This window comes from Trematomus bernacchii, unplaced genomic scaffold, assembly GCF_902827165.1.
Source record: "Trematomus bernacchii unplaced genomic scaffold, fTreBer1.1, whole genome shotgun sequence".
Classification (NCBI taxonomy): Eukaryota; Metazoa; Chordata; class Actinopteri; order Perciformes; family Nototheniidae; genus Trematomus; species Trematomus bernacchii.
The window spans coordinates 13371180-13442375 of NW_022987564.1; the positions used below are offsets into that span (position 1 = coordinate 13371180).

Below are 71196 nucleotides of genomic sequence, written 5' to 3' on the forward strand. Positions count from 1 at the left end.
GAACTCCGTGAGGAGTCCTTAACGACTGGCCTCTGTTCACTCTGCTGTGACCCCGTGACCCCGGGTCACAGGCCACAATACGCCCCCATCTGGAGCTGTGTTATCACCTCTGTGATGAAGGGGCTGGACTGCCACCCTATGCATTCAGGCCGAGCAGCGTGACGCTATTCAAGGCATGAGAACAGGGGTCCTGCTCCAACACCTCTCTGAAGGTCTGCCCAGCTCTATGAATTCAACCCTGAATTTACTCTCTGATCAGGTTCGATAATGTGGATCGGTCCATTTTAATTGAGCTGGACCAGAAGGAAGAAAGGTTGCACACATACTGCACACCAGGGGAGCCTCCCGGGGAACTATAATCCTGTATTTTTGGCCACTGAGCATCACTAATGCATGTGGATCTGTTTCTGGGAAAATGCCTTGCTCAAAGGCCCATTGCTGGGAAGAAGAAGAAGAGCTTTCTTGTACCATGTCTTTGAATTGTCACACATACAGAATATTAATGAGGGAACATTTCATTTTTTACATTATTTTCCTATTTAATGCTGATACTAAACTGACTATATAGTAATTCCAACATTACACTGAACCAGTGGTGGAATGAAATTAAGTCTGTTTACTCAAGTACAGCGTTTAAAGGAACAGTGTACCAGCATCAAGCATGGCAGGTGCAGATCCTAACTGAAACCCTTCCCTTAAAATACTTCTCTAACAACGCGCCAAGGGAAAAACAGTGTTAGTGACGGTATCTTTCACGTTTTAAGCCGGGGTCAGAGGTCATCCTTACCCTAACACCAAATAAGAAGCAGCAGCCATTGCAGCAGATAAACAAGTAGTCAGAGAACTACGTTGGCCTTAAGATAACGTAACACGTTAAAAGGCCAGAGTTTGTTTTGTCTAGCTATTTTAGAAACGTTGCCATGCAACATGGAGGAAGCTAACAAGAAAGAAAGCAGAGGATGGCATTTTCACTTAATAACCATTGCTAAATGAATCATTGATTATTTGAAAATATATTGTTTTATTTGCTGATCAATTTATATAAAATTAGATTAATAGGGTCACAGAATAATTTAGAGGAAAAATGTTTACATCTACCAAAGGTAACCTTTGTAGGTTGTAGGCTGTATATTTTCATAAAGCTGCAAATGTTAGTTTTGCAAAGAACAAACACTTTTTTTTTATCTAGTCAAAATAAGGCTACTTTAACGTTTAAAATGTAAAATATTGCATGTCTCTTACAAAATAGAGAGATCTTCCTCATCTTTCTTTCTGAAAGATACTTTCAAAATTGATATGGAAAGTGTTGGCAACTATAATATAATTATAAGAGAGTGATTGCATGGATTGGTAATATACAGCAAGCAGTAAGAAGAGTCAAAGCTGAATAAGATCAAAGTACAGACACAACACAAATCTTTCCTCAAAATAACCTGGTAACCCATTTGCCATTGTTCATCCATAAGCTACAATTCTTGGTAGCAGCTTTGTTTGTTTCAGCATTTCTACTGTTTTGACATGGTGTTGATCCAAATATTTTTGTATGGTCTCCTCTGTGATATCAAACACTCTTCCCTGACATACTGCCATCTACAGTTTCAACGAATCACGAGACAATGATGCCCCCTGCCGGCGGGAAAACTTAGGCTGCTGTTATTGCAGAGACTTTTCAGTCTAAGTCAAAAAAGTTGTGCACAAACTGCTGGTTTTATTATAATAGATTATAAACTGATAATTAAATGAAGTGGTAACCAGGCAACCATATGGGAAATGCTCTGTTTAAATGGCCCGTTTCAGAATAATATTATTTAATATTTTCCCCTGAGATAGTGGGCGTAGTGCAGTAGACCTGAAACAGCATACTATCGAAATATAGTTTAAGTGCGTTATTTGGATTTTCACCTGCTTAGTTACGACTACACATTTAAACACTGCAATGTAGGCTGTGTGAAGTATACATTTTTCTATATTAACCATCTTGTTTTTGTGACAAAATAAATGACCTGAAGAAACAACATCAGTATTTTGTGAAGCTAGCTCAGTCACCTGCCGCAGGTACAGAGATCACGTGAGCACAAACACATGTGTTTAGATTAACAACTGCCCTCTACTTTATTACTGACGGTTTCCCGGATGTACAATTTGAAACTTTACATTCAAGAAACACACATTTTCAAACTCAACACTTACTTTCTGTGTTTCTCCTGTTTTTCTCTCCAACTTCCTTTTTTTTGGGGCCGAGTGACGAAACCGTGACGCATCATGTTTCAGGCTTATACTGTATGCAGGTGAAGCCGCGCGTGCGCACAATTACTGGTCACCTTACTTTTAATGTATTCCGGTTGTTGTTGAAGCCTATTTGTAGCTTATGTATTAATAATGCAGAAATGAAATCTTTACCAAAGAACACCTCTACTAATTATTTTCTTTTTTTAAATTAAAACTAAGAATTTGTTTGAATACATGTATTACGTTTTTAATGGTTTTATTAAATCGTTTATTAGTAGTAGTAGTATTTGCAGCAAATTGTACTTTAAGGGTCTAAAGTAAATGTACTTACAATGCACCCCCTCCAATGTATTACATTTAATATATATACTGTTATTTATGTTGTACCTAATATTTGTTATATAGTTGTAGTTTGTTGTTTGTTGGTAAATGTAGTGCAGTTAAAAAAATGAGTATTTTATGGTGGAGTAGAGGTTTGAAGTACCAAAAAATAGAAATACTAGAGTTAGGTACTTCACACTTGAACTGTAACAGTACTCAGACCACTGCAAACAATCATTTTATTAAAGTTACAACTTACAAACCCCTTATGACTGAGACACAACTTACCCTAAACCTTGTGTTCCAGCATGAGGAGAGGGCAGGGTCTAGTTGATGCAACCAATGAGTTTTATTTGTTTAATAACACTCTTCCTTAATAACTTCACCAGAATCCTTCTGTTTATGTCACCCTTTCTTTCTTGAGATGCCCCAATATATAGGAAAAAAACTCACTCACAGTGCTCAGGTAGAATAAGACGATTTAATCTTTGCTCTGTTCTACAAAACTTTATTACAACATAAAGCTGACGAACAAAACTGCGTCCGCTGGAAATAAAAAATGGTTTCCCTCAGCAGATTTGGGACAGCAATAATCACAGGTGAAAAAAAACGAATATATGTACAGTACTTATTCAATATTTTGTTAAGATTGAGAGAAAAAGGTTCTAAAGACATTAGCACCATTTTATAAAAAAAGGTTCCTGATATAACAAAAACCACAAAGGACCATCCTTACTGTAATTTGGAGCTGACAGTAATTTGGAGTTCCACATTTACTGTATTTCAGCTTTCATTCTTCCTACTTTACTTATTTTTTACTCTGCTTATCACTACATTACACAAAAATACAGTAGAAATATTTTAAAGGACATGAAAAAGTAGGAACGTTTAAAAAGCCTTTCTTAGCACTCAGGCTTCTTTTCAGTTTGTATATTTTGTTACCGTTCTGTAACAACGTTTTGTCCTGTTTAAAGCGTTCATTGGTAAAAAGCATTTGATTCTTGGCACCTTTTCATGTTACAACAGCAGAGTTTGAGAAACCAGGAAGGGAGGAAGGAGAAGGAGACCAGGAGGAAAAAGCATTGCTGACTTTTAAAACTTGATTTCCCAGTACTGTGGTGTCTCTTTAGTGGCTTCAAACTCCTCAAAGTCTTTAATAGCTGCAGAGTTGCTGCTGCTCTGTGACGTCACTTCAAGATGCTGGGTTGGACCTCCGGCCTCTGAAAGGTAATTCAGAGGTTATGTGCAGGAGTGATTTAAGGGATAAGGCTGTCAAACATTTTTTTATATTGCATGCTTTGTCAACAATGAAAATGTTTACAATGTTTGTCTATGTCTGATTCCTAAGTCTATTCAAAATACATTTCAGTGCTTGGTTGTGAAGGCAAAGTCAGCCAGTACAGACGTTTGGTGCCAGTACGGATGTGCTTTTATAGACAAAAGCTCTATGGCACAGAGGAATAAAACAATAGTAATACTATTGATTAAATGCTGAGATATACTGATACTATTTTGTCAGATAAAGTGCAACAGCCTGTGTCACTTCATCTCTGACCAAGACTTACATTTATAAAGAAATACAGATTATTTTGTGATAGTTATGGTAATCTTACCTGGGATGCACAGGATGTGGGGCCTCTCCCACCTCCCTCCAGACAAACACCTGATCAGAGGATTTAGCCTCTGCTGGAAACCCTCAGCGCAGTGAAAACGCACAACTGCGTCAGTCTCATATTTCTGTCGAACTTTTCCAAAGATGGATGCGTTTCGGACCTTGGGTGGTGGACCACATGAGGCTGTTGGAAGAGTTCAGACTAGTAATTTGGCCTGATGCGTGTATGATGGTGTAACGACACAAAACAACCACATGAGGGAGTTGAAAACATTAATGAGCAGCTCTGAATGTCTGTACTATTACTCACAGGTGCCTTTCTTGCAGGTGTAAGCGAGGTGATAGTTGCAGGGTACATCACTCCAGCGTCCGTCATCGTGCCACACCATCACTACACAGTCTTCACCAGACAGGAAGTAGCTGTCCGGCTGACCTTTGTACCAGTTCTCATACAGCTGTAAGCATGGAGAGAAGAGACTTAAGTCATTTCTTTTTTCCAACTGCATTTAAAGAAATAATAATCATTACATGGAGAACTCAATCACATTAAAAATATGGTTTCCCTTATTCCCTTTTTTAATAATAAGTAGCACAGCCCTTTCAATAATGTAAGCTCTTAATTTGTATTTCAGTGAAATGCTCCTTTAAAAAATGTTATTATTAATAAAACAATGTTTGGAAATTACACCCCTGTGCTGGATTATAGAATATTGTTTTGTCTTTGGATATGTAATGTTATGTCTCCTTGTCTATCTCCTCATTTATGTCTTGTTTTTTCAAATGGAGCAAAAAAACAGACTTGATCTGACAATAAAGTATCATCATCATCCTCACCAGTGGGTTACCATCGGACCAGCGGAAATCATCCTCAATCGTCTTATCATTCAAACCGGTCCACTGGTATTCTTTGTAGTTGTCTGGGGAGGACAAAAAAGCATTTTCTTTCAGTCGTCAACATACATGTAATAAACACATGAAAGGTGAAAGCCACATTGTGGAATGTACCGTTGATGTAGCTCTGTTCCTCTGGAGTTATGATGGACACCAGATGAGCTCCCAGCATGCGGCAGTGCAGCTCCGCCACCTGCCAGCTCAGACGCTGGCCGAAGTGTCGGTAGCAGAAACCATGAAACTTATCCCAACCCGGTTCACAATGCTCCAGGTCTGCAAACATTAGAGAAGAGAAGACAACATCAGCCATTTAAAATGTTTTATGAAGGAGCCAGGATCTTCCAAACTTGTTTGACAGACATGACAAGAACCATTTCTAGACAGCTCACCAGTCTGACAGAAGTCTCCTCCATATGTTGGCAAACATAGACATTGAATCTGCCCCCCTCGGTCAGTACAGGTGCCACCGTTGAGACAAGGGTCTTCCACACAGACATCTAGAAAAAACAGACGTTTTTGCGAGAATAACTATAAGGACAAAAATTGGTTTGCTGTATCAAAGCATTCAAGGAATGAGGAATACATGTTGAGGATGCAAAGGAATCTCTCACACATTTACAGAAATATAGTATAAGGATAGTGGCATTTACAGGCCACTAAAGGGGCACGTTGAGGTACCAGAATCCACCTGCACCTGAGCCTACAGATGGCAGCAGAGGACACACTTCAGAGAGTCAAATGAGGTCAAACTCCTCAGGTCCTCTTCTGTCTTCTTTGGTGCATATCTGACGTCGGAGACTTTCTTTTTTTGTTTTCTTCCTTTTACAATCATCATTATCAAGAAACCTTTGAAATGCTACTTAGAATCTGTAGTCTTAAGGACGCCAAATGCTAAATTAAAAAAATGCTTGCATAGGGCCATTGTTCAGAATTGAAGTTGAGGTAAAAAGAGTATAGAAATTGATTATTATATAGATTATTCAACAGATTTCATAAAGACATAGGGGAAAATCTATCAATAAGTCACATAATGTCATTTCTCATAAAACTTAAATTCAAGTCTTTGTGCTGACCTATTTGGAAAATGTACTCTTGTTAATGTGACTTTATTTAGTCAAACTCTGCACAAGAGAGCTGTTTTTACCCTAGGAAAAGTGTCCCTGTAAAAAGGTGGTAATTACAAAAAACCTCTAGCAGTTAAAAATCCTGGAGAAAAGGAGGGGTTGGAGTTAATTTTCTAAATTTGTAAAAGAAGGCAAGATAGAGGCATGCGTTATTTCAAACTCAAATTAAACAAGTGAATATGGTTTATTTACTTCCTTTGACACCCTGTAAGCAAGAGCTTTGTGGTGTCTGTCATTATACTGATTATACTGCACACTCACAACATGCCTTTGCATCAGTGTGTGTGTGTGTGTGTGTGTGTGTGTGTGTGTGTGTGTGTGTGTGTGTGTGTGTGTGTGTGTGTGTGTGTGTGTGTGTGTGTGTGTGTGTGTGTGTGTGTGTGTGTGTGTGTGTGTGTGTAGGAGTTAATAACTGTTTAAGACAAGTCAAATCATTATCATGTGCATCTTAAAGTTAAACCATCATTACGTTTTGCAGAAAAATAAACAACGGCAGATATGTATCCATGTTGGCACCTCTTTTGAACACAGACCTAGGTTTAATTCTCAGCCATTTGTGTGATCAGTCTGCATGATTTCTCTGTGTTTGTGTAGTTTTCCTCAAACACACAACAATAAATGGTCTGTAGGTAATAAGGTGAATTTATTTATCACATACAGTGATTGGTCGCTTTCCCACTGTCTTAAACAGCTGAGTCTGCAGTCTTTTAATGCCATGAATACATCAGTATGTAATCATCACTGTGCACCAAAGTAAGGCTAAAAAGAGGCTCTGTAACTGAGATAAAGTGGAAACATATCTAAAGCATCTGCATGCTCTGGGCCCTGCAACAAGTAATGCAAGCTTTCTGGTGCTGTCTGATAGCTTGTTCCATGAAATGAATATTTACGTGGATGCTTTTTTTAAATCTGATCTCTCATCACCATGACTACTAGCATTCTAGTACAGGAAAAAGATGCAGCACCTACCAACCTCATTATTAGTCTTGAGTTAAAATGTGAGATCATTCAGCAAATCTGGATCCATTTGAAAAACAGCAGCACAACCTTGTGAGAATAATGCAGAGTAATTTGACCCTGTTAAATACAAATATATCCAGTAATTCCATTTCTAATGAATTTTTCTCTTTGGTCCTCTATTTCTGATTAGACAAAACTCTAACTAACTCATATTTCTAGATACCACATCTTAATTTGTAATACAAATGTGCTGTTGCTCAGGGACTGTCAACTATCACAAACAAATAAAGCTGACTTGAAAATGTTAAGCAGTTGACAAGACAGAATTGGCCATAAAAAAATGATTGTGATGCTGGAGACCAATTGAAATAGCTCTGCAAATATGAATGTAGCTGTATGCAGCGTCATCTAGTTTGTTGATGCATCATTAAAAGTGCTGTTCTGGTGCTGTATGCACTATGCTGAGAAAAGCTTTCCAATAATAAGATGGGCTGGCCTCGTCTTGTTTTCTGAATAAAAAATTAGTCTTGCAACTGCTCACTGTGTTAAAAGGCAATTCGCTGGATTTGTGCAAAATTATACGGACGCCAATGTCTGCCAAAAAAGATAACAATTTGTGCAAAATAAATTATTTAAAATATGATGGATCACAATAATATACGTATATATATATATTATAAGAAAATTAGTCAAAACTTTAAATCCTTAAATTGACTTACCTTTATCTTTTTTCATAGTCTAAATGTATGTTTTTTAAGCTTTTCTTGGCAGAAATTGGCTCCCATAAAATGCAAAAAAATAAAGAAAACCTTTTCCAGCAAATCAACAAAAACTGAAGGAAAACTTAATAAAGGATCTGATGGTGAGACGGGAAGCAAACTTAGATTAGTTGATTTTATCGTTCTTACACCTAAAGCACAGAACTGTACAAACATTGGAAGATTGTGATTAAATAAAAGAACATGAATTCAGTATGAAACATTAATGAGCTATACAAAATAAACATTAGAAAACATATGGCTAAATGTTACCACTTACAACAAATCAACAGTGAACAATATTTGTGCTTATAAACATAATAACACTGTGCTTCTGGAACTGTCTAAAATAGCAATGAAGTCTAAAAATGTGACAAAAGCATACCGTTTTAACAATGTAGATTTATGGATTAAATATAAAACAGTAGTGCTGTTGCAATGGTCAGATCTGTTGCATTCAACATTATTTCCATTACAATCCAGATAAAAGTCTCATTATCAAGTTACTTCCAGATTACTGCAAAAGACACTGCAAGTTAGTGAGAAGCTGCGGAAGATAACCATCTGCACTTTTCAATTGCAGAGATGTACTATTTGCTTATAAAATCCACTGATCAAGAGAGGAATACCAAGGCTACCACCATCACTCTTAGTCAATAATTGTAGAAGAAGCACTGAATCATTCTTTCATAAACAAACCAGTATTTTACAGTACTTCACAGAAGTCAATCTTCGGATGAGGAAGAAATTATCATGCACAACAAGAATGGGCTGTTGACCAAAGTCAAATGGGAGCCCTCCCAGAGTGAGTATCTTGGAGGGGAGGTGTGATCACAAGGAGAGAAGGGAGGAGCGTTTAAGGTGAAGCGGGAGGAGTCAGAAGGGTAAGGGCTTTTTGAAACAACAAGTTAAACATACGTGGGAAGTCATTTGAAAAAGGAGGGGAGGTGTTTTACAGAAAATGAAGCAAAGCTAGGTTGAGGACAGATCGGGGATTTTAGTGCATCAATTCGTTGAGTAGCAAGAGGAGGACGGTTAGGCTGATAAGAGTGGCTTTAACATTACCTGAAGCTTTCCCTGCACCGCCTACAGCTGCCCTCTCATTGGGCAAGTTAAGCAGAGTGGGCGGCTGGGTGAGACTAAATTCAGCATCCACCAGACCTTGTCCCACTGGCGGTATGAAGCTGGTCTCCTTCTGGGGCTCAGCCGTCTTGTGGAAAGCATTTGGTGCTGAGGTGGTCGGGCTCCAGGTGCGTCTGGACCAGTGTGTGGTGGTCCTGATGGTGGTGCTGGTCATCTTTGTAGAAGCAGCTGTGGGTTTTGTACTTGAAGAGGATTCTGGAGCTGTTGTGGAGGTTATAGGGGTGTTTTTTCTGCTGTACTCCAGATCTTTCAGGGACTCTTGGGGTCCTGTTGTGGTGGTTAGCAGAGCCCAGTCAGATGTTTGTGAATCGAGAGTAAAGACAGTAAAGTCTGGGTCAAAAGTTGGGGCAATGTTAGATTCTTCTTCAAGGGTTGGGCCATTGCTAGCTTCTTCTTCAAGGGTTGGGCCATTGCTAGCTTCTTCTTCAAGGGTTGGGCCATTGCTAGCTTCTTCTTCAAGGGTTGGGCCCTTGCTAGCTTCTTCTTCAAGGGTTGGGCCAATGCTAGCTTCGTCTTCAAGGGTTGGGCCAATGTTAGCTTCTTCTTCAAGGGTTGGGCCCTTGCTAGCTTCTTCTTCAAGGGTTGGGCCATTGCTAGCTTCTTCTTCAAGGGTTGGGCCAATGCTAGCTTCGTCTTCAAGGGTTGGGCCAATGCTAGCTTCTTCAAGGGTTGGGCCCTTGCTAGCTTCTTCTTCAAGGGTTGGGCCATTGCTAGCTTCTTCTTCAAGGGTTGGGCCCTTGCTAGCTTCTTCTTCAAGGGTTGGGCCATTGCTAGCTTCTTCTTCAAGGGTTGGGCCCTTGCTAGCTTCTTCTTCAAGGGTTGGGCCATTGCTAGCTTCTTCTTCAAGGGTTGGGCCCTTGCTAGCTTCTTCTTCATGGCTTGAAGCAATTCTGGCTTGTTCCACAAAGGTTAAAGTGACGTTAAACTTTTTTTCAAGAACTGGGGAAACATTAGCTTCTTTTTCAAGGTATGGTCCAGCACTACCTTCTTCAAGAGTTGTGGCGAGGTAAGCATCTGTTTGAAAGGCAAGGGTCGGGGCAATCACTTCCTCTTCTGGCAAAAATGAAACTTCATCCTCCTCTTCAAGAGTTGGGAAAACTACTTCTCCTTTAAGGGTTGAGGCAACTTTAACTACCTCCCAAAGAGTTTGGTTAACTTTATTTTCTTCTACAACGATTTGGCTAACATTTTTTCCAACAGTTGGTGCAACTTTAACTGTTTCTTCCAAGGTTGCAGTAACTGTAGGAAGTTCATCTCCACTTGCCTCTTCATACTCATTGGTTGTTGTAGCATCTGAATACACTCTGTAACCTGATGTTTCATACTGTACAGTGGAGTAATCAGTAGGCATCTGAGAACTGTTTGACCCCTCTGGAGATTCAGTGATTGCTAAACTTATTCCAGAAACAGGGTGGTATTCAGATGTTGTTGGGTGCAGCTGTTTTCCTTCACTTTCCAGAGTCACTGTGTCTTCAATTTCTAAGCTTGTACTTCCCTCTTGTCTAGAAATCGAGGACTCCCACAGCTGTGGTGCTGTGGAGAGGATATCAAAGCCAAGTTTGTCAGAATGACGTGACCCAAATGAGAGGGTTGGTTCTGTGAGTGCAGTCTGAGGCTCGGCTGAAGCACTGCTAGCCGAAGCAGAAGAGGACGGATGAGTGGTGAAGCTGGAAGTGAAAGACTCTGATGTGGGGATGAAGCTTCCTGCTTCGACGTCCTTGTGTCTCTCTAGAAAAGAGCATAAACACATTTTTAGTGCTGTAAATCAACCCAGTCTTACGGCATTTCGTGTTATTAGTCACAAAATTAATTTAATCTATTGATTCGTGTTCACCAACACGATTTTCACTTTTTTTTCGTGTCACACAGAACGATTTTAAATGCAATGTATTTCTATTGGTAGTATGTTTCGTGCCTGCAACACGTCTTTTTGTCCGGTCGGGTCTTGGAAGACCAGAAGCTGTGTGGTTCATAAAAAGATGTTCTTACTCAATATCTTACCCTAAGCCTAACCCTATCCCTTTTATTTTAAATTGTATAATGTCTGAGTTTTTTTGCCGTCAGTGAGGAAAAGAAATGGGGCTCAGAGCCTCAGAATACTGAAATCTGTATTTTATGTCATCTTTTTTTCCTTCTAATTTGTTATTATTTGGTGCAGGCACGAAACATACTACCAATATAAATACATTGCTTCTAAAATCGTTCTGTGTCAGAATACTTAAATCTGTATTTTTTTAAATGTCTTTTTCCTTCTAATTTGTTATTATTTACATTGCTTTTAAAATCGTTCTGTGTGACACGAAAAAAATGGCGAAATCGTGTTGGTGAACACGAATCAATAGATTAATTTCGTGACTATAACACGAAATGCCGTGAGACTGTGTTGTGTAAATGTATCTAATAATAGAAGACTTCACCATCTTGGGAAAGCCTCTTATTTGCTTAATTGATGAGAGTTAGATATGGATACATTCATGTAAATATGAAGCTACAACCGCTAGCCTAGCTTTGTCAAAATATGCCTTCCAGCACCTATTACGCTCACTAATAACACATTATGTTAATTTGTTTTAAAAAGTCTTCTCATATTACTCAAAAATGCTAATTACTTCCCAAAAGCACTGCAGTTGTCTTATACTGATTTGTTTCCCCTTGAACTCATGCTGTTTTCCCTTGACATCAGGAAAATACTTGAGATCAAATTTGACTACACCACCGCAGCCCAATCAATTCACATCTATGCCTAACATACCTTGAGAAATATCTCCAGACCCATCCAGGTAGTCTGACGAGGAAAGCTCCTTCATGGACATTTTGGTAGTTTGAGCTGGTTGGGTAACACGTATTCCTTCTTCTTTTGAGGCCTGAGTTGAGACAAACATTTGCACAGAATCTTCTACCTCCGCCTTGTCCAGCTTCACCTGAACCACGGGGTCAAGTGTGACAGAGATCACCTCCCAGGAACTCTCTCCTCGGGTATGATTCCTTTCTGTCTCGCTGTAGTTGGCTTGCGATCTGTTAAAATCCAAACTGGCGTCTTGTATTTTGTGGGAATCCTCTGACCTCTCAGATGTGTTGTCTTTGGGAGTTGTGTCTAGAACTGTCTGATTATAAGTGGGAGGTTCATATGATGATTCGGGAAACCCTGTGGTGTTTTCAGGCTCAGATTCGTCAAAGGTGAAGTTTAAGTTGTGGTGGGAATCTGTCTCGTTGTGAATATCAAGCAGGAAGGACATGTTTTGCGGGGAACTATAGGTTTCTGTGGTGCTGAATGTGCTATTTATCAGTGCTGTAGGATGCTGTGAGCTCCTTTCTGTGGGAGATAAAGTTTCATTCATTGCCTCGAGGAGGTCCAATGTAGGTGTGATGTTGAGAGGAGACTGTGTTGTGTCTGATATAATTGTTTGATGTGTGTCAACAAGGTTTTCCTCTGTGAAAGAGCTGGAGAAAAAGGGGAACGATTCAACCACAGTTTGGGCTTTGAGCTCCACCTGTTCTGCCCGTTGGTTCAGTTGAAGCTCACGATCCTTTTCCATAAGAATAACCACATCTTGTCCAATGACCTCAGGCTGAGTGGCCATGTAGCCCGCGGGAGAGTCAGTGCGAGAATTGATATTATCTGTAAAGGTCAGACAAGTGATTACAAGTTTAATTTAACAAATATAAAAATGGTTATTTGATTTCAATTAACAGTTTTTATCCAATGTGTTTTTGACATGAACATTTAATTCTAATTTAAGATATTTTCAGGCACAAAATACTCACCTCTGAAACAGTATACGTCATGGAGGCTGGATGGCTCGGGGAAGCCAGTTTGGTTGCTGAAGCGATAGACAGTTTTGACGCCTGGCTGAGGCCCTCCGCAGCGCTCTCTGGGGGTTATGATGGGATAGCGCACACTGCCATCAGCCAGCCAGCCAGGGCTGCAGCGGTCCAGACCTTCAGTCCAGGCCAAGTACAGCTGCGCTGTTGAAGCCAGCTCCGCTCCCGCCGCTCTGCAGTACGACTGCGCCTCATCAAATGACAACTGCTGAGGGATGGGGTCATGAAAAACCTCCCCTGCAAACACAAAATATGTATCCTTATCAGCTCATTTGATTGTATGAGAAATACGTAATTCATTTATTTTCTCATGATTATATGTAGATATGTTCAAACTGGCACATTGGATTAACTGAATAGCTAATTCTAAGCATGATGCAACTTTGTTTTAATAACCGATGGCAGATGTATTGTTTCTTTTTTCAAATATTGATCTCAATATTATTTTATTATTCATATTAAATATATTATAATTGGCCTAAATATATGCAGTACAGCTCGGGCTTTAGAAAAAGGTAGTTTTATTCATACCATCAGATTCCTCCAAATAACAATAAGCATCAAAAAGATGATCTGGATTCATTGTCCCATAGTTTCTCACGCCTGGTTGGCCATCCATGTCTCCATAACAACCTTCACGGGGCACTTGGATTGGGTACCTGCAGAAATAGATGTGCAGCCATTTAAGCATGAATGCTTTACTGAGTGTAGGCACCAAACAATGGTTAAAAAATGTAATGTACAAAAACGCAGAACGAGAGGTAAAGGTACCTGACAGACTGGTCTGCCAGCCAGCCTGCATCACACTGCTCGTAGCCGTCATAATAAGCAGCCAGCAGCTGGTCAGGAGTTGTGATTTGAGCTCCAATGGCCTCACAAGCCCTCTGGGCCTGATGGAAGGAAAACGCATAGCGGCCCAAAGCATCTCTGTAGTGGAATACCACACCTAAAAACACACACAAAGGCAGATAAACACACATATAAGCATATATTTATTCCATCTTGTGAAGGGATCATTGCATGGGTGGAATGTGGTCTGAAAAGCATAAGTGCAAGTCCCCTCAAAAAATAAAATGAAAATGGGACTTGCATTTTTTGTTTTTTTATCATATCCTATCCACGATCCCTCCTTTACAACATAAAGAAACACAGTACACCTAAAAAGATCTAAAAAGCACCACCAATGTGTATTCAAATTCAGTTCTACATTCTTTATATATAAGTGTTTTACCAATGAAAGTTTATTTTACATTTATTTAATAATATCGCCATAACTTCAGTGATAAACCACATCTTGCATTTTGTTACCTTTGACCTTGAGTTGTACAATGTCACTGGCGTCCTCCAGGCCCTGCTGCACCTCGCAGCGATAAAAACCAGAGTCACTGGAGCGTAAATCTCCCAACCACAGCGACAGATCTTCGGGGGAGGAGGTGTAGTTCAGCCAGGCAGCGCGATCTCGGAACGCCTCGTTGACCTTCACCCTTTGACCCCGCGCCACCAAGATCTGTGTCTCCACCCCGCCGGACACCACAGTCCACTTAACCCGCGGTGCAGCAGGGGAGGACGAGGACAGGGACACCAGGCAGGGGATGGAGATGGAGCTGCCCAGTGGGGCGGAAATGGGACCTGAGTCCGGGATGTTCACCTGGAGCTGCTGGACATTATCTGCAGGAGGGAAAAAAAGTATAGAGAGCGTAAAAAACCTAGAACTGTCTTTGTAGCCTGTGACCTAAGATTTTCATCGGCATAACTACACTGTAGCTATGTTCGTATGACTAAATAAAGAACCTTGAACCTTGAACCTTGTATTCTTAAAGTCGTATGTGAATGTATACTGAAAGCAAGAGATAATGGAAGAAAATACAGACGTACCATCGGCAGATGGAGTCTGTGTGGGGAAGGCCACCGTGATGCGGCAGACTGCAATGAGAAGGGGGAGTATTTGGACATGTCTATTGAGAAAAAGAGGAAAAGACAAGATGATATTATTGTTAATATTAGATCAAATATCACACACATAAAGATGAATAAAGCATTGTCTTTGCCTGTCGTAAATTGAGACACAAAAATCACAGATTATTTGTCCCTACCAGTTTCCAATTTCACACATGTTTAACCTTTAATAGCCTGAGCGATTATTGATACTGGAAGTCATGTATTGTGTTGGTTCAGTTCCACTGATCTCACCAAACCTGCACACCTTTGTGCTGCAGATTCAAGGTTACAGTGTAATGCTATGTTTGTAAGCCATTTATTTTATGTAGAAAATCATAATGACCGATGTACAACACTAGCATATAATCACTAAAAAGCGCATTTTAAAGCTTAACTATGAAGTATAGAAGAGCAACTTCTCTGGTTTTCAAAGGGAAGCTAGGTGACCACAAGCCCATTCATCACCTCCGGGAGCTAATGACACGGCGCCTCAGCCCAGCGGCATCCTGCCAGCTCTCTGTCACCAGCCTGGCCCTGTTATTAACCCAGCAGGCATGCCAGGATGCTCCCAGTGACCTCACACAACCTCCTGAGGCAGACACGCTGAAGCTGCAAATCTTCTTAAAAAGCAGCGCTCCAAAGTACTTAAAATCTTTGTTAATTGACTCGTAGGTAGAAAACTATTGACATCAAAATCAATTCTTAAGCAAAAATGACTGAATTTCACAAGTTCCAGCTTTGCCTTTGGAATAATTAAAGGACAAAAAAAGCTATACGAGATGTTGACTTGGGCTTTAGGAAGTTGTGAGGGGATGGTTTTGACTATTATGACATTTATAATTGAGCCACGAAAAAAATAAGCATTTTAAATGATAATATAAATGTAGATCAATAGGCAGTGGTGATATTAATATAATTTCCCTATGTAAAAAGAGGTCTACAAAACCTGGAGAAACTTTCACAGGTAAGTGTAAAAATAAATTCATTTTTTACTGTCACAAAATAAGTTATTCATCATAAAGTATCATAAAAGTACACTCTTTCATGTCGAAATGAAGTTTTAACAGGCATACGATGAAGGTTGTCTCACTCATACACCATGTAATCTTCTAAAAAGAAAAACATATAGCATAGATGGTGTTAAAGCAACTAATAAAAAAAGAAAAAACTATTAATATTACCAAACGCAGAAGCGAACCAACAATTTAACAAGCAATTGATACACTTTTCTGCATCTGTATATCAAGCCCATCAGCACAAACACAACTCTCCAACTTGTGTCGGATTAAATGTCCTTCTTTGATGGCAGCATAGTTGTTGTCTGTTTCCTCAGCCAGCTGGGTGGACTCCACTGAGTTGGTATCACTATTAGTATTCTTGACGAGAAAATGGCTCACAAAAAGCGAACAGTGGGCCAGGAGGACAGCTGCACACTGTGCTTTCACTTCAGGCCGACTCCCTTACAAAAGGCCCTCGGAGGAAAATTAAAGGACGGGGCACTGGCACACTTGCTTGCTTTTTCTCTTGGCTCTTTTCAAAGAAAGCAAATTGAAAACCACTGAGAGCCGTTCTGGAGCAAGCTTTGTACAACACGACACGTTAAGACACTGCACAATGTTTCTGATGAGAGAGAAGGCTTGTGTATGAATTTGTGCATTCAGATTGATGACAGAGGAGAAAATCCTGGTTGCTTCGGATCATTTTGTGACTTTTTCTCACAAAGTCTTCAGCCTTGCAGTCAACAGCCACTCTGCAGCTCAGCTCTTTTTAATGAGAGTTACAATGAAGACAAGTCCAGCTAAAATAAATGCCACCCACTGCAAATACAGGTCTAGAAACTGCAGCCAATGCATTATTCACAAGCAGAGCTAATCCAGTCTCCCCCTCCTGCAGAAACATACAAGTAAGCAAAAGAAGACTGACATCAGTTAAAACCACATTTAGCCTACAGCATATCTTTAAGGAAGTCATCTTTAAATGTGAATGTAATTAATAATAGTGAACATGAAACCAGATGCAGAGCTTTCTGTCAGTGCTGCAGTGACAACTAAAGCTTGCTCACTACATCTTGTGGGTGGTCTCTGCAGTGCTCTGCATCAATGTCGGCTCAGGCAAACTCTGTCTCCACCAACATGCAGGGAAATTATCTCAGTTTAAGCCAGGTCAAACGCTTTGGCAGTCATGAGTCTGATCAAATACAGGGATTTCCTTAAATACAGGGTAATTGGGTTTTAAAAGAAGAAATCCACTCTAGTACCGGGTTCTGTCTACCACATGAGTGAGGCTTTATTCCTCCAATTTTTTTCAGATTTATTGACTCAAGACTATGGTTACATACAGAGTTCATACCAAATATACAAACTAAATGAAGTGCAATATAGATAACTTCATAAAGGAATAACTGTCTTGAATCCTTAAATCCAAACTCTAGCAACAAAGTTAAGTTTCGATAGAACTGGATGGGTTTTTCCCTTTTTCTGATGAGTGTATTCTTGCGTTTTAAATATGACGTACAAAGGTTTTCAGAAATGGCTTAACAAATATAACTTTTGCCACCCTTCCTGTTAAGACTTTACTTCCAACATCAGTGTCTTTCAGTCTGAATATTGAACGTCAGACCAAAGCAGATGCACATTTGCAATAGCTGCTGCTACGTATGTACGCATTCACTGGGTCAAGCATTCACACACACACCAACTGACAGAGCTCATGCTTATGGTCGCAGCTAATAAATAGTTGTCTTTGATTTGAATTGTAATAGTAACCGGCATATTAGAGTTGATTAATGTTTATTCTTGTCCATCTATGTCTATGCGGGTGGATATTATATCTCCAGTCAACAAAGTGATGTTAAAAATGCACCTTGGACAGATTATAAGTGTATAAAGAAGACACAATAAAAGGGTCTCAATCCCAGCTGGCCTCCAAAAAACAGCTCCGGGAAACTCATCTATGTTGAGTGCATTCTCCTGGTTACTTAGCAACAGAAAGGTGAAGAGAAGTCGACCTAGCTTGGAGTGTTTGTAAGGACAAAATGTTTGCCACATATGTTGCACAGCCATCTCCACAGCCCTTAACATTGTAAACTCCAGAGTAAGCTGTCCCTGTCTGATCTTCAGTCCTATTCTCTCAACATCACTCCTCCAACATTACCCCATCAAACATGACACCTCCACACATCCGATGGATTAATCCCACCTTCCTAACCGTGCAGACATCTGACTGTCCACAAACAAGACGACCAATGGGGAAAATTCACCCACCCACCCACCACATGATTCACCAGAAGGATCAAACGAATCTCAGACCTGACTCAGCAAACCTGTGGACTGACCACAGTCTGTGTGTGGCAAGCCCATTCATGTACCATGCAAAGACACACCACCATATTGACTAGCCTGATAATGAGGCTGAATCGCTTCATTTGTTGGGAAAATTGAATCACTGGAAAGAACGGAAGATGTTGGCATCGATTCAGAAGCTAGAAATTATTCCTTATAACTCAGTGCCTGTTTTCCTCTACAGGAATTGTTACCAACTTTATCCACAATATGGAGTAGGTTTCCTTGCCCCTAGAGCTGCACTGATTAGTTGACTGATAAATTAGTTGATTGATAGTAAATAATCTGCAACTATTGAGATAACCTATTCATCTTTTAGGTAATTTTTCATGCAAAAAGTGGGGATTTTGGAATGTCAAAAAAATAAACGTTAAGACCTTTTGAGAAACTGGGATGGGTAGTTTCCCAACCCTTTTGTGTCATTTTATAAATCAAAGGTTAAGTAATTGGTGGATTCAATATAATCATTAGTTAAAGCACTATTGTGCAACTTGTTTCACATCATCGCAGACAATTTACTGATTTTTATAACATTCATAACAATTGTGTGAAATCTTCTCTTAAATCAGTGTTCCAATAAGGGCTGAGGTTATGACATCATTGACACTTTACTTATCTTAACAGCCAATGTTTAGCATCAACATTGAACCATCTAATTAAGGTTTTATTTGGTTTTTAAAAACATTGTGTCAACATTTTGATCAAAAAATTGCAAGGAAGGAATATCATTGCTTTGACTTTCGTTTTGCTTCACAGGCTTATTTTAGAACAGAGTGCCACTGGACTCTGAACTATAAGCAAGAGGAATCCTTAAAAGTCACTATTTTACTATATCTGTACCTGTCCATTAAGGAAGTATCCCTGAACCCTGAGGTGGAGACATTGAACAGAAGAGGCATAATGTGCACTTAAAACAAAAATATTGTTTGTTGTGTCTCTTCTTCAGGGCATAAGAATACAATTTCAGAGCTAAAACTCAGCAGTATCAGTGCTTTACTCTTAGAAAAAGGAGCATTTTAAAATTCCTTTGCAGTGGTGTTGCCTTATGCAAGGGACCAGTCAGTAAAGTACAATGCTCACCTGTGTAAAAATCACTATATTGTTTTCAAATTCACTTAACAATCATGACGATGAGGAGGTGGAAGAGGTAAAAGGTAATGCTAAAACAAGGTGAAAACAAACAAAAGGAAACACGAGGCGAATTGGCAGAAAGTTAGGCTTAACTAAGTGCGTCAGTTTCTGGAAAGGACATTTTCCGGGGATAAAATTAACTACTAACCATCATTTCAGGACCACCTCTGAGGACAGCAACTCTAAAGCAATAAACTGGTAAAGAGGCTAATTTCCCTCAGTTTCCCCATCATTACGCATACATTTAAGTTAGTTACACCGCATCAACTGCTTGTCATTAACACGAAATATCTAAAAAAATACATACCGGTTTCTTCTTAGCAGCATTTCAGCTGATACAGGATGGATTCTCTGCTGTTAAAAGTATTTTCCGTCAGCTCCACTCAGCGTGCTGCAGTGCGACTGTCCTGCTGGGGGGAGGGTCTGTGCGCAGGTATGAGGGGAGTTTGGACTGATGTCCGAACCACTCCGATGCTCGGTGAGAAAAGGAGGGAGTTGAGTGAAAGTCAAGCCAGATATGAAATCCTGCACTGCCCACTTTTTCACCCAACATTGGGGAGATGGGTAACGTTAGAAAGAAATTGACTGATTCGACTCATAGGTTCGTCTCTTAACAACAGTAGTAAGTTGAAAACCTTAGCTACAACCACATTTTCATCCAAACAAGCAAATACGTGCCGTTGTCCGAGTCAGACAACTTATATTGATCTATCAGCAGCCGGAGGAGAGATGAGTGCCAGGGACCGTCCACAAAGTGCAATGCCAAAAAAATAGGCATACTGCAAACATTTTCAATAACTTCCCTGTGAAGTGCAACCAAAATCCCTTCACACATTGATGGTCTAGTATTGGTTATAATACAACATTTAATCAAAAATAGTAATTTTTTGCATAACTTTGGTGATTTCTTCATGTGGAAAATATTCAATAACTCAATAAACTTCCCCAACAGGGAGAGCTGGCCAGAGGTCCAGAGGGCTTCACACCAGTGAGGGGGCTCCCAAGTCAAGCTCCTTTTACACTCGCTTTGGTGAATTTTTATGGTTAACTATTTTCAATAACTTCCCTTTTTTAAGGTTTTTATTTAACCAAAACATAAATATACAGTCTCGGGGTAAATGGGGGTCGACCAATCAGATTATCTGGGGTTCAAAGTGCAGGATACCTACAGTAGCCCCAAATTGGTTCTGTAAGCATGTCTACAATGTTGAAGTGAATTTAAATCGCGGGTAGTTTTTGGTAGCAATGCACTGTATAACAGTGAAGTCGGTAAATATTTTCCACAAGAAATATTAACCAACAGTATACAAAAGGATGTTTTCCTTACTTGTTGGTGTAGTTTTCCCTGCAGAAGACCATTTGTTACCCGCTCTATCGAAATCAGTCGGAAGTCGCAACAGCTCATTTCAAAATAAACGTGGATTTTCGGGGTTCGGGTGTTTTGTTTGATTTTAAATTAACAAGTCTTGGCTTTCAGAATATGAAACTTTTATTTCCAAAATCACACGATAAATACATTTTTGAAGATGACAGGCACCTCTCACTCGCACTCTGCTCTTCCGCAGCGCCGCTCCCCCTCCCTCCCGCTGAAATTATGAATGTAAGGCGTATAGTAATCATAGGTAACACGGCAGGGTCCGTGACAGTTTGTTTTAATCTGATTTCAAATAAACAAAGTCTTGGCTTTCAGAATATTACATTTATTTCTGCAAATTCAGATGATAAATACAGCTTTGAAGCTTGTAACGGCATAATTACAAGCGGAGAACGGAGTAACTTTATGTCACAGCAGGCAAAACAACAGCCGGTGTTTCTTGTGAGTGTTTTCCACGGGAAACAAACACAAAACACACAAACGCAAAAATACACAAACACACGTACACACACACGTACACACACACACACTCGCGAGCTTCCCCCAGACCAGTAATCCAAACGAAATATTTTCCCTCCGTACTACTTTGATCATTTATTAGCCGCTAATAATCAATCAGATCGATGGATTCCAGAGAAGAGGAAACTTTGAAGGCCTTTTTCTCAAAATGATGACTCGTGACAGTCATTATATAATGTGACATATTTTGCTTAATATTTGGAGTACAAAAACAATCCTGATATTAGAAAGCTAGGATTCTCCTCTTTCCAGCAGTGTATACAACTCAAAATGTGTCTGATTTCGATAGAGCAAGTCACATTTATGTGCAAAGTGATTTTGGTAGCACTACACTGTATAATAGTGAAGTTATGGATATTTGACATAAGTAGTATTCACCAACATTTAGCAAAAGGAAGTTTTTCCTAACTGTTGCTGTAGTATAACCAACAGGAGACCATTGACGTGTGATGTGATTTTGGTAGCACTCTACTGTATGACGGAGGTTATTTAATATTTTTGCAGTAGCCTATGCTTTTGGCATTGCAATTGGTTGACAATCCCTGAGAACTCTTCTCTTCTCCGGCTACATATAACAACGATTTAATTATGAATGACTGATCTGTCTGTCAAAGGGGATTGGGAGGGATGACATCTAAAATAACCAATGTCATAGGCTAGGAAATGAAGAGAGATGACCCCCATGTGGAGCTTTGTTTTTCCTACAGGGAAATGCATTGAGCGTCATTGTCAGCGCAGCAGCAATACACAGCTGATGCTGCTGCTGATGCTGCTGCAGGTGATATTGCAGCACAGTCACCTACTGTAAGAGGAGGGTGATGGAGCTGACAGAAACACTTCCTCTACATCAGTAACTATTGGCTTTTTAAATACCCTTCGAAAACTGTGCCTGTATCCCCAGCAGAGTAACATCCTGCAGAGTTCTGCTGCACAGTGTGTCGGTGCCCTCTATTCTTCAATCTGCAGAGCGTGTTAGACACCAGCTTTTGATTTAGGAACTGTAAATTCAATGCAGTGTCACTATTTAGTAGTCATTAACTGCAGCTCATCCAGAAATAGCCATAAAAAGAAAGGAGAAATGTCACGCCAAGATATTTAATTACCAACAGTAAATTTACTTCAAAGTAGCATGAAAGTATATTTTTGTAAATATAGCCTACAAAACTGCTATAATACTCTTTTAAGCTTTTTTAAGAGATCTAACAAGCTCGTAATGCTTTTATGAATGCTGTTGAGGAGCAAAAAAGCATGCATTTGTGGCTCTTACCATGGCCGTATTAACTTGAATTGGGCTAAAAAATGAGCCGTGGGCCCCTTGGACCAGACCACAACCCCATTTTTTTGGGGTGAATTCTCATCCTGTGTTCTGCAAGTAAACTATTTCAACAAATAATACAAAAACACAAAGTTAAGAAGTATTTAAAATGACCAGGAAGGCAGGACAAAACGCACAGCTCTGTGCCAAACAGGCTCCATGGATCTTATTTTATGACAACCAGACCTTGCCACCTGTTCAAACTGTATGTAACACAGACATGCAAAATATACATAACGTGAAGGTAAGTGTGTACCTGTGTCTCTGCAGACAGGGCGCTTTGAAAGGGTTATCCGGTGGCTTGGTGCTTCCCACCTGAGGAATCTGACACCCAGGCACCAACAGGACTGTGTTGGACGGCGATGTGAGGTGTGCTTTATGTTCCCGCTATGACTGTCCCAGAGACCCAGACTGTCCACTCAGCAGGTATGCTCACTGTAAGACGTCACTCTCTCTGCTGTCATGTGTCAACAGCAAGGTGGTATACTGAAGAAGAAGAAGGCCCCTCCTCAGACAGAAAGAGTCAATCCAGCGGGGGGGCTTTATTCACCGCCACTACTCTTCTGACCTTTGACTTGACTGTAGATTTGGGTAAACATGAGAATATTCTGCTGACAAACGATATTGCAGTAAGCCAGAAAGTGGCTTACGTCACATGTTTGTATAAGAAAAATATTTTTGGGCAAAACACTCTTTTTTAAATATGTCATCACATCACGGCTCGACAAAAGAAAGTCTATGGAAAACTCAAGGCTCGGATGTGGCTCTAAGAACAAAATGGATATAAAGAGCGATAAGTGCTGGTTTTCAACAGGGAATATTTAAACAACAAAATTGGAAGTAAATGATATTTAGAAGAAAGTTTTGGGGAAATTGAATGTAAATAAATGTTTGTTTCTACACATATGAAGATAGAAAGAAATACTGAATGAGAGATTGCATGGAGAAATATTTGCTTCTACGTTCAGACAGGTCAGACTGCAGCTTTCTATTACACACAGTTTTGTTTAGTTTAACTGACCTGGCATGTTTAAGCTCCTTGACAAAAGTATTTCCATGATATGTTACTTTATACATTTAATCAACAGCATTTCAGTGGGAAATATTGTACTTTTGACTTCATAGGCTATGTTTGACAGCTGTAGAGTTACTATTCTCTTAAGATTTATACACAAAACACATGATACTTTGTAAAAACAAAGCACCGGTACAAGATTCCTTGCAGTGTGGTAAAATGTAATTCCACCTAGACCAACTACAAGATAAAATCCCTACTATATGCTAAGAATACAGTATTATAGCTTCTTTTTGTGAACTACAGGCCCTTGGTGAATATATTCAACTCAACATAAATATATATATTATGTATATATATAAATCAAGTCTGGACAAGGGAATTCAAGTCTGACAGAAAAGTGAGGGCTGTGTTCTACCTTCCTTTTCAGCTCAGAGTCGTATCATATTGAGGTCATTTACAAGAATCCAGTGAGAGCGTCTGAATAAGACCAAACAGTTACACATGCGAGCCGAGCCTCAGACCTGCGTAGAAGCTAACGTTGCATTTTCCAGCAGCCTTCAAATAAGCAGCCTATAATTAGACACCATCATTATATTGTAGCTCAGCTTAGATCATCAAGTGAGTCAAAAGCAACACTCAAATTTTGTTTTAAAGTGTCTTCAGATGTTCAGGAGATGCTTGAGCGATCACAAATCCTACTGCAAGGAGATCATTATACCTTGTTTTAGGCAGGGTGATTATCTAAAATCATTGTTTTATGTACAAAACCTGCACAGCAAACTTGCAACCACTAATGATATAAAGACAGAGACAAGTAACTAGAAGCACTTCTGTGAAAAAAATTAAGATATACTGTAATTTGATGGGAAAAAAGCTCTTAAAGACCTTCATAAGCATTATGTTAGAGACTCTGACACGTGCCACCTACACCACCAGGTGGGATTCATTAGATTACGTGGCTGAGGGAGCAAATGTGACTCAGCTGAAAATCTAGAGCATTGCCTGCAGTTTATTTTTATGTATTCTTAATTCTGCTTGAGTCATGTTGTGCGGTTTCATTTAACTGGCTCCAGAATTGCTCTCAACTCACCACAAAGTAGAAATGACAAGACAGGCCTTCTCAAAACTAGTTCTACCCTTCACGAGTTAAGATGGTAATAAATCTGCTTTTTGTCTGTGCAAATGGGAATTATAACGACAAATGAGGCGATACAATGTTCCACTTAACCGACTTTACACTTCAGCTTGATGTAATCCCAGACTGAAATCCACGAAACCCTAATGCAATGACAGGAAAGATGACGAGCCTTTGAATCGTTTTTCCTCCCATAAAAGCGAAAACCTCAAAACCCAGTTTCCGCTGACTGGCTGCTTTTATTCCCTCTTGGAGTCGAAGAGGCAGAGGCAAACAGGTTCAAGAGAGACGAGTCTGGGAAAAACTGCCGCACTCATCCAGTCTCCAGCCAAACCAACGCCTTGCCATGCTTTCTGCATGATGTTACCGACTGACCAGAAATGAGGGTATCGAGAGCCACTGGGATACTTTGACACATCATTTTTTGTGTCAGTGCCTGGCAACAAAGTTAGTTGCTTCTACAGCTGAGGATCTGGCAGGGCCTGGACCTTCAGTGAATCAGTACTCGTGGTTAACCAGCGGGGGAAAACTGATTTTGCCACCTCCCTCATATGTAATATAGAAATGTGCAGCTGAAGAGAGTTAGAATAAAAAAAGAGACCAGGCTTCCCTCTGATAGATGCAGATAAAACGTGATATTGGCAGCTACAACGGGCTATTTTAAGGCTATGTAAACGCAAATTAATAATGTGTATATCCAGGCTTTTATATCGAGGTCATAAATCCAAAACAGGATTTTTGGATTTATCACCAGAGAAATATCCTGTAAAACATTTTTCCGATATTTGGAAATGTTCTTCATTCATTTAACTTAAGGAGTGTATATATATGGGTTTTCTTCGTTAAAAAAAGTGCTAAGTGATTCTTATCAGTTTTTTGTCACTATCTGCTAAGATATGCTTAAAATATTTTAAAAACACATATTAACAGATAATTGATTACTTTAGATATTTTTTTAATTAATTATGCAACAAACTATGCAAGATATAAATGTAAGTATAAGAAACTAAACATTTGTTATCACAGCTGATCAAAAAGGTAGGAATGTAAATTGAAGGTAATAACAAAGTTTACCTGTAATTCAAGGAAACATTTGAATCTAATGGAATATATAATGATTTTATTTTAAACTTTGACAGTTTTCTTAATTTATATTAAATAATCATAAATTCACGTTTAGTGCTTCCGTATACGAGGTCATATTTGAACCTGATGCCGTTGTATAAAAGTCAAACGAGGTGAGTGAGAACTTTGTTGAAACTTCCCATTGTAGTCTCCTCTAAAACTGTTCCTTCTGCATACTGTTGCCCAGACCCGTTGGAAAGAGAGACTCATTCGTCTCAAGGCTTTAAGTTCTTGGAGAGCAGCATGTCTGGGCTTCTGTCAAATAATATGCCTTTTTTTTTAAGTCTCATGAATGATCCGGACAGGCTGCAACCATTACCATTATAAACCCTGCCAATACTAAGAATAATGTTACCTTTCAAACCATGCAGACTTTTCGGCGTTTATGGAGTATTTTACGACACTAAATGTCAAGGGATCCATTTCCCCCTGGGACAGAAGCTACTGTTTCTTATCTCATTACAGATGTGTAATTCCACTGTTTGCCTAGCGTGGAAAATGTGATTTTCTCTCCCAAAATGACTGTGACTATGTTGTCAATGCTGATATATCAAAGCCAAACCTTGACATGTTAAGTTATGGAAACATTGTGGTTTTATATTTTCTGTCGCTTAAGAATCTTTCAATTAGACAAAATAAATCACGATTGGGAATCCAGCCCGATGGGTTAGCGTTAACGGTTTGATGTAAGCTGGAAGAGGATACATAAAACGAATAATCAACTTCATACTTTAAAATAATCCCTCAACCAAAACATGTCATTTACTTGAATTTTCTAAAACAAATGTTAATTTAAAATGGTATGAATAATATGATTTTCTTTTAGTTTTAACGTTAGCATCGTGAGGGGTGGATATACAGCAGCTATTATACATTCTTCTCCTTTTCTTTCTTTTCTGAGAAGTAACAACTGTAAGGGATCATAATGTATCATATCATCATAGTTTGTATAACAAAGAGAATATCAAGTTACTCTATTCATTGTATTAGTTTACATTTGACATTTATTCACGATTACAAAGAAAAGAAACATAATTCAAACTCTGACACTGCTGTGGATAGAGAAGGACTGCAACTGAAATCAGGGAACATTTGAGAAGAACGTCTGTTTTTCCTCATCCTCTCTTTCATTCTGCATGACTTCCACAAAAACATGGTGTTCAGAGTCCCTGTGAAAACTGGATAGCACGATTGGGCCTGAGTGTCTCTGATGTCTCTGGTCAGTACCAGTAGGACCCTTTGTGCCTTCTGTTCTCCACAATGCCCATTTTCTCCATGACTTCCTCCTCCAGGGTTTTGAGAGACGGTACGTAGGTTTTTTCTAGAGTGTCATCTGGACTGGTGTCTTTTGGACCGTCTGTAATAACAGAAAGACACAGTCTCATTCAAAGATATATATAGATTGTAAAATAACACAAGAAAAAAAAGCATAAACGTGACACCTGTTCACTCAACTAGTCAGTTCCAATAATTTCCCAGAATTGATGGAAAACAATTATGTATTGGTAAAGGTTAACAATTTCCAGGTGTGTTCTAGTTTAGAAGAAAATGTGTTTCTTCCACTATAAAACAATCATACTCCATCTCTCACACACCTATTTTTAGAATTTAAGTCTGCATATGGTGGAAAACTGACTGGCAGACAGTTTTATGGGATGACTCTTAGCTAGACATGGAATAAACTGGTTAGTGAAAATAATTATTCTCTAATAATAAAAACACAGACAGACTCACCTTTCCACTGCTCTGGCACGATGCCATCTCGTCGCTCTACGACCGGTTTGGGGATGATTCGCCCCGTCCTGAGAGACACTCGCACTCTATCACCCTCCTCTGTGAACTTCCACTGCACCTCTGTGGGCTTCCTGCAAGATCAATACCACCATGTCATGATTTATGAAGACACAAATTGATTTACATTTATCCACAGTAAATAATTTAAAAAAAGGTTAGGATTTAAAATAACAACATGTCTTCCACGAAAGACTTCCAACTAGATGAATTGGTAAAGTTAAAGGTTGAAAGTTGGAGTTAGAATAGATTGTAAGACCGTGAGTATAAACACAAAAAGGCTGTATGGTGGGGTACTTTGGTGTGATGTCGCTAAACGTCCCTGAAAATTCTCTGTTTCATTAAGCAACATTTAGTGGGGAAATGACAGACATATTTTATGTCGTAGATCAATATGTGAAAACCTTTTAAGCACATTGTGTTTAATAATTAACCTTATTTCAAGCCTCTTTCTAAAAACCTTTTCAAAAACTCATTGACTTCAAGACAAGGGAACTCATTTCCTAGTTGTAGGACTCATTCTTGCAGCACTAGGAGATCTCTGAGTTTAGCACAAGCTGTTTAAGACTCCAGATAGCAATATCGCAGGAGCATCTAGAAAAAAGGATTACAGCCAAGACTTCTAATCTGTTGTTAGGCTATTGTCAATGTCCTGGGGTGTGTGTGTGCACAGGGGCGCCGCCAGGGATTTTGGGCCCCATGAAAAGATATCACATTGGTTACTTAAACATTTTTTTCTTTATGTTCTAAAATAGTTTGGGCCCCTGTCAGTCACGGGCCCTTAGAATCGTCCTAACTTTTCATCCCCTTACGGCGCCCCTGTGTGTGCATATGCATAGCCAACATTTATTTCCTTAGTAGCAAGGTTTACTGTACTTGTCTGAGGGGTCAATAAGCGCAACATCTGTGAGCAGGAGGGGAGCCTCACTGGCAACGTAGGACCCACGGGATTCCCCAGTTTTCCCGACGTACCTGAAATGCTAAAAACAGAAAACCTTTTCAGAATGTTGTATTCCAACAGATGGATACAAATGTTTCATTATTTTGCACTTTGTCAGCTTGTTTGATCTTTAACAAGACATCTGTCTCCATCTGGTGGTGTGTGACACTTCTACAGTAGTAATTACATTGAAAACGTAAGTATTTGGTAAAAAATTGTAAAAAACATACGGAAGCATCACCAGTCAAGAACCTAACTTTATTATCCTCTTAACAGCAACTCAACAAACTATACTGTGATGCAGTACACAGCTTCCTCTGGGAAAGACATTACAGTAGTTCCTTACTGTGTTCAGGCCCTGCAGAATAACCCAGTTTCTGTGTCTGAAGACTTGATTCACTCTCCCCTGCTTCCCTTTGTCCTTCCCTGCGATAATCTCCACCTGGAAAACAAAAGAAAAGCAGATACATGAGTCCATGTTGTATTAGTCTCATATTCTGGAATGATATCGCTAAACCAGTTTATTTTGTCAATCAAAGTTTAGCCAAGAACGCTTGAATAATGAGTTAGAAGGCAGGCAACTGAGTCCCACTTTGCCCATAAAGACTTGTGACTTGAGTTCCTCACCGTGTCCCCTTTCAGCACCGACCAGTCCTCTGCTGCTATCGGCTCCACGAACACCTTCCTCCTCCTCTTCCCTAAAGGATTTAGCCTCTGAGCAGCCGCCGTCCAGGGTCTGTTGGTGCCGAAGCGGTAATCTTTGGGCACAACCACCTTGGCTGCCATCGTAAGGAGAGCGGTCAGCCTCATTGTGCTACTGGGACAACATATGTCAAAAGAGTTATCTTAAAAAGGTGCCCAGTTTCACACAAGCTATGCTAACGTTAGTTTGTGGGAAGCTATCACTATACTTGTGTTACAACGGCTAACCAAATGCTAATGTATTTTCAAACGCACTGAAATCTTGAACAAGACTGCTACCTTTCTTGCCGCAGTGTGGTTATAACAATAATAGAGTTAAGTAACATAACATGCACAAGATCTTACCCTCTGTTGATGTCAATGTCACATGTAGCAGCTCTGCCTCGAACACTATCCTCAGCAGGCAGCGCCCCCTAGTGGAGAGGAGGGTGAGACCCGACCGCACGCATGCGCACTGGCCAAATAATGTATCTGCATGTATTTGGTTCCTTTTTAGGTTACAAAAAACATACAAGGTCTCGCAGATATACATAAATATATAATGATAACAATAAAAACGTCATAAGAATACAATACAATTAATTATACCAGATTACATGTAGAATTAAACAGAAGGCTCTTTATTAATCGTATTGATATTCTGTACAAACTTCAAAGTCCACTGAGACAAATGTAACATTTGTGATATTGGGCTATATAAATAAATATGTATTGATTGATTGAATTACAAGGGATACATAGGAAACATAACAAAGAGGAATATGGAATTCACAAAGCTTTCTTACTTTTGTACCTGTAAGTGTAGTTAATGAGAAAAAACTCATTTATAAACCAATCAAAGGAGGGCTAGCTCACAATGAATGTGAATATTTATTTATCTTATATTTAATTTCATCCTAAAATAGAGCAGCTCTTACGAAACCCAATTTCCTCTGGAATAAATAAAGTATTCTGAATCTGATTATTCCAATATATACAGTAGTGTTAGTGGGACAGAGCTGAGAGATATTTATAGAAGCTGTATATAACAAAAGACAAGAGGCGACAGCCTCTGAAAACCTGCAGCTGAACATGTAGGCACCCTGAAGCGTATTTAAATCCCATGACAAATGTACATATGTCAGGACATTTTACACAACACCAAAACTAGTTCAGCTATCACAGCCCGAAAGCCCTGAACAGTGCTGGGAGGATCTCTTGAGAGCAAATTATTTGTGACAGGTGCACACACACAGAAACACACACAGAAGGCTTCTCAATTCTCTAATCTCCCCTCCTCGACTCCTATCCTCGTGTCTTAGTCCCGCCCACAGGAGATGCGAGCGGAGGAGTCGAGGAGGGGAACCGAGGAGAGAGGATGGGAAGCAGCAGGCGTTTAGAGAAATGAGAACTCTTTTCCTCTGAGCGGTCATTTTAAAGAGACGTCCATTAATGATGACAGGAGGCACAGCAGCACTCTGGTTGCAGTCGAATAGTCCGTTTAGCTTAGGAACCTTCCTAACGGAGTGAAATGACCCGGAAGTACCTCAGTGGCAGCCATGATAAGTGCCGTTCGAATTCTCTAGAAAGCATTTATTACACACATTTTCCCCTCTCATATTCACAGTGTGGATCAATTGAGAAAGCTTGGTGTCCAGGGAGCTGCAGAGACTTTGGGAGAAACCTCAGCGTGACGGATGTCCTGTCTGGAGCGGTCTTTCTCTGGGAGGAGGACCAGGCCTGATGAAGAAACCCCCTAACTGCATCTGTGAGCCCATACTGGGCACAGCTGTCACAAACAAATGATGGTCCTGTTTGACTACACACTATTCAGTGTGCAGATCTTTGTGTTCACAATAAAAGTGTATTTTCTTAGTGAATGTCTTGTATTGGTCTTTAATCTCATATCAGCTTTTCATTTTCTTCTTGCCCCTCGGAGAAAACGGTGAGGCAGTTGTGTCCTTCAGGTATGTTCTTTCCTAACAGAAATGACAAGAAACATAAAACATATAACATTATTGCAGAGTAAAAGTGTGTTATTTATGAAAGAGGTGCGTTAGAGGGCTGTAGAAATACAAAATTATTTGAATGTGTTTTTTAAATTCATCACTTTGTACTACAAAGATAATCAGATTATGAATGAACAGTCTGCAGTTAATCAACATTAAAATATATGTTATTATTAAAATAATATTCAACTGTTATCAGAACTTAGTGTAGAATCATGCTGTTCGGTTGTCTCACTGCAAGAACCACTTTTACCACGTTTTTACAGACAATATGTAGAGACAAATGGTAGTAATTTTCACAAAGTCAAATAATAATTGCCTTAAATACATTGACATGTGAAAGATGACAAAAAAATCATGTTGCTTGTTGCTTGGTCAAATCTAAATGTAACTTTTTGCAAGGAAGGAACAGTCAACTTCCCTGATGTGTCAGTATTTAGTCATGTTTAATGGAATGTATATCAGTGTATTATAGTTGTTACTTTATCTATTTAAACCAGAACGTTTCTCGATTCTTTGTACAGTATGAAAGGGGTCTTTGTACCTTTGAGTCCATGCTGAAGTTCACTGATGTTAGGAATAGGTCTGTCTCTCGTGGTCAGCATCCTCTGGTCTGGCAGCGACGTGCAGTCAGGGGAGGCAGGGGAGGCAGAGCCTCACCTGTCATACTCCAATGTAACGGAAAAACAACAAAAGAAAAACTAAATAGTAATAATAATAAAATCTGTCTCCACTGATCTGTGTTGTAAGTGTGATTTATGTATGATTCCAATCGCTTTTTATAGTCAAAATCAGCAAATTTGCCGAGCTCCGCTACGGGAGCGATGAGAAGTGAGGCAGGGACGTGCTCTGCCTCTCGTAAGCCCACAGTAACTTGCTGGAGCACGGGCACTAATTTAGCGCGAGCACTTATTTTGTGAGCGCGCTCAAGCCAGTTACTGTGGGGTAAGGTGAGGCACAGATGAGCTCTGCCTCACCTCAGAATGCGGTACCCCACAGAAACTGTCTGGAAAGCGGGCACTAAGCGCATGACTGTTACCATCTCACGGTAGATCCCTTTATTACATTTATCCTCGCCAACCATAGTCTCTAAATAACTTATTTCACGTATATATGATATTTAGGCTCACTGGTCTCATCATACAACGGCAATGAAAAAAGCACCAGGGGATGCAGCCATAACCTCTGCCGCACTGAAGGGGGCGCATGTGAGCCCACAGGTTCTTGTTGCTACTGTAATTCTACGCAGAGACGGTAGACGCAAACAACAAACTAGACTTTTGAAACTACAGGAAGATAAGGAGGACTTTTACAAAAAAGTAATAGAGATTGTTGTCCAGAAGGATAGCATGGACTTCATCTTCAAGTCAAAGTAAGACCACATTTGTAATGAAAATGGGATCTTACTAAGAAAGAACAATCCAATATTTAGATTTTGGGTATCCTTTTTGTTGAACGGTCTGTTTAAAATGAATCGAAGCATCAGACTAAAAAAGCTTTTGAAAATAACCGAATATTTCGATTAAGGTCAAAATGTAATATTTGTAAATCTGACTCAGTGAGTCAGTGCCTCACCAGCCATGAACCTCACCGCACGTCACTGGTTGTTTGCGTCTACCCAGAGCCGTATAATAGCAGCGTTTATTATGATGGTAACGTTAAAGGTGGGGTAAGTAAGTTTGAGAAATCGGATCGAGATACACTTTTTGTTATATTCCATGGAATGCTCTTAACATCCTGATAGCAATGAATATCTTACTGTAAGTGCTTTGACAAAAAATCCATAAAAAAATTTCATCTGTGGAAGCCGTAGTACTGTACAAAGCACGACCAATCATTTGAGCCGGCCCGTCTAAAATAACTGGATGGCCTACCTGCCTGTCAGCCTTCCATCTGTGCACAAACTTATCTCGTGCCCTCATTGGTCATGTGCACGTTCGTGTGTGTCGGCCGTCAGCGCAACTTAAAGGGGACCTATCATGCAAAATGCACTTTTGTACGTCTTTTATACATGAATATGTGTCCCCGGTGTTCCAGGGAACTCACCAAGTGTCAGAAAACACAACCCTCTCTCTTTTCCTCCATACCCAAATCTCTAAAAACGGGGCTGCAACGGATCTGATACAGACTGATACAGATTTGAACATTTCTCTGACGTCAGGACGGAGGAGCTCCGCCTATATGGCCAACTCTCCACCTATCAGGGGAATGAGAGGTTGCCGTGGCATGGTAACAGCATGGTAACATGATGCTCGTAACTCGGCCCCCTCCTTTGCAGTGGGGCGTGGTCAGCTGCAGCGCATGCAAAGACAGGGGTGGAGGAGAGCAAAATAGAGCGAAATGAGGCATGGCTAAAATGCATGATCTGTTTGGTATTTTGAAAAAGAAAACGTATAAATATACCTTATATAGGTATGGCCCTACAATATATTATTCAAATATAGCATGATAGGTCCACTTTAAATGAGGACGTTAAACACATTTTTTTTAAAGGGCCGGCCGGCCGTCAACGGCCCTTGACGAACGGCCGTTCTGTGGTTCTCCAGATTCTACAGATGGCCAGTCCGCCCCTGTGTGTCATGCATATAAACAGTGAATGAGAAAATTAGACCTGAAATCGTTTTTTAAGATTTGGTTGGTTTGAAAAGTTACGGTAGACTTTGTCCTGGTTGTTGGGAACAACCCTGTTTATTACAAAAATAAAGCAAATGATTAAGCGCTTGTTGTTTTAGGTGCTTTGAAAGTTCAGGAAGTTCATAATCCACAATAAAAAAGATTTATAGAATATAAAAAAGACAAACACATTTTTGTAATCAACATGTTTATTAAATGGACTGGCAACTACAACAGTAAGCAGCAGATAAAGATGAATGCTTCTGAAAGGAAAAGAGAAAGCTTAACCAAGAATAACACCTCAATGCGAAATGATACCCTCGATATTACAGACGGGCCCCTTTGACCATTTCTTAGTTGCAATTAGGGCAATGTTATAGGTGGGTATAAGCCGTTTTTAGGCAAAGCAGTCAGTTTCATGTTCATTTTTAAAAGCTGAAATTCCCTTAGGTTCATCACTTGATTAACTGTAACTCCATGTTGCCAGATACAGGCAAGAACACTAAAGCGATGACAATGACATCCAAGTAACACAGTGAGCAGGTCCAGTGTTACACAAACACTTGAACCATACAATTTAACCTCTAGTGGAATATAACAAACACCACATTTTGAACATGTCGTCTAAACAAATGATAAAATAAAACACAACTTTTAAACATCACAACTTTGTTTTACAGCCAAAATAATAAGACCATTGAAGTAAAACAGACTCATATTCCAGTTAAGAGGTTTGGAAAAAACTAAGTTTTACAGATGGTTCACTACACTCTTCTCATGAATTTGTGGAGATCATATGATGACATTAACAATGTGAGCTATACATTAAAAAAACAAAAAAACAAACATATTTGGTACAACCAATTAATGAATGCAACTAAGTGTTCTTCCTGGTTACATTTCAAGTATGAAGCAATGGCAGCATTAACATGAGCTTAATAAGAACTGGGAGGAATTGACAGTTGACTTGATGGATTTTGAAATGTTTGCCAGATTATTTCTCCAAAAAAATTGCGACAAATAACTTTTACCACCTGCATGAGAACTCCAAAACTTAAAGACTGAGCAACAACATTCAGGAATGTCTTTCTGGTTCCAATAATTAACATTCATCAGCGGATGGAAGTAACATAGGGCTTTGAAAAGTGACTGATTTGATCCTACAATAGCACTTTTCAAATGGGCTTTAAATATTCAATCCGGAGAAAAGAATCCTGTAATTTGGTCACCTGCAATGAAGCATTCCACTACACTAAAGCAACAAAACCTGTATTGCATTAAAACATCATACAGTGAACTAGACAATGATTAATAGGGCAGCTGAAAAAAAAAACCTAATTTTCAAAGTGCAACTCATCATGTATCCAATGACTGAATATATTATTTAAGAAGAGGCTGATAAGCTAGGTGAGATAGATGTAAGTAAAACATTGAATTTATGAAAGCTTGGGTGGAAATTTGTTCTTATTCCTGTACAATAATGTGTTTTAAAACCATCAGATATAAGTATTTTTCATTTTTGTTGGGTTTAAATGTTTTTATATATTCAGTTTTGTATTCCCTCTGAACTGAAAATGTTTTTGACACCTAGCATTCAGTCTTTGTAATTATGTAATTGCACTTAGAAATAAAAAATATATACACACCAAAATCCCATTTATAAATGAGCCTTCAAGTGCTCAGTTCAATTGTTTGAAACCAGATTAGCAAACGTTTTGTTTCTGGGATATATGATATCCCAAAAATGGCAGATGAAGATTTGTTTGTCTCTGAATACAAACTTTTAGTTTTTTTTTTAATTATCCTTTCAATTAAACAGCTGAAATCTGGCATCCTGCAGGTAATCATGTTGATGTTTAAATTCCTGGGAAAAGCATCAAAGTTTCTTGGGTTTTTTCTTCTGAGAGTTGACGTTAAGCGCTGTCTGTCACAGGCTGCAGGGAGAGAAGTGGAGAGCAATTAATACATGAAGTAATACACTTGATATAAATAGTGACTCTGTACCAATAACTGCATTTTACTTGTACAATTGTCACTTCTAAAATTGTATTTATTTGTATGTCTTTAACTACATTGTATGTTGTATTGTTGAAGGTGCCTTGTAATAACATTTTCCATTGTTAAAAACTGTGTTAGCTGTTTTTAAAATGACAGTAAAGCCTTTTAATCATTTTTAATACCATGGTGTTATCCTAAAACCTGCAAAAACACCACAATGGCCACATTCTGTCCTGATCCCTGTGTATTGTCTCACCTTGTCTGCCGTTAGCTTCTCTCCTGCGGGAGCCTTGTCCTGGGCCTCTGCTTTCGACTCGCTCTGTGAGGAGGGGGCATTTGCCTTGGGTCCGGCCACATCGTTGAGCTTGGCCTCTGCTTTAGACTTGCTGCCGTCGACTTTCGTGTCACCGTCTGCCTCAGTATCCTTCGGCCGCTTGGGTGAAGCCTAATGAAAAAAGGTATGAGGCAGTGTCAAGAGAGATAAATAACTACGAATCTTCCTACTTGGAGTATGTACGACTGACAGTCTCAAAGCTCACCTCTGTGGACTCCTCTGCTTTTCGTTTGTTCCCTCCCCTCTCGTTCTTCTCGTCGATTACCAGAGCCCCTTCATCCTCATCGCTGCTGCCCTCTGCGTCTGCTTTCTCCGTGCTCCCAGCATCCCCTGCTCCTTCTGAAGCATTGTCCTTCTTAGATGACTACAGGCAGAGATTTAAATAATAGTGTAAGAAAAGGGAGTCGGAGCAACAAAGAGCACACGCTTAATTCTGACTGTTGCCTTGAATAAATTAAAAGGGCAGTTCTCTGACAGTCTTCAATGGGGGTAAAGAGTCGAATGCCATTTTTGCAGAAACAGATTTCACCAGGTTTATACAGACATGAGCATTTTTGTTTAAGGTGTTCTAAAATTACCAAAGTTGGACATCACACATAGACAGATTACTCACAGTACAATAAAACAGACTCGAAGAAATAGACCTACATCGTTGGCTTCATGCTTGACGGTGGGGTTGTTCTCGATCTCCCAAAGTCCCTCAGCAAAGCCTTTCCTCTTGTTTGCTTTACCAAACTTCTCTTTGTTTTCATCGTAGGGGCACAAATCCTTGGCCCCCAGGAACGCCCTGTGGTGAGCAAACATAACTCATTCAGTTTCGTTAAAGTGTGCACCTATACACTCCAGCATGTTCATTTCAAATGTCTGTTTGTCAGAGACGGAGTTATGCCATACAATTAGCTTTGTCGATTTCTACATACGGACATTTGACTGCGATATACGATATAATAAGGTATTTCCGTGATAATTTTCACAACAAATAATCAACTTTTCAGTATTATTTTTTTTATTTTTTAAGTATTACTGTTTCCCCCCAAAATTCAGAAAAAAGAGACAATTGTGTTCTATTTTCTTAAATTCTTAATGTTTATCCATCATATTTGCTCCACCTGGAATAAAACACACAACACTTAAACACATTACTCACGTCTCATGTGTCCCAAAGAAGAACACCTGGTACTTGTTTGAGGGGGACTTCACAGCTCCTTCGGGTAATTCGTCAATCTGTAAATACAGAACACAGCTTCTTAGGAAAGGCAGAAAAATAGGACAATCAAAAATGAAGGAAATAACAAAAGTAGATTAAAATACTGTAATGAAAACCCAGTACGACTAGAACAAAACATTTGTATCCTGAATCATGTTTACAGATATAAACTTTAAACATTCTATAGAAGTTAATGTTTTTTGAGTTCACAGAGCATCAGCCATGCAAGACATTTTTTAAGTCAAGCTTGGATGTTTGTATTTGCCAATATTTATTTGTTAGAACAGAGGCACAGGAAGGCATGGCGTTTGTTTGCAAACTGCCAGACAGACAGCTTTGGCATTCCAAGATAGGGCCGTGGTGTCAGGATAGGTAGCCTGCTGACAAGCGCCATGGCTGATATGACTTAGAAAAAAAGGCAGGAAAAGGTACCGATCAGGACTTTGCGATTTTGGTATAGTATGTTCTGTCATTCAAATGCATAAAAGATTGAAACATAAAAACTCAAACACTGACTAAAATTGTAATTAACTGTTGACTTTCAACTTCAGAAGGTTACGGTTTTTGAGTTATTGTTTTGGCTATAGTGTAGAATAAAGAACAACATTGTTTTTTATTTTGATCCACATTTTATCTGATTTTGTAAGTGCAGAACAGTTTTTTATAAAGCTCTGAGTGAGGGTGCGTTTTAGAGGGAAATGTAATTCTGTTTAAAGTTCACACTTTCTGTAATAATGAATGATTAGGAAACACTGACTGTAATGCGTTCATAGAACTGGTAGAGATTACGTTATGGTCTGTTGTTATTAGCATGGACCAATGTATTTACCGTGATCAGAAGTGGAAGAAGTATTCAGATTGCGTACTTAAGTAAAACTACCAGAGAGCAGGAATAATGTTACAAGTCCTGCATTCAAAATGTTACTCAAGTAAAAGTAGAAAAGTATTGAAATAAAAACATATACTTAAACTTTCTTAAAGTAACAAAAGTAAAAGTACTCATTATTAAGATTGGTCCATTTCAGAATTAGATATATTATATGTTTTGATTATAATTATTGATGCATCAAAGTGTTTATCACAGCTGGTAACAGTGGATCTAATTTTAATTACTTTTTATACTGGAGGGTAGCTTGTGGATTTAGTCCAGGTGTGACTAAAGTCTTATTTAAGTGCCGATTATATTTCATATTACATTACACTTAATTTAGTTGACGCTTTTTATCCAAAACTATCTATAAACCCAACCAGATTAAGTGCTACTGCAATAGCTTGTCTTAAATCCAATCATATCATTAATCCAAATCTGCAAAGTAACTAAAAAGGTATAACATAAATGTAGTGGGGTAAAAACAACAACTCTGAATTGTAATGGGTAGAAGTACAAAGATGGAAATACTCAAGTTAAGTACCTTAAAATTGTACTTAAGTACAGTACTTTTGTAAATGTACCTTTACTCTACATCACTGGCTGTAATGAAAGTCTATCCTTAGGAGCAGAAACAGTTACTTGTTGCACCAAGTCTGGGCAGGCATGTTTACAAAGTATCAAACCATATGGCTACACACGCTGTACACAAACATGTAATGCAACAGTTATACAAAAAAAACACCTCCAAATTAGTAAGTAATGTAGATACAAAGTGGATTCCTATCAGTGTCCTCAGGTGGCCCTGTGTTCACAGAGCGTGTGCTACTAGCTGTGTATAACATGACCGTTAACTTGTGGCTGCTCTTCTGCACGGTTAGCTGTTATTAGCCTAACAACAGGCCCCCTGGGAGACGAAAGCGGCACATGAAGAGCAGCTTCGGCGGCAGAGAGCAGCTAGCAACACCAGTCATATTTAGTTAGCCGAGCAGGGTAATGATGTCTGTGTCCACGATGACTCACTCGAAAGACATTTGTCTACAGTTGGTTAGCTGTGTGTGGAGGCTGGGCAGCGTTAGCTAACACGGCTGAGCTAAGCTAACTCATCAAAGCTAATGCTAACCAACGTTACTGATAGGCCTGGTAGGTAAACAGAAAGACTCAAATGTACATCAAACCTTAAGCTGGTTCAAATACATTCAACGTCAGGTGCTTACCCTCGCAGGCCAGTGTGGATACCCCTTCATTTTAGCAAACACAAGATCTCCAGGTTTGTATTCTTTTTGCCTGTTGGACCGCGGCATGTTTCTTGCAGAAATTGCTTGCTCTGTCCGCCAAAAAAAGAGTAATATTTTAGGGTGGATCAGTGTCCGGGTTGGTCAACACCTGCTGCAAACGAGTCGGGTTTTCATTCAAATGAACCAGGCGCGGAAAACGGGAGCGAAGACGCGGCGACGGACGAGCTATTTCGCGGATCCAGTGGGATAAAAAAACAAAACGCGGCCTTTGATTAGGACAACGCACTGGTTTATGAAAGGAAACGTAAAAATGTTACGGCTAAACGCTTTAACGTGTTGGTGTTTACGTTGTTCTACAATCCAGGGGCCCGTCCCTCGGTCTGTTAGGGTTTGAAAATGGAAACCGCTTCCCACTTTGCAGACGCGCCACCAGTACCTGGCGAAGCTGCAGTTAGCGCCCCTGTCGACCGAAACCTCACACTGGAGGTTTATTCTCATGTAATACATAAATAAAAAGGGACCCATTTGGGGTAAGCAAGTATAAAAACAGTATTTGCTTGAGAAAGTGCTGGGCAATTTGATATGAATGTACATACACAGAATGATAATTGTTTTCTTACAAAGACAGCCATAAATAAATGGACAACCATGACTGCCCGGAACCATCGTCGCATATGTTGTTTCCACCCGGAGTCATGAGAAGCAAGCACTGCAAGCATGTTGTGAACTCTGGAAGTGTCCATGCTGAAATATCCGATAATAATCCTTTGATATTTTTGTGTTAAATCCATAAAACGAGTCAATGTAACCGGAAGAATAGTCTGGGACTTAACAACAACAATTACAGCCGTATTTCTGACTGCACCTATCAGTCACCATGGGACTCAAGCGACAGAAAATAGCCAAGAAAACCATAAGCTTCTACAAATACAACTTCAGCTTCAGACAACCATTTCAGATCCTCATCGATGGGACTTTTTGTCAGATGGCTTTAAAGAACAAAATTCAGATCAAAGAGCAAATGCCCAAATATCTGATGGGAGAAGTGCAGCTGTGCACCACAAAGTAAGTGGAGCTACTCATGTATAGTGTTTATGTTAAATGTAAATATCTTACATCTTACTTTTTTTCCAGCTGTGCACTGAAAGAACTGGAGACTCTGGGGAAAGAGCTGTATGGAGCAAGAATCATCCTGCAGAAGTTTCAGTCCAGGAGATGTGCACATCTTAAGGATCCTGTCCCGGCTTCAGAGTGTCTGCTGTCCATGCTGGGGGAGACAAACCCACACAACTACTTAGTTGCCACACAGGTAAATACCAAATAGATCCTTTGTACACTGACACACACCAACCAGAGGGAAAGCAAAATAAGGAATAATGTGTTTTTTGGGTACTTGTGGGTTATCTGTTGCCAGATCAAAATAACAAACATTAATCCTAGTGGTTAGGGTTGTTTAGAGAGTCTGAAAAAAAGAAACAAAAATGGCGACAGATAACCCACAAGTACCGTTTTTTGTATGTTGGAAATCAGAATCAGCTGACCTTATCTTATGTTTAAACACACCTACACATACAGATATAAATAGACATAAAGCTAAAAGGACAACAAAGCTGTAAAGTAAACATAGAACTCATGTACAAATTCGAATGGGTATATACAAAAAAAGGTATAAAACTACTAAGCAACAACCTCTGATGCATTGATTTTGTATCTGTGTGTACTCCAGGACCACACAGTCACTGCAGGTGTGAAGAAGATCCCAGGCGTTCCTCTGCTCTACATCATCCTCAACACCATCGTGCTGGACAAGCCCTGCCAGACGTCCCTTGATCACGTGAAGGCCGTCTCGCTGGGAGAGATGGTCAGCGTGGCGCAGCAGCAGAGCATCCGCAGCCTGAAGGAGGACAAGGGCATTGCACAGAAGGACGGAGAGAGGCGGGGGAAGAAGAGGAAGAGGAAACAGAGCAATCCTAACCCTCTGAGCTGCCTGAAGAAAAAGAAGAAAGGGGGGCCGACACCACCGAAGAACACGGAGCAGGGGCAGAAGAAGAAAAGAGTTAGAAACAAGAAACAAAAGACGGAGGGAGGAGACAACTTGTCAGCTCCTGTGGTTACAAACGCATAGAAACAAGACAGACTTTATCCATTCGTTTCTTTAATTCATTATATGAAAAGTTCCACAATCTAAAATATATGATACTTGCTCTAGTGTGTTTTACTGATGTTATTAGAATAAAGCAATGTTTTTCACATGATAACATTTTAAAATACTGTTCACGGTATGTTTTTTATTTTGAAAAATGTTGCAACAGTTTCAAGACTAAGGACTTACAGGCACAGGACTGATATATGTTCAGAAACATAGCAGTATTTTTGAGTCATGGAAGATTTGTCTTGGCTTTTTTACAAAATAAAAAAGCAGGTTTACAGGCACATAGTTGAGAATATAACATACTCAGACATTACATCATATAAGGTTGAAATCGAAGTAGATATCAAAAACAATGCATTTAGCTGGAAATGTACTGTATGCTGTGTGAGTCCAACGACCAATTAGACATCTTGATTGTGTAATTATTCATTCTAGAGATTAAAAATGTTGCTTTTTAATCAAAAAAGTGAATTCTCTTGATATATATATTACATTAATACATTGATATTGAACAAGTATCAACTTGATTTAAACTTTCAGAAGTTATTCTTAACAGTTTGTTGTACAGTTTTAACTAAATGATTATCTATACATAAAAAGGACACAGGATAAATTGAGCCATTCACAAACTTCAAGTCTTTTAGGAATATGAGAGCAACACAGTAATACAAATGTTAATTTCTTGAGCAATTACACCAATACATGTCAGGACTAGCATGCAAATATGGCCGGCCACTGCTGTTTACATCATCTATAGGTTGAAACCAAAGCTGTGTCCCACTTCCATAGTAGATACTATTTCTATGCAGTAATATATTTATAGTGTGCAAAAGCGGCACACTCAAACATTTTTTAAATAAGTATGTAGTATGGCTTTGGGACACAACTATAGTTTTGTGCAAACAGTTGAAGATGCAAGCCACGCATTTACAAAATGTACAACTGGAAGTCAGCAATACTTAAAGTGCTACACTACAGTCATACCATGATTAGTTGCTGGTTGAGTTTCACTACTGTAGTAACTGTTCAAATGTTCTCTTGCAGGCTCTGGGTATAGTGCATGCTCCTTTTGGCTAATGTCAGTGTACATGAGAACTGTTTTTCCTGCAGTGTTGGGACAGAAGAGTCTCCAAGTAACAGGGTTGATTGAGTTATCACTTGCACCATGAACATATTTTAAACTAGACACATTTTAACTTGAGTTCCATGCCAGTGCAACACAACATCTCCTTAGGGATAAAAGTGCTTATCAATAAAAAAAAAAAGCTAAAGAATATAAATAGATCAAATAAATTATAATAAATAAGAAAAGTGCCAATTGTTTTGATTTGCAACCCCCCTTGCTTTGGATTTTTTCTAAGAAGACATAATAAACAAACCTGGTTATTCAAACATCTTTGCTCCCACCACAATATTTAAATATTGCAGGAAGAAGAACATCCCACAAAATAACCTTTTCCTTACTAAACTAGTGTTTTCTAGATGATGTGAAAGCGAGGTCCGGGTGTAGCTACGATGTCGCTGTACGGCTCCTCCTGCACCAGCTCCACCGCCTGCTGCTTCTTCAGAACCAGGAAGCTGTAGAACTTGGCCGCCGCCTGCTTCTTGTTGTTGTTCCTGCACAGATCCAACAGGCCCACCGACTGGGCGCCCGTTTTGTCCATCACCCTCTGTGGCAAGGTGAGACAGAGGAGGTCAGGAAAGGTTTCTTTTTTTAAAGTCATTGAAGTATTACATCTCTAGATCAACTACTTTAAGCAGCAGATGATAAGGTCCTATACCAAATAGAACACTCCAAAGCCTCATGCGTGTAGAATCACAAAAGCGCCTTATCAAATTTAAATTCAAAAGAGCTTTATTGACAAGTTGTAAGGAAATGTAAACCTGTATTTTTTTCAATATATTGTAATTTGTTTGTTTGTTCTCGTGATATAATTCCTAGTTTTGTGTAATATCTATCATAAGTGTGTCAAAAAGGACCCGTATTAGAATAATATGTGTTTTTATGCCATTTCTGTCATTTTGGTTAAGAAAAATCACTTGTATAATATTTAGTATTATATTTTGGTTCACACTAGAAATATTTTATATTTAATTTTTCACTATTTATAATTTTAGACATTTTTTTTACATTTTGAAAAAAAACGTTTCATCTCTTCTCCTCTTGTCTACTCATAGCCCACCCCCCATCAATCCATGCCGGTTGATCAAGTTTGATAGTCCTATACCCCCCACCCTAACCTTCCCTTCAATTGTAAAGTGATTTTGATTCCTTGAAAAGCCCTATAAAAATATAATGTATTATTATTATTATTATTATTATTATTATTATTATTATTATTATTATTATTATTATTATTATTATTATTATTATTATACTGACAGGTATCAGATCTTGCTGTGTAAAATAATCTTCCTGAGAGGTGTCACTACAGTGATGTAGTCTGTGTGGTCTACAGTGAATGTATTCCTGACAGCCACAGGTGATAAGAATCAAAGGTTCCCATAGGATTCCATAGAAAATGCATGCGGGTCATTTTTGACCCACTTATGGAAGCTTGGGGTAGTAATACAAAAACTACAATTTCTTAAAATGTAAATTTAAAATTTGAATGGCATGATATCCAAAACATGTTTTTTGAGGAATAACTGGAATAGGAAATGATAAAAAAATGTAATTAGAAAGATACTTCAAGAAAACACCTCACCGGGTCAAAAATGACCCACTTATGGAAGCTTGGGGTAGTAATACAAAAACTACAATTTCTTAAAATGTATAAAATGTAAATTTAAAATTTGAATGGCATGATATCCAAAACATGTTTTTTGAGGAATAGCTGGAATATGAAATGATAAAACAATGTAATTACAAAGATACTTCAAGAAAACCACCTCACTCTCTTATGCATCTAAGGGTTACAGATATCTGTTTCAGTTCAAATACCTTATTTCCAATTTTTCCGAGATAAAGCACATTTTCTATTAGGCCTATTCTTTTCCCCTAAAACATCAAAAAGCATGAATATATTTCTGTCTTTATAACAATTCCTGAAAGGAACATTTTACATAAGCGTGCCTGTGCAATGTTTCATATCTAGTTCTACAGGCCAAATATTACTTATCACTTAAATAGAATATAATCCAGGGTGTTATAATGTATGAATTTGAAGTAGTAGTTGCAAGGGTAACACTTTATATTAAGGTACACAAATTAACCATCAACTAGTTGTTAATTAACATGCATATTAGCAGTATATTGGCTCTTTATTAGTCATTATAAAACACTTATTAATGCCTTATTCTACATGACCATATTCTTGACAGGAAACCGGGTACAGGAAGTAGGAGAAAGTGAACTGAATAGCATGGCAGTAGACATCCATGAGTAGACTGCTACTAATTTTCCCTATGCAACCTGAAGAGTAAAAGGGTCAATTCCGTCAGAAAGCAATGACTGTAAGTGTAAGTTTAAGCCTTGAACTTACACTGTAAGGATTAGTAACATGTATTGTGTTTATGTGATGACATTTGGAGATGTTTAAACACAATGAGAAAATGCGTTAGCATTCGCGGTAGCATTAGCTTACATGCTAGCGTTAGCCATACTAGCCTGTATACAATACATGCTTATTGCACAGCTAGCATTAGCTATATTTACCTTGTTTACACTTAGCGGTCCTATGTGACAATCTGTGTATGTTACACTTGCATGTATGAGATCATTCAGTGCCTTGTAACTTATTTTTTTATAGTTTCACTCCGTTTGAATGTCAGTGGACTGCAAATAAGGTCGCATTCACACCTAATAGTCCGCTTCTCTGGTGCGCACCAGACGACAGTTTGTTTCATTTTTCAGAAGGTTCGGTTTGCGTTCACACCATAAGGCGCATTCACACCGCAGTACTTTTCCCACAAAGGTTCATGAGAACTTAGTTCATGAGAACTCTTTAACCAGTGGATTTTTAACCACGGAAAACCCAAAATAATCGGGTGCTGAGCGTCACGGGTGCGCCGGCGTTCTCGCTCCCTCTCCCGAAGTCGGTTGTCGATCCAGATGGACTCATAGTGTCTGTGAAGTCGGCTAATGAGTAACAAAGCTCAGTGTCTCCGGACCATTCTGCAGTAGCCCAGGCTGCAGCTCTTCCCGTTAAATGGGACACAATAAACGCCACTTTACCATGGTCTGATGAGAAAGCCTCTGGGTTGTGCTGGAAATGCAGATCGCACTGCTCTGCAGTTCATGGAATCTCCGGAGAACCTCTCCGGAAGAGCCAGCTGTAGTGAGGAAGAAACAGCCTGGATCGGTTTGACAGCGTCAGCAGGATCCTCGACAGGAAAGCAGTCAGCTGTGAATGACGTCATCGGCGGAGTAGTCTGTAGGTGAGCGAAGAATTGCTGCATGTGATCCGTCAGCTGTTGTATCTGGGTAGAGACAGAATCCTGGAGCTCGGCTTGGCTTCCTACAAGCTCTTTTGGCGCATTTCCACTACACGGCCTCGTTCGGCCTCGCTCGGTATGGCTAGGCCTCGTTATGACTGGCTCACTTTATGGCACATTTCCATTACAGTTTAGGAACTGGGGTAGTATCTATAGTAACGCAGTGTAGGCGGAGCCGTGACGCCATCTTCAATGAGAACCCCAGAAAAACAACACAGCCGTTAGCTGTTAGCACTCAGAGCTCACAGCTCCTCATATCTGTTCAGAAACTAGACAAAAGTTAAACAAGTACAAACCACAGACTGTCTGTGTCATGGCGAATACAGTCGCTGGTTTATTTATGTCTGTATAGGCCGTTGTTGTGAGTGTGGACGGTCGGAGCATATATTGCGTTAGCTTAGCCAATCTCCATTTAGAAAACACGCATTTTAAAAGGTTTTTCGCCTGCCGTCTGTCTGCAGACTTGTCAAAGCATTAATTCATGGTTTTTACTAACCGGTATCAGTATGTTGTTACTTCGGCATAATTTTGAAACGTGTATTACAATTAAATCACGGTCAAATATGTTCATCTTGTTGTAGTTGTAGCCCCCTTGCCAGCGATTCTCTCTCTAGTTAGCACACTCAGCCCGACTCAGCTTGGTTGTTCCTGGCCCTAGAACCACGATTTTATGGGGCCAGAAAAACTGTGAATTAGGACCCGCTAGCCGGTACTAGGCCAAGTGGAAACGCAACCAAAGACGGGCCGCTGACGTCACAGCTCTCTTAAACGGGGCTCCGCGCTGTAGTGGAAACGCGCCATTAAACTCCTTGGCTGATTAAGCCCAGCTGTTTCTCATGGTAAAAAATCCTCTCTCCTTGGGCTGACAGGGCGGCATGAAATGTCTTTGGGTCGGCTGAGTCCATTGTGGTCAGTTCGTTCTGTCACGAACTTGGAAACACAAGGTATTGGACTCAAATGCACGACCCAGGAGACAGAGGTAAATTATGAGTAAGATAATTTATTCCAAAAACAGGATAATAAATAAGGATCGACAAAAAAGGTTCAAAAAGGCACAAAAAAAATCGCTCACTAAGTGAGGAACAAACTTACAAAATAATTCAAGAGCATAAATCAGGCATGAGACAAGGTGAGTAATCGCAGGCACGCTGACTACTTGCATAGAGACAGGACAAGACGAACTGACAAGGAACAAAGGGAAGCTGGGGACTATAAACAAAAAGTAACTGGACACAGGTGGAAACAATCAGAGGCGGGGCTGACGCTGATGAGGGCGGGAGACACACACCAGGATAGGAAGTGGGAGACAAGACAGAAAATGGTTAAACAAGAACATGAAACATGACTGGACTTAACATTTTTGACGGGACACAACAGCTTCTACTGAAGCCTTCCGAGTAAATCGCCAGAACGCCGACACCTCCTCATCTCCACCGCTCCCATGTTTTCTTTTGTGTTGCCATAAGTTAGTCTCTCTGCGTTTGTGCGCTGGGCTAATGCTAATGCTAATAATGCTAATGCGAGGATAATAAAATGGCGGCTTCACAAAACGTTTTGGGAGTTTTACGGGGCGTGGTTTGCATTCCGCCCAGCCAATCAGACATAGGAACCTTTTTCTCCCACGAAAGTACCTGCTCTCTAGCAGGGACGGATAACTGACGGAAAAGGGGGTAAAAAAGGTTCTGATGAACTAATTTTAGTTCCGGCTCTTTTTGGTGTGAACGCGACATTTCGGAACTATATCGGAACTAAAGTGGGAAAAGTACTGCGGTGTGAACGCGGCTATAGACTATATATAAATGGACGTAGGTAGGCCTGTCGCGATAATCGATAAATTGACTTATCGTACGATAAATAAAAATGGACTCGATAACTTTTCTGAGCTCGATAAATTGCTGTTTACATAAGGATGTGACCAGCATTTTAGCTAGGAGCGCTTTGGCTGCCAGGCGCGCTGTGGCTGCCGGCCACGCGCGCTGTGAGGGGCGGGGCTGACACACAGCCAGGTCAGGACACTCCGCGTGCACGTGCAGCAGCGTAGCAGCCAAATTAATAATATAGCGACAAGCAGGAGACAACGTGTGACTTACTCGCGGGGAATTTAAAGTGAAATGGAATTGGTTACAAAACCTAACTACACATCTCAATTCTCCGGTGTGGCAGTATTTTGGATTCAAGCCAAATCAACGAGGCGAACCTACGGACTTGAATGAGCCGGGCGGTGTGTCACATTTGTTTAAAAAAGATAGCGACAAAAGCAGGCAATCCCACGCATTTTAAACTACACCTGAAACACAACCACCCCATTCCGTTTTCCCAGCTGGTAGCAAACACGGCAGCTGGAGATGGAGAGCCCCCACCTTCCCGACAGTTTACAATCAAAGATGCATTTGCCCGACAATGCAAACATGTCTACTTGAGCAGGTCTCCCTTGAAAAGGAGATCAATGATCTCAAGGGATACACCTGGATAAATAAAGGCTTTAAATGAAATGAAGGTTGGTGTTCCTTGCTCGAAAACTTTGAAAAACAGATTTGGATATGGCCTGTTGAGGCATCTGGGTCTTTGTATGGACAGTGGACTGTACACTTGACTGTTGTTTTAAGGAGGTTTTTTTTGCTTGTGAGACAATGTGTGCTCTTATTTATTTATTGTTTTGGTTGTGTGTGATTTAATTAATTTATTATAAATTTAATTAATTTGTTTTATTCATTATATATCATTTATATATTTTAATATTATTTCACATTTCATTTGCAATGTTGAATGTTCAATAAAAAGTTATGTTTGAAAGGATGTACTTGAATTATTATTATATATTACCATTATGTCAGTGGTCTAAAATGGTCTTACAACAGCGCCGACAATATTATCGTTTATCGCAATAATTTCCAGGAAAATGTATCGTCCAAAACAAAATTAATTATCGTGACAGGCCTAGACGTAGGGTCCGTGACGTCACCCATAGGATTCTGCAGAGTTGCAGAGAAGCCCTTAGTTGACGGAGTCGGCCACTAACGGCTCGACAGTGACTTCAGACTGAGTCTAACTCCCGCCTGATCCAAATAAGGGCAAAGAGGCGGAGCCGAGGCGGGACCTGCTGAAACACAAGGCGGGGCTCCAAGCTCCCGATCTAGCTGAAGCTACCAAGCTAGGCTAACATGCTCACATGCTCATGCTCACTTAATAAGCCTTGTTCAACATAATTTATTTAGCTGATACTACAGCGGGCTGCAGGCGAACCAAGTCCGCATTTCGCTGCATTCCTTGATCTCCAGTTATAACGCCGGACTCCGCCGCCGGGACGGCCACCACTGGGATAATTTTTAACTTTTGCTCCCGTTTAGCATTATGGGCGTCATAGCCATAGACTATAAAAGTACCTGTCCATCAAAGTGACCACGCCCTAATTTATGCAAAAACTTTAAGACCTAATATAAATAAAAGGGTCGCGTTATAAAACAATTCACTCAACAATTAATAATCATTAAGGTGGAATCTAACTATATCCCGAATAATTTGTATTGCATCCAGGGGTAGAAACATGTTTATTTCTGCTGTAAAGTTGGGCATTTTAACATGGGGGTCTATGGAAATTCCTCCTTTCTGCAGTCATCGCCTATCGGCCAATAGATAAACTGCAGTTTGTGGCACTTCCTTATTGGCGTCCCGGCTCTGCCCCAGAGTTTGCCGCTTGGTTCACACAGGCAAAATTCAAACGGACTATAAACTTTAAACACAAGTCATGTGCTCGGAAATTCTGTTCAACAATTGGTCAGACATTAAGGGGGTAAAAACGCAAATCCCGGCAATTTCTACCGGAGCCTCCGCCATGGAGCATCGGCAGGTTATTTTCATGCTGTTGTTAATCTGGAGAGCATATCAACAGCAACGGCGCATATGATTATATAATCAGACAACGTGCGATACAAAACATTATAACACATATAATGAGAGACGTTCTGCAGTAAGGAGGGGGTTACACCGACGGCAGGTGGATCTGACTTTTATGTATAGTTTTTAGTTTGATAGTTTTTTTTACTTTACACGACACTGTTCAACACTTCATTCTGCTTCACTCTTTCGCTAACGATTTTGAAGACACCCGCGTTCTTGTGACACGTAAATACTACGCTTCCTATGTTTTGGTGCGGACTGTGTTCACACCGACCCAAACGAACCGCACCAAGCGGCTAAACGCACCAGGGTTCGATTCAACCGGACTATACAAGGCTGGTGTGAATGCGACCTAAGTCAATAAAGGAGCATGGCTGCTCATTCCCTGGCTCTCAAAATAGTTTGGCTGGCTGTTTAATCTATGTTCACACTGAGACAGTACAACACACTGGCTGCTTCTCAGGTCGATTATTTTCATTTCCTCGCTCATCAGTCCTCTGTATCACCAGAAGTTGATTTGTCTGCGCCATCTTGAGTACTGTCCCATGGCGCTTATTTCTGCCGGAGGAGCGAGGAGCGAGAATGGAGGAGCGATAATGGAGGAACTACCAGACCATCCTCTGATGAAATCCTCAGATACTCGCCCCGCCCCCTTACTGTGTATCGCTCACTGATTGGACGATGCAGCGCATGCACTGATCTGATGCTTCTTGACATGAGAGCAGTTTCCCAGCGGAGTGAAGAAAACACATGAAACTCACAAGAGTCACTCCTCAGTTTATACTGTGTTTTGTTTCAATGAATGCATCATTCAGTTACAAATATGTGATATATCTGAACAACAAAGTGGTCAAAAATTGTTTTATTCATTTATTGGAAACATTTTCATGATCGCTTTTTTCGTTTATACATTTTAAGAATGGCGTTTATCTTTTTTGAGAATGAGTTCTTATTTTATTTTATTTATTTGGGTCTACAACAGATGATACAAATGTATATGTCAGTAAATGTGTACTAACAGAGGCGGGGGTGTGTGTGAAAACAACGGGGACAGAGCTGCTGTCAGACATCAGCTGTGCGGCGTCATCACAAACGGACGTCGCTTCACGTGACGCTCCGGAGGAAAGGACGTCCCATTGCTCTTAAAACTAATTTCCCTGCTTCTCGTGGTTTCCTTGCGTCTCTCCATGCTTCCCTGGTGGGAGGGACTAAACGCAGGGAAACGACGCAAGTGAGGGACGCAAGGATTCCATTTAATCGACCTGAGAAGCAGCCATAGAGAGAACAGTACACCTATTGTGTAAGTACATACAAGCAGGTCACACAGTATGATCACAAATACATAAAATCTGTTCAAAATCTGTTTTTATTAAAAAAGTACAGGCTGCATATATGTTCTCAGCCTTGGAGAAACTTGACATGTTTTGGTTTGTGTCTGAATCTCTCTTTAGTGGTTCATTAATAAAACAGATATTTGAACATGTGCCTACTTTGTTCATGTACTGTTGAGGTTACTTTCAGTAGTTGCGTGCTATAATGTATTTACAAAGTGTGAAGAGGAGGCAACTTTAGAATAGGGAACCTGTTCAGGTCAATTAGAGTCAAACTACTAGCTTATTGGTTATGAACAAGACTTCACTTTAAAATAGGGAACATATTCTTAAATATAAATACCTAATTAGAGTCTAACTACTAGCTTATTGGTTATGAACAAGACTTCACTTTAAAATAGGGAACATGTTCTTAGATATAAATACCTAATTTTGAGTTATTTAGACACAATTAACAGTTATAGTTGAATGTCTTGTTACATAAAAATAGATCATATTTGTTAAATGTTATTATGGGAGAATTACTATTCTTGTGGTACTACTGCCTTATTAGGCCCATATTGAGCAGAGCATATTAAGACCAAAACTCATGTACAACAACTTCCTTACTTGCAATAAATAAGCACTAATTAGAGGGTTATTGAGGAAAAACTCTCAACTAATGGCGTATTACTTGTAGAATATGGTCATGTAGAATAAGGCATTAATAAGTGTTTTATAATGACTAATAAAGAGCCAATATACTGCTAATATGCATGTTAATTAACAACTAGTTGATGGTTAATTTGTGTACCTTAATATAAAGTGTTACCGTTGCAAGATATGCTGTTATTCTGGCTCTTCCAATAAGATGTAACACAAACATACCTGAAGGCCATGGAGCATCTGCTGAGTTCTCTTGTTCCACTTCCTCTCCTCCTGGTCCTGGTCTCCTCCCTGCCCCTTCTCCTCCTGACACAGAAAAACGTTTTAAACACTAACAAATGTTCCTTATAATAAAGTAATTGACAACATAAATCCTCCTTAAATTCATCTGAAAAATAAGGAATAAAATACAAATCCCACAGGTGTACTGTAGATCTGTATCTCACCTCTTCATCAGAGTCGTCGTCGTCCTTCTTCCTGTCCTTGTCGCAGAGCAGGTCCAACTCTATCATCTGGCTGATGTTGGTGCTCTCCTCTGGAGGCAGATCCACACTGGATGACTCCTGCTGCTGGGACTCCTGCTGCTGGGACTCCTGCTGCTGGGACTCCTGCTGCAGCTGCTCCTATTTAGAGAAAAAAACGTTAACGGATGCTAGAGATAGAATATAATCATTATATGTCATTATACATGTACAATGAGAGAAAAAAATGCTTCTCCCTTTCAAAAGGTGCCATCAAAACAAAAAACATCACAACATAAGACAACAAATACACACAGCATACATACTTAGGAATAAGGAATAAAGTGCAGTAATTATTTCCAGGGGTATACAAAATAAAATCTAAAATGTAATAAATAATAATAGTAGGTATCGTATTTATAATAATAATAATGACATATATGTATATATATATATATACAGAGTCACATTTATTTCTCATGCAGGATGATTAAGAGGTATGACTTGCAGGTGTTAAGAGCAATGATGACTCTTGGGAAAAAACTGTCTTTGAGTTTTTTCCCAGGGTGGAGACTTTGGAGTCCTGACACCAAATATGGGGTGATCTCAGATATGGATCATGAATGTAACTTTTTTATTTATTTAACCTTTATTTAACCAGATAAAAAGCATTGAGATAAAATCTCATTTACAATGCTGACCTGGCCAAGAAGGCAGCAACGTTACACATTATTACACATAACACAGACATATAAAATACAGAGAACACAACTAAGTAAACAAAAAGACGAAAAGCAGTCACTACATTGTGCACATTTGGGACAGTAAGAAAGGTACGCTACTTATTACTGCAAGAGTAGCTGGTGGTAAGGACCTCAGACAACTTCAATTTAAAACAGGCTATTGGGACAAGTGCCATCAGTTTTAGGCGTGATTGAAGGTCATTCCAAGACCAAGGACCATAACACAAAAGACTCCTTTTTCCAGCCTCAGTCCGCACGGCAGGAACCTGGAACCGTATCCAGGCACTGGATCTGAGGTTGTAAGAGTCACAAACTGGAGCAAATCTGGCACATATATACAGTGGAAGCTTACATAAAATGGCTTTATACATTAATAAAAACCAATGCTGCATCCTACGCACACTAAGTGAGGACCATCCAGTTAGGCTATACAGTGTGCAATGATGAGTCCTATAGGGTGCATTTGATATATATCGCAGTGCAGCATGGTAGAGTGGGTCAAGTTTGTCCAAAACAGTGGGACAGGCAAATCTATAAATTGTATCACCATAGTCAAGCTGGGACAGGAATAAGCCAGAGACCAACCTTTTACGTGAAGAAGTTGAAAAACAACATTTAAGTCTGTAAAGGAAGCCAAGAGTGAATTTCAATTTCTTAGTTAGAACTTCAATGTGGTGTTTAAAGTTTAGATTTCTGTCCAACCAAAAGCCAAGATATTTGTATGTATCGACAAACTCAACGGAGACGATTCATCTGCAAGGGGAAAACTGTACTCACGGGCAGGGCTGGCTCCGTGTCCTGGGCTTTGCGTTTGAGACCACGTTGGGATGAGGGGGGGGGGCATGACCGACTCGTCTAGCGTTGTCCTGCTGCCCTCAACAGCTGAGGTCTGCAGAACGTTAGCCTCTTCCATGATGGTCTGGTCTGGAGAGGAAATAGAATGGTTAGAAAAAACAAAATATTGTCTTGATTATGCCTGAGGAAAAATGCATGTTTCAGTTTAATGTCACTGAGAGAATACATTCACACCACCCACCCCCCCCTTTTTTTTTTAGCAAGGTCGGTTCAGGTCTGTAGCAAGGTCAGCTGTTAATTCTGCTATAAAATACTTAGAAACGGGTTTAGTCTGCCAAATATTAACATTGGAGAAAAGGATATGCACTCAATAATTACATTTCCAATCGTTTCCGCAAAAAATACATTGTTTTTGTCTGCCACCTACCAATTTCATACCAAACCATAGCCAACCCAAATTCAAGCACTTCAGTTTGTGTTATGTCTGTTCGCCAATAAATTCTTCATACATGTACACAAACACCCATTTGATACCCATGATGTCTCTCTGCTGCTGTCCTGTTGTTTCCTCTCTGGGCACTTCCGGGTTCTCCAGATCCTTGAGGAACTCATCCAGACTGTCGGCCTCTCCACCTTTCCTCCTCCTCCTCAGCTCGTCTGGCACCAGGGGGGTCAGACACCTTGTAAACATCTACAGAGAGAAAGCAAAGGGGAGGGTGGATATGAAGAACCAGAAAGACAGAGCATTTTAATCGTAGTTTGTCCCTGACTAACTTTGCATCACTAACCTTAAGCAGCCTAACATTCCACAGAGACTGAGCAGGGAGGGAGAAAAGCTTCTCCACTCCTCCCGTCTCCTTCCACATCATCAGCTTCTTGGTGGGGGGGGCCAGGTCCAGGGTGGTGACTATGTCGGAGTAATCAGACAGCTGTGCACGGATGGTCTTACTGTCCAACTCCTTCACGCTGTCCACAATCAGCTTCCTCTTACGCTTGGCCTTGGTCTCCTTTACTGCACCGTCAATAGAGAGAAAGAGATGAATCAGCTAAGAAAACCAAAACAGCTCTCAGATTTCGAGCCAAAACACTATCTCTGTATTGGTGAAAGATATGTCAATATAGGTTGTGATATTTGAAACGATTCCAATGCACATTTTCTACACAAGCACACTGTCTTGCTCTCTCTTTGCTCCAACAGCGAGTCGAGTAACTCAATTACCTGTGATGTCAATGGGCTCCAAGGCGAAGGTTTCTTCTTCGTTGTGAACCAGGGTGGTATGTTCTGTCTGGTCCGCCATGGCTGGTAGGGGCTCTGTTGGGCCGGAGTCGGGACTATCTGGGGCTCCGGCTAACAACACACACCATAACATGTTTGATGTAGGTGATTGTATTGTAATTTTAGTTGCATATAACAAGTTACAAAAGGGTCTACAGCTGCAGTTGTGTAACTGACCTGAGAGAGCATCAAAGTCGTCATCATCACATCCGTGGACCTGAGGCATCATCACGCTGTCTGTGATGGCAGGAGGGTCGTCAAAGATGCCGTCTCCTTCCTCGTTACTCAGCAGCTTGTCAACTACACAGACAGGTGAGGTTATTCAGTTATTACAATAAAGATAATTCACTTTGATTAACTGCCAATCTAAATGCTAAAAGTGTTTAGTGACATTTCCGGATGACTTCCTAAATAACCCCAGGAACCTGCTTAAGCACAAAATGTGATGACATATTTCTTTACTCCTAATAAGACGTGAGGAGGATAAACAGCATCACTTACAGATGAGGACTGTACCTAAAAATCATTATCGAATCTGCTGATTACTATTTGTATTTACTTATCCATTGACAAAACGTCAGAAAAAGTGAAAAATGTCCATCACAGTTTCTCCAACTCCAAGGGGATTTCTTTAAATGTTTTGATGTTCAGTTTAATATGATTTAAAACAAGAGAAAACATGGAAAAACTCGCATTTGAGAGTCTATTACAGATGTTGTAAAACTTGAATCAGTAAAAACTGAAGGAATTATCTCCATTATGCGTGTTTTTCATTACAGTCTCAGTGTCTATAATATTGACAGGATCTTACCCAGCATGCCTCCCTCAGTGCTCTCCATGGGGTTGTCTCCGAAGTCGTCCTTGTACTGGTCGTCGTACTCCAGATGGTTGGATTTGTTCGCCGTGGCGTTAGCTCCTCCCTCGGCCTCCAGCAGCAGGTTGGAGGCGGACACTCCCATGATGTCCACCTCAAACGCACTCTCCTCCCGCATCATCTCCCGGTCGTCCATGCCAAAGTCAGCTGCACAACAGAAATGTGTTTCGAGTGTTCAAACATATGACCCTGACAGTGTACAAAAGCATGAATGTTGGAAGGAAAGATTTCTACCGAAGTCATTGTCCTGCAGCAGGGTGAGGTTGCCCACCTCCTCTCTCATGGTGATCTCCTCCACCCTGCTCTGGTTCAAGTTGAACTGCTGAGCAATGTCAATATCACTGTACAAAACACACCACAGTAAAGTCAAATGAATCTTGTATTTACACCACTATTCTTTAAAGTGGACCTATCATGCTATATTTGAATAATATAGTGTAGGACCATACCTATATAAGGCATATTTATACTTTTTTTTTTTTCAAAATACCAAACAGATCATGCATTTTAGCCATGCCTCATTTTGCTCAATTTGACAATTTATAGCTCTGTTTGTGCAGGAGCAGATTCAGTGAGAACAGCACCATCTACTGGCCTGGCATATGTACTACAGCGTCTCCAGCGCTTTCGAACGGCAATGGCCGTGGCGGTCTCCTCCTGATTGGTGGAGTTGGCCCAATAGCCACACTGTCCTGACGTCAGGACAGTGTTCAAATCTGGATCAGTTTTTATCAGATCCGTTGCAGCCCCTTTTTTAGAGATTTGGGTATGGAGGAAAATAGAGAGGGTTGTGTTTTCTGACACTTGGTGAGTTCCCTGGAACACCGGGGACACATATTCATGTATAAAAGACGTACGAAAGTGCATTTTGCATGATAGGTCCCCTTTAAGCTATTTCATATTTGTTATATATTTCATATTTTGTTAGGGTAATTGGGGTGTGCCAATCCTCCAGTTTGAAAACCATTTTACAATTCAAAAGGAGGGGGTCAAAGGACTCACTCTAGATCTGGAAGTGGCTGGTCAAAATCATGGAACTCCTCAGGCAGCGTGATAGCGTTGTAGGCTGCTTCTCTGTTCTCTTCAGGAAGATCCACAACACCTGAAACACCACGACGTAGGGTAAGAGTTACACCATGTGCTTTAGCTCATAAGGGTATGGTGAATGAATCAGGGTATTTTTACTGTATATGTTATGCAGTTTTAGTATTGCATGCATGTAGGTGTGATGTGTTTCAGGATAAAAGTGCTGCCTGATTCATTGTAAAATATTTATAAACTTGAAAAATCTCCTCATTATGCTGTAGAATTTAAATAATAAATAATGTTGGTGTGTGCACGCATTTGTGTAGATGCAGATATAACCTTAAGTAAATATTGTATTTATCTAGGAACATAGGAAAGGCTTCAATCTCTGACTGACATTGCATGTAATGAGCACTAGAGGAAAGAGTATAATGAGTCACTGCTGAATATATTTGACTTAAAAGTTGCATTTTGTTACCAACCTGGTCGAAACGCCATCTTGATCTTGATGAAGGCTTCGTTACAATCTGCCAGCAAGTACTTGGCCTTCCTGTGGTAGATCCTCACCACCCCCAGCAGCAGATGCCCTGATGTTCGTAAAGCCATTTTCACCTTTAAAAAGGTATGTTCAGAAATGATCAGTGACAGAACTGTAAAATATACTTGCAGTATTTCACATTACCTTTGTACATTGTGCAATTACCTTGGGTGAGATGATGCTCTCTATGCTGCTCTCCAGATTGCACTCAAACACATGAGCCTTGGTCAGCTTCTTGTCCCAGTGGGCCGCCAGCCAGATTTTGGCCAGCGGCCCACGTTTGCTGAGTACAAAGTGGGCATAAAACATTGCCTCAGCGCCTTCTCACCACAAGGGAAAGGGGAAAGGGGAGGCCTAAAAGAGATAACACAATTAAGTGTGTATTTGATGGAAATCACAGCAATTAATAGGTAAGCAAAGCATGACACTTGAGAGAACACATTCATTGTGTGGTATAAGCGTTTGCAAGCATAATCTTTGAAGATGATGTCATGCTTGTCTAGCTAAATAGGAGTTATGACAGCAGTTCAAAGCAGGGTGCAAACTGATTAATTGAGACTTTTCTAAAACCTATTCTGTTTTTTTTTTATAGCAACTACCATAGCCACATTTTTATTTATATGTATTGATCAAGCTAACAGGAAGTGTATAATTGAGATAAATTGGTGATTGATGTTTTAGTTATTTACTTCATTTTAGAAAGGAACAATCTTCGAGCATTCTCATAATGATAACTTGATCAATAATACATAACATAATCCATGCTATATCCAGATAGCATGGATTATGTTATTTTAAAGTTATTTGAACAAACTGTGCCGTGCGGATGAACAGTAACAGTCATAATGTCTAAGCAAACTTGATATTCACCTTTGAGAAATTAAAAAGACAATGTTTAGCAATATGAGAGCAGGTGTGCTTACTTTTTTAATATATATATTTTTAATTATAGAATGAAATTAAAGGTTACTGTGTATTCTAAATACTTGTCGCCTTATTGACTTGAATTATTTCCCCACCAATTGGAACTACCTGACCACTACACAATATGTGTTGTTTTGTTTCAGCCCAGTCTTAAGATGTTGTAAATGAATACTCAGGTAGCCATAGGTACAATTGGCAGCCATACCTGCAGCACTGTAATGTAACGTTACCTTTAACTGCCCCAATATGTTTTGATTACTCTAAAACAATAAGTCAGTAACGTTACACTCTGGTTAGCATCCAGCGTTATGGGGGGAAGCAGCCACGTTAGTATAGCCGTAAAATATCGACCGCTTAACAGCGTTACACGCTACCGGTGACAGTCAGATTTAACTGCATTACCGCTGACGCTCTGTGAAAACAACAGGTGATGATGCGGACCAGCTACCGTTAATGCTGCGTTCACACCGGACTCGATTAGCCTCTGTCATTAACCTGAGCACCGCGGAGGTATCTCTGTTGACACTGACAAAAAACAAGGCATATCACACCCTAACCGATATGACTCACCTTAAGCCGTTTGGGGCTTTCCTCGTTATGCCGGTGGTTCGGCTCCGGGTCTGTTTTTCCACCCCTCCTCTCACTAAAACAAACAAGATGGCGTCCTCTCCCCCCTCCCTGGACGGTTATAAACCTCAGCAAGATGCAGAGTGGTGCTGATGTGGGAGATGATGGAGGGAGGCTTAACTCTGCACCTGTGCATATTTTACCTGTGTACCCTTAGTGGTTGAACAATAATTCAGATCTCTTACAAGCACAGCAATACTGCAGTGTAAAAAAACTAAGTTACAAGTAAAAATACTGTTTTCTGAATTTGTTCAAAGAGTAAAAGTACTCATTATGCAGAATGGCTAATTTCAGAGTAGGCCTAACTATATTATTGGATTATCTGGAAGTAAGTGGCTTTCTTTTTTATATATATATTTAACATACAGTTCTATACTTTATCATTTCTATACACATACACCTCTTGTTGGCATTTCAAAGTAAAGTACTCCCACAGAATGATCCCTTTCTGTAATCTTATTACAAAAATGTATCATATCTTCAAAACTGAGCACATATTTTCTATGCAAAATATAAATCTGCAAAGTCCCAAACTATACCCGCGAAATAAATGTAGAAAACATTTAAGAACAACTCTGTCATGTAATTTTTCTTTGTCGTATCGTTATTTTCCTACCTATTTCTCACCCTTTATGTTCTATCTATGTTTTAAATCCTAGTCCTAATCTTGCTTAATTTTCCACAGGAGGCCTCTGCAAATATATTGTTTGGTCTGCACAATTGTGTCTAAACTTGACCTTGTACCTATACATCTCTTGTTTTTATGCACAGAACACATTTGAGGGTGTAGTTTAGCTCCACTATGAAAGAGTTGAAGAGACACAAATAGCTTCACCTGCATGTCCTATTTTCTTCTAACACAGTTTCTCTTGATGGCGCAGAAAACTGCACCAGCCTCTGTTCATTGTTTTCTCCCATGTTTCTTCTGTCTGCAAGTCCACTGGTCCATTAGTGTGTAAAAAACATTCTAACATGATGAGTGATACGTGATACATTTTATGTCATGACTTAATCTTTGAGTTAATATCCCCCAGCGAACCAGCTAATGCTTGTAAATAAAAAGTCTCAATTTGCAGAAATGGCAGTACAAGTTGCATAAATGTAAAATGATTGACTGTTTTTTTAGACTGCAAGTAGCTGAATTTGCCACCAGGTGGCAGCAAAGTTGGCTAAAAGTACTATGTCTTATATGACGTGTAACATACTATACTTTAATTAATATGTAAATACAACTATAAAGGAATGTCATTTAAGGTAGTGACATCACATTTAATTTGATTTATTTATATCAAAGAAAAGAATCCAATAATGCTTCCCCAATATCATTACTTAAAGTGGACCTATCATGCTATATTTAAATGATATATTGTAGGGCCATACCTATATAAGGTATATTTATACGTTTCTGTTTTCAAAATACCAAACAGATCATGCATTTTAGCCATGCCTCATTTCGCTCTATGTGCTGTTTGCTGTCTACAGGTCTGATTCTGCTGACCACGCCCCCCTGCAGGAGAGGTGAGCCGTGCTCTGATCAGCTGCTGGGCTGTCAGAAGAGGGGGAGAAAAAGAGATCTCCGTCCTCCGTGTTTTATTATATAGAGTCGTTATTAATTTGTTTTAAAGCTCAATAAATAACAAAGAAGACCTTTGACCGGCACTTTTCTAATTTTGTCCGGAAGATTTTAACTTTAACGGACATCTTGACCGGCGAAAGTAACTGAAACTGAAACTCTGCCGCACGGTCCCTTCGTTCCTTGGAAGAGGCGGAGAGGTGGGTGTTTGTCATCTGCTGGTGGACTAACCGGAGAGAATTACGGTGCTTGCCTCGACGGGGAGGGACTGCATTGAATTAAAGCAGCGGGAGCAAACGCTTGCCTCGGGGAGGGAGAAAAAAAGCACATTCCCCTGATAGGTGGAGAGTTGGCCCAATAGCCGTAGCGCCACTTCTGTGACGACATAGAAGTGTTCAAATCTGGATCAGTCTGTATCAGATCCGTTGCAGCCCCTTTTTTAGAGATTTGGGTATGGAGGAAAATAGAGAGGGTTGTGTTTTCTGACACTTGGTGAGTTCCCTGGAACACCAGGGACACATATTCATGTATAAAAGACGTACAAAAGTGCATTTTGCATGATAGGTCCCCTTTAAAGAGTGACTTGTCGTTTAGTTACAAAAATGTAAACAGTGGGACTGAACCCTTCCTGAGTCCATTACTAAAATCTATTTTTCATCTATAATTCCAACATACGTTCTCACATTAAATGTACGTGTTTTTTCTTAGCTGAAAAGATACCAAATTATCCTCTAGGCGAGTCTGAAAATATAATATTTGCTGAACTTTTTATCGAGGCAAGGCACAGCCAAGACAATGTTTAAGTGGCCCTTAAGTGTTTTCATAGAAACCATAAAGCCCAAGGGAAAAACATTTCTACTAGTTTATTTAGACTTGTCTCACATGCATTTCACTTGAATTAATCGGATAAGTTTGATGATAGGACTTGACAAAATCGAAAACAACAAACACCAATAACCTGTGATTTATCCTGAACATTGTTTAACTTGCAAAATGTTACATACAAGCCAAAACATTAAAAAGCATGTTCTTAAAATTACAGTCACATTTCATACATTTAAAGGTTGTTAGTCCACCAGCAGATGACAAACACCCACCTCTCCGCCTCTTCCAAGGAACGAGGGGACCGTGCGGCAGAGTTTCAGTTAGGTTTTCTTTCGCCGGTCAAGATGTCCGTTAAAGTTTAAATCTTCTGGACAAAATTAGAAAAGTGCCGGTCAAAGGTCTTCTTTGTTATTTATTGAGCTTTAAAACAAATGAATAACGACTCTATAGGCCTATAATAATATAATAAAACACGGAGGACGGAGATCTTTTTTTCTCCCCCTCTTCTGACTTGATCAGAGCACGGCTCCCCTCTCCTGCAGGGGGGCGTGGTCAGCTGCAGCTCACAGAATCAGCCCCAACAGCAAATAGAGCGAAATGAGGCATGGCTAAAATGCATGATCTGTTTGGTATTTTTAAAACAGAAACGTATAAATATACCTTATATAGGTATGACCCTACAGTATATCATTTAAATATAGCATGATAGGTCCACTTTAAACAGCCAAACAATTGATGGAAGGCTACAATATTAGCCTTTAAGATCAAGTGCCGTAAAGGTTGGCTATTAAGTATAACATGTGTAATATTCTGTTCTATGGACATATAAGTGTCTCCATAAACAGATGAAGCGGACTACTTGTGACATTCCGAGTGTTCATCTTTATTTAACTGGCGCGTAACATGCACACATGCATTACGTCCTCAACGTGATCTCTGTAATCAAAGATCTTGTATTCACCAAGATGTTACATCCCCCTTCTTTAGAAAAGAACAGTATAGCTGCCATAACAAATTATAACCATATGCATTTAAAGCATTTAAAATAAATGTGCGTCTTAAGGCACTATATCTACTAATTGTGATTACTCTATCACTGAGGGAATATTATAAGGCTGGTACATCAACATTTAGTAAACACTTCTGCAGTTTAACTTATCTTTTTTTGAACAGTTGCCCAGAAGTAATTCTAATAGAGCATGTAGTACTGCTTCTGAAACAAAACTGTTAATTACATTTCTAAACAAACAAAAATCACAGTGCATTGTCAGTGTTGCATTATAAACAGATTCACTCAAAGTGCACTGTCAGTATTGCATTTCTCTTTTCTTTTCTTTTTTTTCACAGGTCTAACACATCTCTTGGCTTCACTATGCGGCCTGATCTTGTGATCTTATTGTAAACAATGTGTGATTGCTCTCTGGGGCCTGTTTGTTTCTCAGTGTCCTGCTGCAAAGTCTCAGTGTTCTCAGGCTCCAACTGCTTGTCTGATGGAGTCTCCTGATCTGTGTCACTCTCACACGTTTGTAGAAGGTGACGCCTGTTGCGCCGAAACATGTGACCTCCGTCCGTGCAGATGTTGTAGGATCTCTGGGTACCTGCTGGCTCGACTACTGTTGCAGGTTTCTATGTCCCTGTTGGAAGCTGGAAGCGAATCGTGGCTCCCACTGGTAGTGCAGGCAGTGATCTGGCATTCCTGTCATAATATTGTTTTTGTCGTGTTTGACACTGTTTTCTCCTGCTGTGAACGGTGCTGTGACAGGCAAGCTCTGGTTGTAGATGCTTTTCAGTGGTGGGAAGGATGGAGCGCAGACGCTTGCTCATGAGTAGCTGCGCTGGCGATTTCAAACCATCCACTGGTGTGTTTCTATACTCCAACAAGCTGAGGTACAGGTCAGTTCTCTGAGCGTGTGCTTTGTCCATGAGAGCTTTGGCAGTCTGAACTGTTTTTTCTGCTAGCCCGTTGCTCTGTGGATACAGAGGACTGCTTGTGACATGCTTGAAGTCCCATGCATGAGCAAAAGTTTTAAACTCTTGTGAACTGTAGCAAGGTCCATTATCGCTGACTAGTGTCTGTGGTATTCCAAATCGAGCAAACATGGCCTTCAGCTTTTGGATGACTACTGAGGAGGTGAGGCTGGTGATTTTTTCTACCTCAAAGAACCTACCATAATAGTCATCGACAACTACATAGTCAGTACTGTTCCATGTGAACAGATCAGTGGCTATTACCTGCCAAGGTTGTTCTGGGATTGGGTGTGACATCATAGGCTCTTTTGGGAGTGAGCTGCGTCGCTCAAGGCAGGTGCTGCAGGTCCCTACTAGTGTCTCTATCTGCTTAGCCATCCTTGGCCAGAACAGCACATCTCTTGCACGTTGTTTGCACTTTTCCATCCCTAAGTGTCCTGTGTGAATGCGTGAAAGCATTTCAGCCCTGAGTGAGTGCGGCACAATGATTTTCTCTCCTTTCAGTAGGATGCCATCTGTCTCTGATATCTCATCCCTATGATTCCAATACTCTGAGACTGCAGGTGGACATTTTTTGTTTTTCTCGGGCCACCCTGCTTGGATCACCTGTCTCAGCACTGAGAGCTGCTCATCTTTGGCTGTAGCGGCTCTGATCTCTGCCATTTTGCGGTCGCTTACCGGAGCGTTGCTGATCACAGTGTGTATTTGGTAGTCCATGCCCTCACTCATGGAGCGGTCGTAACACTCAAGTGGCTTTCTGGACAGAGTGTCTGCGACGGGGATTTGTTTTCCTGGATTGTGCTCGATAGTGATGTCATATCTCTGTAGCTGCAGTATCATGCGTTGCAGCCGCGGTGGTGCAGCTGCTAAGGGCTTACGCATGATTGACTCAAGTGGCTTATGATCTGACTCGACGATCACCTGTCGTCCATACAGGTATTGATGAAACCGCCTACATCCAAAGAGCACTGCGTATAGCTCCTTTTCGATTTGAGCATAGTTCTCTTCAGTTTCAGTCAGTGTCTTTGATGCGTATGCGACTGGTTTCTCTTCCTGGAGCAGGACAGCTCCTAAGCCGTGTTTGGAAGCATCGACTTGTAACTTCACATCCTTTGTGTGATCGAAGTAGGTGAGTACTGGGCCAGGCTCCTGTGTTAGGATGTCTTTTACTCGTTGGAAGGCTGCATCATGATTTGAGTCCCACACAAACTCACTGTTTTCCTCTATCAGTTGCCGGAGTGGAGCTGTTGCCTCTGACATTCTCGGGGCGAACCTGGAAAGGTAAGTGACCATGCCCAGTATGGTCTCCAACTCTGCCTTGCTTTGTGGGTTAGGCATTTCTTTGATGGCCTTAATTTTGTTCGGGTCAGGGCGGATGCCTTCTCGTGTCAGCTTGTGCCCAAAATAGCTTACCTTACCACAGATTTTGCACTTGTCCTTATTCAGCTTTATGCCTTTTTCTCTCTTTCTCTCCAGCATGGCACGCAGGCTGGCGTCGTGCTCCTCTTTGGTGCGGCCGTAGACTATGATGTCATCTACGATGGCGGCAACGCCTGGAAGCTCCTCATAGGCCTCATCAACTCTCCTCTGGAACTCATCCTGTGCAGATATGATTCCAAAAGGCAGTCTCTTGAAACGGTACCTGCCGTAGATCGTGTTGAACGTGGTTAGCATAGATGAGTCGTGTGTGAGTTTTATATTCCAGTATCCAGATCTGGCGTCTAGTACACTGAAATACTGTGCTCCAGCCAGTTTTGGTGTGACGTCATCTAGGGTAGGGAGTGGATAGTGGGGTCTTTGGATGGCTTTGTTCAGGGCGCGGGGATCTAGGCATATTCTCAGCCTATTTGTTTTCGGCTTTTCCAACACTACTAGTGCATTAACCCATTCAGTTGGCTCTGTGACTTTTTGGATAACGTCCAGTTTTTCCATGTCGTCCAACTCATCCTTGAGCCGGTCACGCAGAGCATATGGGATGCGACGAGGTGGACATACCACTGGTGGTACAGAGGGTTTGAGTTGGAAACTGCATTCTCCAGGAAACAGTCCGATGCCTTCAAACACATCAGCAAACTCTTCCATCATGGTTGTGTGTGTTATCGGCTTTGCATCAACTACATGTATCATTTTGACTAGGTTTAAATCTAGACATGCTCTTAAGCCTAACAGAGGTGGAGCATTTGTATGGACTATGTCAAAACCTACCATGGCTGTTTTCTCACCGTGTTTACATGTCAGTCTACATGTTCCTTCTGCTTTTATCCTGTGCCCACCATAATCTGAGAGTTTGCTTGATGGGGGGTCTAGTAGTACACTTCCATATATCTCGCGGAATGTGTCTGCTGGTATAATACTAGTCCGAGCACCAGTGTCCATTTTAAACTTCAGTTTGTGCCTCGCTTTTCCTATTTCTATTTCTGCATATGCCTGTTCTCTATCTGTGTTTTCATGCTCTTTTGATAGCATCAATATAGAGTTCTGGTTCTTCTAGTGACTGTTCGGCACTGTTTGAGATGGTATGCAATTTTCTGGGATTATATCTCGTCTGTGGCTGCTGTGTTTGTGTGACGTATGGATTCTTGGACCCCAAAGCAGAGACAGACACAAGTAAAGCTCAAGGTGTTTAATAAATAATAGGCCAAGGCAGGTACTGAAGACAGGGAGCTGGCTGGCTGCAGAAAGGTCCAAAAACAAAGCGGAGGGAAACGTCCCAGGCTATACTCAAAAAGTAGCTCAAAAACTGCAAAGAAACAAAACAAAACTCAAGGCTGCAGAAAGGCACTCTGGATCGTTGAACAGCATTTAATTCTCTGGCAGAGAAGTGAGGTGAGGGCCAGGCTCTTAAAGAGCAGGTGATTATCTGAGTGGGAACAGGTGTGCCTCATCTGCAGCCAGGAGAATACCAGCCACGCCCCCTGTCACACACCAGCCCTGCAGAGAAGGAGAGACAGAGTAGTGAGGGGTAAAAGGAGCAAAACAGGAAATAACACAACAACAAAACCCATGCATAAACATAACAGTACCCCTCCCTCAAAGGACGCCTCCTGGCGGCCTACCAGGCTTATCCGGGTACCGGGCATAAAAGTCTCTCAAGAGATCAGGGTCCAAAATGAGCGAGCGAGAAACCCATTGTCGCTCCTCTGGCCCATACCCCTCCCAATCCACTAGGTACTGGTAGCCACGGCCCCGCCTTCGAACGTTCAGCAACCGCCGTACAGTGAAGGCCGGGTGGTTGTCGATGAGCCGGGGGGGTGGAGGGGGTTCGGTCGGAGGGCAAAGAGGACTGCAGGAAACTCTTTTGAGGAGTGACACATGAAAAGTTGGGTGCACCTTCAAGGCAAGAGTCAACTTGAGCCTAACCACACTAGGATTGATGACACGTTCAATCTCATAAGGTCCATCGTACCTGGGAGTGAGTTTCCGAGACTCAGTTTGTAGAGGGAGGTCACGGGAGGAAAGCCAAACCTTCTGGCCCGGTTGGTAATCAGGAGCTGGTCGGCGGTGACGGTCCGCCAGCCTCTGGTTCCGGGCGGAGGTGCGGGTGAGAGCTGCCCGGGCTTCACGCCAGACTCTGCGGGCTCGCCGGAGATGCCCTTGCACCGAGGGAACCGCCACCTCTCTCTCTTGAACCGGAAAAAGGGGGGGTTGGAAGCCGTTAGAAGCCATAAAAGGTGACATACCTGTGGCAGAGCATACCAAGGAGTTGTGGGCGTACTCAACCCACGGTAGATGAAAAGACCATGAGGCCGGGTTTCGAGAGGCAACACAACGAAGAGCCGCTCCCAGGTCCTGATTTGCCCGCTCCGTCTGGCCATTGGTCTGGGGATGGTACCCAGAGGACAAGCTGGCCGACGCCCCCAATGCCTGGCAAAAAGCCCTCCATACTTGGGAGGAAAACTGCGAACCCCTGTCTGATACAATATCCTGAGGGATACCATGCAGCCTAAAAACATGCTGGGTGAGAAGAGTGGCAGTCTCAAGGGCAGAAGGTAGTTTAGGCAGGGGGACAAAGTGCACAGCCTTAGAAAAACGGTCAACGATGGTCAGAATAGTGTCGTTACCGTCTGATGGTGGGAGATCAGTCACAAAATCCACCGCAATGTGGGACCAGGGCCGGTGGGGAATGGGAAGGGGGCGAAGAAGACCAGCGGGGGCCTGATGTGAAGCTTTGCTGCGGGCACAGACGGAACAGGCTGAGACATACTCCTTTGTGTCTGCAGACATAGTGGGCCACCAGAAGCGTTGTTGAAGTAGGGCCAGGGTCCGAAGAAAACCTGGATGGCAGGCTACTTTGGACGCGTGTCCCCACAGGAGCACTGGAGATCTAGCATCGGGGGGAACAAACAGCCGGTCTGGTGGACAATCCTGAGCCGCTGGATGGTCCTCCTGGTCCTCCTGGACCACCCTTTCAATCTCCCATCTAGCAGCTCCCACGACACAGGAAGATGGCAAAATTGTTTCATCTGATGAATCCTCCACTGGGGGGGCGAACTGCCGGGACAAGGCGTCGGCCTTCACATTCCTGGAGCCAGGCCGGTAGGTCAAGGTAAAGTTGAACCGTCCCAGGAAGAGAGCCCACCGAGCCTGGCGCGAGTTGAGCCTGCGTGCAGAGCGAAGGTAAGACAAATTCTTATGGTCAGTCCATACTACAAAAGGATGGGTGGCTCCCTCCAGCCAGTGCCTCCATTCTTGAAGGGCCAGAACCACTGCCAGCAACTCCCGATTACCAACGTCGTAGTTCCTCTCAGCAGGGGTCAGCCGGTGAGAGAAGAACGCACAAGGGTGGAGCTTCTGGTCTGAGGGGGAACGCTGGGATAATACTGCCCCCACTCCAGAATCAGAGGCATCCACCTCCACCACAAACTGGACCCCTGGATCAGAATGAGAGAGAACAGGAGCAGTGGAAAACATACATTTCAGTTTTACGAAAGCTGCCTCAGCTGCAGGAGACCACACAAAAGGCAACTTGACAGAGGTTAGTTTAGTCAGAGGTACTGCTACCCTACTATAGTCCCGAATAAACCTCCTATAAAAGTTGGCAAAGCCCAGAAACCTTTGCAACTGCTTCCTGTTAGAGGGAGTGGGCCACTCGGTCACTGCTTGGACCTTGGCGGGGTCAGTCCTTAATTGTCCTTTGTCGACGATAAAACCCAGGAAACTCACAGAAGAGGCATGAAACTTGCACTTCTCAACCTTAACATACAGTCTGTTCTCAAGAAGTCTCTGTAGTACCAGCCTTACATGCTGGACATGCTCCTGAGGAGTGCGAGAGAAGATCAGGATGTCATCAAGGTACACAAAAACAAACCTGTTTAACATGTCACGCAAGACATCATTAATCATAGCTTGGAAAACACCTGGTGCATTCGTTAACCCAAAAGGCATTACCAAATACTCAAAATGTCCCAGAGGAGTATTGAATGCAGTCTTCCACTCATCCCCCTCCTTTATTCTCACCAAGTGGTATGCATTGCGAAGATCCAACTTAGTGAAGATTGTGGCTTCATGGAGGGGGACAAAAGCAGAGTCAATGAGTGGAAGGGGGGTACTTGTTCTTGACTGTGATCCCATTTAGACCTCTGTAGTCTATGCAAGGGCGTAGGGTCTTATCCTTCTTGTCCACAAAAAAGAAACCTGTGCCCATAGGAGATGAAGAGGGGCGAATGAGCCCAGCAGCGAGTGAGTCAGAGATGTAACTCTCCATGGCCTCCTTTTCTGGCCTGGAGAGATTGTACAGTTTACTAGATGGAAAGGGGGTGCCAGGGAGCAAATCTATGGCACAGTCGTAGGGCCGGTGAGGTGGCAAGGATAGTGCGTGGTCCTTGCTGAAAACCTCCTTGACGTTGTGATATTCAGGGGGTACAGAGGTGAGATCAATGGGTTTGGGGGAATCTGGTGCCCTAGTAACTGTGGGGGGTACAGCAGAGTGTAAGCAATGTGAGTGACAGAATATACTCCAGTTAACGATAGACGAGTTGGCCCAATCTATGTGAGGGTTATGGAGCTTTAACCACGGAAAACCTAAAACGAGTGGCGACATGGGTGAGGGGATAAGGTACAGGGAGATAATCTCGTGATGGTTACCAGAGAGCTTGAGGGAAACTGGAGCAGTACGGTGGGTGACTTGGGCTAGGAGTCTCCCGTCTAAGGCAAACACATCTTTAGGTTCAGGAAGAGGCTCAAAGGGGAGCTTAGACTGCATCACAAAGTCAGAGTCAATGAAATTGTCATCCGCACCAGAATCTATCAAGACCTGAAGCGGAAAAGAGGCCTGAGACCAAGAAATAGTACCTTTGACTGGGATGCGGTTGGAGGAGGCTGAGTTGATAGAGGTATGGCTCATCAGTACTCCCCCTGTTGCTGATGAGCCAGGTCTTTTGGCTGAGTAGGACAACCGGCGCGGAAGTGACCAGCCTGGCCACAGTAGAAGCAGAGTCTCTGATGAAGACGGCGTTGACGTTCTGATTGGGTAAGCGTCATCCTTCCCAGCTGCATGGGCTCCTCCATGAGGAAGGGAGAGGCCTTGGTAGCAGGCGAAGCACTGGAAGGCCAGGAGTCTGGAGGATGAAGAGAAGGTCCAGGGAACGCAGGCTGTCTAGGAAACTTGGACTGAGGGGGAAGGGAGGTGGAGCTATGCTTTCCTGATCTCTCCCTACGCCTCTCGCGGAGGCGGTTATCTAATCGTGTCGCTAAAGAAATCAACTCCTCTAAGGAGGAAGTTTCATCCCTGGCAGCTAGTTCATCCTTTAAATCATCATTTAGCCCCTTACAAAAAATTCCCAGCAAGGCCATGTCATCCCAACCGCTCTCAGCTGCAAGAATGCGGAAATCTATAGCAAAATTAGCAACAGAGCCTGAACCCTGGTGGAGTGAAAGGAGTCTTTTACCAGCCTCCTTCCCCCTCACTGGATGATCAAAAACCTTACGCATCTCTGCAGTAAAAGACCGCAGAGACTGACTGATAGGCGAGTTGCTGTTAGATATGCAAGGGCCCATGCTGCTGCTTTATCACTCAGTAGGCTCATAATAAAAGCAACCCTAGATCTATCAGTGGAATAAGTGAATGGTTGTTGCTCAAACACAAGACTACATTGGTGCAAGAACTGACTACAAGACCCTAAATCTCCTGAATACCTGACGGGAGTGGGGATAAAGGGCTCACGAGGATTGCAGGGCTGTCGTTCCGGATCAGCTTGAGGTGGAGGAGCAGGATCTGGAGCTTGAGCATTGGCAGTCAGCGGGCGCGTGGAGAGATGTGCTGCGACCTGATCCATACGGCCTCCGAGGTTGGTCACACCGGAGGTTAATTCCTGAATCGCTTCCATTACCTTCTGCAGGGCTCTGTCATGATGCCCTATAATTACACCTTGGGCAGCAAGCGCTTCCCTGAATCTCTCATTCTCTGCGGGGTCCATTTGGCCAGAGAATTCTGTGACGTATGGATTCTTGGACCCCAAAGCAGAGACAGACACAAGTAAAGCTCAAGGTGTTTAATAAATAATAGGCCAAGGCAGGTACTGAAAACAGGGAGCTGGCTGGCTGCAGAAAGGTCCAAAAACAAAGCGGAGGGAAACGTCCCAGGCTATACTCAAAAAGTAGCTCAAAAACTGCAAAGAAACAAAACAAAACTCAAGGCTGCAGAAAGGCACTCTGGATCGTTGAACAGCA

At 41.0% G+C, this 71196-nt stretch overlaps 5 protein-coding genes across 6 annotated transcripts; 1 reads left to right on the forward strand and 4 right to left on the reverse strand.

The window, feature by feature from the left end:
- Positions 1-3012: 3012 nt before the first annotated feature.
- On the reverse strand, positions 3013-19733 carry LOC117477579 (brevican core protein-like). The gene is made up of 14 exons (XM_034124278.1): positions 19578-19733; positions 14736-14815; positions 14169-14528; positions 13632-13806; positions 13392-13519; positions 12804-13097; positions 11791-12657; positions 8961-10766; positions 5443-5550; positions 5168-5326; positions 4997-5079; positions 4473-4617; positions 4164-4346; positions 3013-3770 (listed from the first exon to the last, which is right to left on the reverse strand). The coding sequence occupies exons 1-14, from the start codon at positions 19595-19597 to the stop codon at positions 3643-3645; spliced, it is 4536 nt and encodes a 1511-aa protein (XP_033980169.1). The 5' UTR covers positions 19598-19733; the 3' UTR covers positions 3013-3642.
- A 7009-nt stretch (positions 19734-26742) lies between these two features.
- mrpl24 (mitochondrial ribosomal protein L24) lies at positions 26743-29625 on the reverse strand. Of its 2 annotated transcripts, none has more exons than XM_034124188.1 (6): positions 29536-29625; positions 29116-29302; positions 28835-28930; positions 28425-28528; positions 27492-27622; positions 26743-27114 (listed from the first exon to the last, which is right to left on the reverse strand). In XM_034124188.1, exons 2-6 carry the CDS (start codon positions 29296-29298, stop codon positions 26978-26980), a joined length of 651 nt encoding a protein of 216 aa, XP_033980079.1. In that variant the 5' UTR covers positions 29299-29302; positions 29536-29625; the 3' UTR covers positions 26743-26977. The 2 variants fall into 2 exon arrangements, with proteins under 2 accessions (XP_033980079.1, XP_033980080.1); XM_034124189.1 differs by having other exon boundaries at positions 29116-29305; positions 29536-29606.
- Positions 29626-33982: 4357 nt separating this feature from the next.
- Positions 33983-39827, reverse strand: hdgfl3 (HDGF like 3). Its single transcript, XM_034124738.1, has 6 exons — positions 39416-39827; positions 37271-37347; positions 36772-36910; positions 36329-36487; positions 36046-36234; positions 33983-35725 (listed from the first exon to the last, which is right to left on the reverse strand). The coding sequence occupies exons 1-6, from the start codon at positions 39500-39502 to the stop codon at positions 35705-35707; spliced, it is 672 nt and encodes a 223-aa protein (XP_033980629.1). The 5' UTR covers positions 39503-39827; the 3' UTR covers positions 33983-35704.
- A 263-nt stretch (positions 39828-40090) lies between these two features.
- On the forward strand, positions 40091-41706 carry utp23 (UTP23 small subunit processome component). Its single transcript, XM_034124737.1, has 3 exons — positions 40091-40501; positions 40571-40745; positions 41163-41706. Exons 1-3 carry the CDS (start codon positions 40314-40316, stop codon positions 41559-41561), a joined length of 762 nt encoding a protein of 253 aa, XP_033980628.1. The 5' UTR covers positions 40091-40313; the 3' UTR covers positions 41562-41706.
- Positions 41579-59152, reverse strand: LOC117477928 (double-strand-break repair protein rad21 homolog A-like). Its single transcript, XM_034124736.1, is given in 15 exon segments — positions 41579-43258; positions 52121-52204; positions 52345-52521; positions 53880-53942; positions 53944-54026; positions 54432-54588; positions 54686-54909; positions 55117-55245; positions 55351-55473; positions 55985-56194; positions 56282-56388; positions 57050-57149; positions 57556-57685; positions 57777-57965; positions 59106-59152. Coding segments are annotated over 14 exon segments (1923 nt in total). The 5' UTR covers positions 57921-57965; positions 59106-59152; the 3' UTR covers positions 41579-43066.
- Positions 59153-71196: the final 12044 nt, after the last annotated feature.

Bases quoted from the DNA above. Each gene is read 5' to 3' on its own strand.
- utp23 (XM_034124737.1), top strand. From the start codon at position 40,314: ATGGGACTCAAGCGACAGAAAATAGCCAAGAAAACCATAAGCTTCTAC. The intron at 40,502-40,570 runs GTAAGTGGAGCT...CTTTTTTTCCAG, and splicing joins GTGCAGCTGTGCACCACAAA to CTGTGCACTGAAAGAACTGG. The intron at 40,746-41,162 runs GTAAATACCAAA...TGTGTACTCCAG, and splicing joins ACTACTTAGTTGCCACACAG to GACCACACAGTCACTGCAGG.
- LOC117477579 (XM_034124278.1), bottom strand. From the start codon at position 19,597: ATGCTGCTAAGAAGAAACCG. The intron at 14,816-19,577 runs GTATGTATTTTT...TTTTCTCAATAG, and splicing joins ATGCTGCTAAGAAGAAACCG to ACATGTCCAAATACTCCCCC. The intron at 5,080-5,167 runs GTACATTCCACA...TGTCCTCCCCAG, and splicing joins GGAACAGAGCTACATCAACG to ACAACTACAAAGAATACCAG.
- mrpl24 (XM_034124188.1), bottom strand. From the start codon at position 29,298: ATGAGGCTGACCGCTCTCCTTACGATGGCAGCCAAGGTGGTTGTGCCC. The intron at 28,529-28,834 runs GTAAGGAACTAC...TTCTGTTTTTAG, and splicing joins TTCTGCAGGGCCTGAACACA to CATTTCAGGTACGTCGGGAA. The intron at 27,623-28,424 runs GTACAGTAAACC...TTGATCTTGCAG, and splicing joins CTTATTGACCCCTCAGACAA to GAAGCCCACAGAGGTGCAGT.
- hdgfl3 (XM_034124738.1), bottom strand. From the start codon at position 39,502: ATGCCGCGGTCCAACAGGCAAAAAGAATACAAACCTGGAGATCTTGTG. The intron at 36,911-37,270 runs GTGAGTAATGTG...TGCTCACCACAG, and splicing joins TTCTTTGGGACACATGAGAC to GGCGTTCCTGGGGGCCAAGG. The intron at 35,726-36,045 runs GTGAGACAATAC...CTCTCCCTGCAG, and splicing joins AGAAGCTAACGGCAGACAAG to CCTGTGACAGACAGCGCTTA.